The 72,089-nt window shown below is 39.7% G+C and overlaps 1 protein-coding gene across 3 annotated transcripts; it reads left to right on the top strand.

The window, feature by feature from the left end:
* Positions 1-13,795: 13,795 nt before the first annotated feature.
* On the top strand, positions 13,796-58,007 carry LOC122556657 (cysteine-rich and transmembrane domain-containing protein 1-like). 3 transcript variants are annotated; one of them, XM_043703650.1, is made up of 4 exons: positions 13,796-13,957; positions 15,374-15,617; positions 26,667-26,797; positions 46,250-46,820. In XM_043703650.1, exons 1-4 carry the CDS (start codon positions 13,811-13,813, stop codon positions 46,259-46,261), a joined length of 534 nt encoding a protein of 177 aa, XP_043559585.1. In that variant the 5' UTR covers positions 13,796-13,810; the 3' UTR covers positions 46,262-46,820. The 3 variants fall into 3 exon arrangements, with proteins under 3 accessions (XP_043559585.1, XP_043559587.1, XP_043559586.1); XM_043703652.1 differs by lacking the exons at positions 26,667-26,797; positions 46,250-46,820 and adding an exon at positions 57,985-58,007; XM_043703651.1 differs by lacking the exon at positions 26,667-26,797.
* Positions 58,008-72,089: the final 14,082 nt, after the last annotated feature.

Genomic DNA, 72,089 nt, shown 5'->3' with positions numbered 1-72,089 from the left:
GAGGCATGATAGGCTGGGCTACTTTCTCTGAAGCGTCAGAGGCTAGGGGAATGATCTTATAGAGGTTTATAAAATCATGCGGGGCATGGATAGGAATGAATAGCCAAGGTGTTTTCGCCAGGGTAGGGGAGTCCAAAACTAGAGGGCATAAGTTTAAGATGAGAGGTTAAAAATATTAAAGGGAGCTATGGGCAACTTTTTCATGCAGAGAGTGGTGCATGTATGGAATGAGCTGCCAGAGGAAGTGGTGAAAGCTGGTACCATTACAATATTCAAAAGGCATCTGGAGATTTATATGAATAGGCTGAGATGCATATGGGCCAAATGCTTGCAAATGAGACTAGATTTATTTAAGATATCTGGTAGGCATAAATGAGTTCTATGACTATGATTTTGTAAAGGGAAATCATGTTTAACTAATTTAACACAGGACTTTGAGGAAGTAATTAGTAGGGTGGATAAAAGAGAACCTGGAGATATTGTGCATTTTGATTTCCAAAATGCTTTCAATCAGATTCTGCATCAACGATTACAAAATAAGAGCTCATAATATTGGCATTAGCATATTAGCAAAGAAAGTAGATTAATTAGCTAACAGGATGCGGACAGTAGGGATAAATGGGCCATTTTCAGGTAAGCTAGTGTTGTGACACAGGGATCAGCTGGAGCCTGAACTATTTATTTAACGACTTGGATAAAGGTACCAAATGTATCGCGATTAAGCTTGCTGATGACAAATATAGGTAGGAAACTAAATTGTCCAGGGAATATATAGAATCAGAAAACGATTTAGATAAATGAGAAGGCAAATACTTGAAAGATGGAGTACAGACATGGAAAAATATGAACTTGTTCACTTTGCAAGGAAGAATAGAAGAATATTACTTAAATGGAATAAGACTATAGAACTTGAAGGTACAGAGGTATCTGAATTTTCTGGTACATGAATCACAAAAAGATTGTACAGCAAATGATTTGGAATCAAGTGTAAATGTATATTGCTACAACTGTACAGGGCCTTGGTGAGACCACTTCTGGAGTAATATGTACAGTTTAGTCTTCTCATTTAATAAAGGATATAACTGCATTCGAAGCTGGTCAGAAGAGCTTCACTTGACTGATTCCTGGCATGAAAGTATAAGTTTATGAGGAAAGGTGAGTAGGATATACCCATCAGAGTTTGGAAGACTTGGGGGAGAGGAGTCGGGGGGGGGGGGCGGTTATCTTACTGAAACATATAAAATCCTGAGGGGATATGACAAGGTTGGATGCTGAATGGATGTTTCCCCTTTGAGGGGAGTTTAGAATTAGAAGATATAATTTAAAAATCAGCCCATGATTGTTTTCCTCAGTGGCTCATTAATCTGAAAAAGTTTCTTCACAGAAAGCTGTGGAAGCTGTGTAATTGAATACAAACAAGAGTTAGATAAAAAAAAATTTTATCAGCAGGAGAGTCAGAGTTATGGGGCATACAGGAATGTGGAGTTCAGGCAACAATCAGATCAGCACAATCTTATTCATTGAAAAGATGGTCAAGGTGCCAAATGGCACCTGTTGCTCCTGATTTTTTTGACCAATAACAGATATTTTTAATTTCACCAATAAACTGCAATTTAAAAAAATCAAAAGGAAATTCTTAACAGATCGAACTGGTTCGAGATCTTATGATACATTTTGCCTCTCCAGTGCCCACTAGTTATTGTAGGTACCCAGCATTTAGATGGCATCATATGCTCCCTACCAGAGACATTGATCATGAATGGCAAGCTTAAAATAAAGGGTTTAAGTCTGACATTGTGATGTGCTAAAGAGACACAGCATACATCATCACAGGAAGCACAACAAGACCAAGAATATTGTAGTTTGCAACCAGGTTTAACTGGTGTTAAGTGGTCAAGGCTGGAGACTAAATATCTCTTCTAAAAGTTGTCTCCTGGAGTAAACAAAATAGAAAAGGATTAGAAAAACATAATAGAGAGAAAGAATCAAATCTCAGAAATTTGGAATTAGAATACATTTGAGGGAGGTAAGAAACAGCAAAGGGGCAGTAAACATTGGTGATAGTTGATGGATTAAGCATAACTAGCATAGCTCACTATACAGCATGAAGGCATCATGACTTCTCCCAAGATACTAGGAATTGACCTCTCTGTCCCTTAATGGTCATAAGCTAGATGATGGTGAAGGACTAAAACTTTTTTCATTTATCAAATTTGTTACTTCTTTAATAACCCTTGTAAACTTGTCACTTGTGATGGTACATGATAGCTGGAAACTTTTGATTGGATCCTATTGGCTCTATTCGTGAACCTTGTTCCTCTGCAGCTTCTCTTCCATTCTCTTTTAACTTACAAGGAAGCTCCAACTCATTCTTTTAATTTCCTTCTCATTCATATACCATCATTATCTCCATCCTCCTCAAAAAAATGACCTCCCAACACTCTGTTTGTCCTCGCCAACTACCATCCAAGCTGTAAAAATTTTCCTCACCAATATCTTTGAATATGATGTCACAGCAAATTGTTTATCTCTCCTGAAATTCCATGCTCAATTTCATATGGGTTGACTCTATCAGCCGTTCAGCTTCATTGAAATAGTCATAGAGTGTACAGCATGGAAACAGACCCTTCAATCCAACTTGTCTATTCCAACCAGATATCTTAAATTAATCTAGTCCCATTTGCCGGCATTTGGCCTATATCTCTCTAAACCCTTTCTATTCATGTACTCATCCAGATGCTTTTTAAATGTTGTAATTGCACCAGCCTCCACCACTTCCTCTGGCAGTTCATTCCATATACTTACCACCATCTGTGTGAAACAATTGCCTCTTAGGCCCCTTTTAAATCTGTATCTTGTCACCTTAAACCTATGTACTCTAGTTTTAAACTTATCTACCCAGGAAAAACACCTGAGCTATTCACCCTCCATGTCCCTCATGACTTTATAAACTTCTGCCCTTCAGCCTCTGATGCTCCAAGGAAAATAGCCTCAGCCTCTTCCCTATAGCTCAACCCCTCCAATCCTGACATCTTTGTAAATCTTTCCTGAACCTTTTCAAACTTCAAAACATCTTTCCTACAGCAACAAGACCAGTATTGTTCTATATGTCTCTCTTCCTAATCATCTAAATGTGTTGTTGTCTCTCAGTATCCTAAGGATTTTTGCCCCCTTTTCCAACCATCTGTTGCCATTTGGCAACATGATTGACAGAAACAGGATTAGTGAAATATCAAAGTTCCTGTCTTCAGTCAAATTCTGGATTGGCAATATTATCTCTGTCACTGACCACAGTCCATTCAGTGTCATTATTAATCTCGCTCAACTCCAAGCTAAGCGTCATCTAATTTTCTCCAATCCAAATACCATGTGCTTTAAGCTCTAATTATTAAGCAGTACTTCTCTCCACTTTGGAACACAAAACACAGGTAATTTTCCTATAGTGTGTGTTTATTAAACACAATTTGTTTGTAACGCTATTTGTGATTTGGTGACTTTTTTTTAAAACTAAATCGAACTCGGTTCTCTGTTACGTGATTTTCATCCCGCCCTAGGTGTCGTGGTGCGTGGCATCACGTGATCAGTCGGCTTGTGTGCTTTCTCAAGCAGAGCTTCAGGAAAGGTATTGTAAAAGGTTTGTGCTAGTGGACTTGGAAAAGCATTGTGAAAATGCCTCTGCAGCCTGAGGACTAGAAGCTGGGAGAAATCTGTTGATTTAAAAACTTAATGAGTTAAGGTAAGAGTGAAATTTCACTGGAATTGACTAACATTAAAAGGACAGTGGTGAGGAGCAGTTTAAAACTTGGCTTTGTTGTTTGTAATGAGCATTTTCACTCTCTGTATAATTTAAAAAAAAAAACACGTTTAGGTGTGAAAGAGTATCTGCAGAGTATTTCAGTGACTATTCACTATGGTAAGCAACTGCAAAAAGATGCCAGAACAAAGGCTTGGACATGGTCAGTCAGCTGTTCACGCTGATCAGAGTCAGGAAACTGCACATAGTGAGTGAGGGATAGAAAAATGGGTGGCACACTGTTACCTTTGGTGCATGAGGCAATGAGTAGGCTGTGCAAGAAGAGATTCATGGTTAGTCAGGGTCAGGTGTTGGCGTGGATGTGAGTGAATAAGGAAGATGTTGCAGGAAATGGTGGGTATAGTAGCAGAGATAATGTGAGCTTAAGGTGTCAATGAAAATATGGTGGCACTTTCACTGGCAGAGTGGAGAAGATCATTGATCTGTGCATTCCATCAGATGGTTGAGATGGCACTGGCCTGGATGGTAACCCTGCTTCAGGTAGGCATGGTTCTAGTAGAATGGTGTCTTCTGTTGGCCTAGGAGAAAAGGACATCCTGCCTCTGCATCACCTCATCCCCATCAGCAGCATTTCCATGCCCATGCCCACAAAGTGAGGCACCAATTTTCCATTGTCTGCCACATCAAAGGCCAATGTCAGGAACCATGTAAGACAGGTGCAGACTGACAGCTCTTGTCGAGGTGACAATATCTTTCAAGATATTGCGGCACCACGGATGTTAGCCAATTCTGGAATATCCAGGAAGTGGTGAGTTGTTTGGAAATGGCACATGGTATGATGGTGCTAGAATATGTGAGAGGGGCACCAAAGGGTGGGGTAGATAATAAATCAGATGGGCTTTGTAAGATAAGATCATAGACGTCCCCAAGCATCACTAATGTGAAACCCTCTGAAAAACTTGACAAAGCTGACACTTAGTCCTTGATCTATCAACGCAAGTTTCATTCTGGGATCTGACTTGTGCAGTGTTATCAGTGGATGGGAACAGAAAGACTGGCTAGAATATTGTGTTACCAGCAGGTACAGATGCCAATTGAGAGTAATCAGTTGAAGATTCTGATGAATTGCACTCCATTGTACCATAAAACAGGTCAGTTACAACAGGTCAAAATTTACTCAGACCGTGCTTTTGTTTGTGTTAGGCTATCTACTATTTTTGTTTCGATTTTTACCGGTATTTTTGGTGGTTTGTCCCAACCCTATTTTTCCCATAGTCCCTATTATTTCTATTGCATGATTTTCTGTAACATGACATCACACAGGAATGCAATTACGGTGTTATAAGAGAACTACCTGCACAAGGCTCCAGATTCATCTGCTCCAATGCTTTTTTGCTGGTCTCCTTTTGTCCCTAATCCAGATATCCTCAATTTGGCTGGATAAGATTCTGACAATTTATTTTATGCATTTTGCACTAGTTTCATTTTTTATTATTGCTTGCCAATACTTTTTCATAGTTGAATAAGCAATGATTTCCTAGAAATTCTCCAAGATGCTGACAGATTTTCTTGCACTTTTAAACAACATATTTGGTTGCAACCAGGAGATTATCCAACAATCTCTACTAGTTAAATGGAGTAAACATTCAATCTATGCAAATTTCAGTCATTACAAGAATTGTGTAAAGATCTGTAACCTCTTTGATTTTCTTCATTCCTTTCAAAACTTCAATGGGCAGCCACTATTTCTGTTAGTTCAGATCTGTCCCTGAAATTATCTTAGTCATCATAAAGCTTCGAAGCACTCCTTCATTTTGAGAAACAACTTTCAGCTTACTGGGTTCTATGCTTCCATCCTTTTCTCATGAAGTACACTCTGCTTTTTCCAAGTTCTTCTACTTCTTCCAGTTGTTTGCCAGCCATGGCAACTTGGTATTTAAGCCAACATTTCTCTCTGACAGAACTGACAAACAATCACGCAGTCATAACAATCTGTGCAGTTACCCAAGTTAACAATTTTCCCATATACTACGAGGCCTCTTTTTAAACTGTGTGGTCTCAGTTTTCTGCCAGCACCCAAACAGAGCCATAAAACACACCCAGGAGTTGCACCCTAGGATTATTTTTTTTTTAAAAAATCAGTAACACACATGAATCTCTAAGTTGATTGAAGTTTGGATTGAGTGAAATTCAAGTAGGTTGGGGAATTACTTGTTATAAGCGAATGCAAAACAACTCAGTACAAACCATTCCATTAATCCATATACTAGCCTAATTGAAAATTGACAGATAGAAAGCAGAGTGCAGAAATAAATGGATCATTCTTGGGATGATTATTACTGGTGTACAGCAAGGTTCAAGCTACACAGGTTACCTGCCCTTAGTCGGAATGCTAAGATGACCAGAATAGCCTAACCTCTTTCCATCGTCATGTGGGGCCATAACATTTAGAAGGTCTGCAAATGGTTGAAAATTGTCATTTTTCTTCAATAATCACAAAAATGAAGGCAAACAAAAGCTACATTTGCTTCTGAAAACAAACAGGGACTACTTGCCTTTCAAACAGCAACAGATGTACAGTCAGTGAACACTGCATCCAGTTCACATCTATTGAAATCAAGCCAATTAAGCTTGCTGCACCTGATGCTGTACCACTCCCTCATGATGCGGATGATGTTCCTCTTGTTCAATAACTGCATCTTCCACCTGGAGGCTTTCTATTCTCCCAGCTTTTCAGAGTCCATCACACCCCTTCTTTGACTGCTCTAGTTTTGCAGAGCACAACATGCAAACATTATGCAACACAGTCTGTCTGAACTGTACGACAAGGACCCCCAGACTAATCTGAGACTTCAAACTTCACTTTCAGCAGCTTATCATCTGCTCTATGATGACCTTAGTGGAAGATTACACTTGGCTTCCATTAGAAGTAACAAGAGTCGTCAGCCGTAGTTGCAGAGTAGCTCGTCAACCGATAATCATTTTTGAAAGGTATCTGACCTTTGACGGTTTATCATACTGCTCCATATATGAAGGCCCAAGTAATGCTCGTAGATTGATCTTTGACATAGGGATCCTATTCTGATGAATGCACACTGAGCCATCTCGCATAAGTTGTTTGTGCTGCATGGTTACTGATACCTTGACCCTGCTAACAAAGAAAGACACCATTATTATAACAGCATGTTAGTGAATATTTACATTTGAACCTAACAGTAAATCAGCTCCAAGCCCCTGTGTAATCTAAGAGATCTTGAATTGTCTTTGTGCAATGTGGCCTGTAGGTACCACTTTTAAGATTGTGTGTGATTAAGTCTTATCATATGACAAGTGGATCCTCCACATTCCTTTGTTTCTTACTCTCCCTGTTAAGCCCATGAGCTTACACACGTTCCCACACAACTTTATAAATTATGACTTCATCTCCTAACATTACCCAAGTCCTGGCCGTAGAGCTTAGTCAAGCCAATCATCGTGTTGCATCATTGTGCACCACCAACATCATCACACCCATGTGGCCACAGAGGTTGTGACCAATGACCTCCTTAACCCCCATCTCCCCAACCTCCACAGTAGCACTTGTCCTCCAATGTATGATCAGGTCCCGGTTATGTTGAAATTTCTAGACTGGTAGCTGTGCAACTCCCCAACTGACTTACTTTTAGTTCTCTGACTGGTGGCAGTAGACCTGCAGGACTGACTATGGTACACTCCCTGGACTATTGCAATATGGACTCCTTGACCCTGACCACCCCAAAACAACTGATTGCTCCAGTCCAAGGTCCTGGGCTACTTTCAGATGATGCACATGCTGCTGGCAATGAGCGTAGGTATGTGATTTGTGCAGCATGGTGCCATACAGCAACATGCCCACCCCCCTTGAGTAAGCACAGTGAACAACCATGACAAACTGCCTGGCTGTGTGTCTGGGCGAAAAGGAAAAGGTAAGTCAGAAATACTGTGAGCCTTTAAACTTTTGTTGAGGGGAGAAATCACAAAAAGGCAAGACAAGGCTATGCAAAGATGATGCAAGCACTGAAGTAAGCATAAAATGCATGATTATAACTGAGCAAGTAAGGAGCCTAGGATTGCTTTCTTGACCAATCTGAGTTCAACCACATTCCTGCACAAAAAGTATTTTGTCACTAGTGTTGCAATTAAAGTATGTACTCCATAGCGCAACAGTGAAGTACAGATCTGTGTTATTGGTAGCGATGCTAGTAGATCTCTGATACCAACATCTATGCATGGTGGGGGGGGGGGGGGGGGGGTTGTATACAAGGTTGCTACACATGGAGCATGCTCTGAGATGTTAGTGAATACTGTCCAAGATAGAGGCCTCAAAAAGGAAGGGGCAAATTAGAGTTGCCAGGTACACACTTTAACCTTCAAGTTGAGAATAGTTGTTATCTAGTTTAATATCCAGTGGGTGTACATTAACGAATGGAGATTTGGTAATAATAGTATGCTAATACACACAAATGGCTACAAATATCCTCTCACCGCTCACTAGTGAGATTTTCATTTCACTATTTTAAACATGGCTTGAGAGTCAGACTCTCAGCTAATGTCAATGCCCACATCATCAGGGATGGAGAAGATTGCACCAAATGTTTCCCAGGTTATTAAGAGTAAACCCAGGGATATAGCCTACCCTTTGTCCTGAAGTTATTTTAGATTGAGGTAAGGACAATTCACTTGAAGCATGGTGAATCTTTGAAATATTCTACCCTAGAGAGCTATGTAAGCTCAATCGTAGATCATGTTTAAGATTGAAATAGATAAGTTTCTGGAGAACAATGACACCAAGGGATATGTATACAGCATTGGAAAATGGCTTATTGCCTACCTCAGTTCCCTTTCCTTCGGCAGTCCCTCAAGACCATGGATGACTTTCTTCCATTCTAATGTCCTGGGTCCTGAGGTACTAAACACTTCAATCCTGGATCTGCAAACCCATCCACAGGTGGGGAAGGTGGTATTTGAAGAGGAGCGAGGGTTGGATGCTTCAACTTTCACATGCTGTTTCTGCTTGGCCTCTACTTGGGCTTATTGGAGATGCTCAAAATGTTTGCGGATGCTTCTTCTCCAGTTGAACCTTCTTCAGTAAGAGAGTTTACCATGGGCCAGTGGAGATGTTGCACTTTCACACGGAGGCTTTGAAGATGTCCCTGAAACCTTTTCCTCAGGCTTCCTCATAACTGCATGTCAAAGCTTGGAGTAAGATGTTTGTGTCTTGCAGATGATTTAGCCTGCCCAACTCAGCACCTCGAAGCTGGGAATGTTGATCTAAAAGAGGATACTGATATTGGAGTGGCTATCTTGCCATTGGGTTTTCAAGATTTTGAGGAGGCAATGTTGACTATATTTTCCTTGAGATTGGAGGTGGCTGTAGGGCATTGTCCATGTCTCCAAATGTACACTCAAGGACAGATAACGCTATTGCCCTGCAGATCATGAGTATGCTTCTGGGTTTGAGGTTTTCTTTCATCAAACACTCTGTTCCTCAGAAAGCCAAAAAAGGCTGCACTGGCACACTGGAGGCAATGTTGAATTATCATCATCAGGAGAAAGTGAGGGCTGCAGATGCTGAAGAAGGGCTCATGCCCGAAACGTCGATTCTCCTGCTCCTTGGATGCTGCCAGTGGCATATGCAAGTCTTCATAATCAGGGGACAGCGTTGCATGGTTGTAGCTGGTTAATAGAGGTGTTTAGCTTTTTGAATATTGAGACTAAAGCCCCTTGTCATGCTTCTGTGATTGCATAGACAATGGCTTGGGATGTGGTCTCTGAACGTGTACAAATACAACATTGAGCTGAAGGACAAAGACAATGGCAGAGATTGGAATGTCCTTAGTTTGAACTGAAGGTGATACTATGTTGAATAATATGGATCCAGTAGTGAGGATCACAGCTTGCATATTGTTGTTCATTGGATGAGCAATGGTGATGATTTCTGCACGCAATTGAATTTTAGGACAACTCCTGGTTGATGGAGTCAAAGACCATTGTGAAATCAAAGAAGGTCATGTGCAAAAGTTGTTGCTTCTCTCAGGAGTTTTCTTGAGCATGTCACCCACTGTGCCTTTTAATCAACGGAATCCTCATCGTGACCTCAGTGGAAGCTCTTCAGCCACTGGGAGGAACTGAATGAGACTGTTTGCAATTATGTTTCCTGTGATGGTCAACAGGGTAGTTACCACAAATTGTTTTAATCTTCTTTCTTAAAGCATAGTTGCATATCATCTCAGAACTCCACTGGCGTGCTCTCCTTTTTCTTTGAGTGAGATGAGGTCACATTTTTGCCAAGAGTGTTTCTCATCTGGTTTTTGAATAATCTCAGTGGATATTCTAATCTGTGCCAGTGGGCTTGTTGATTCTCATCTGTGGTATGGATTTTTCAACTTCCTGTCAGGTTGGGGTTGTAGTGAGATGTTGTCAAGAGGATTTAGTCCAAAATGCTCCTTCTGAGTGAGTGCTGACTGGCTCTGTCCTTGACCAGCAATACTTTGTTCTTGTACCTCCATGGTGTAGGTGCTGGAGTGCGTTGACTTTAGGTTGTCTTGTCAGTATTGAAGAATCCAATTACATCTTAGCTATCAACAAATTGTTGGTTTTACTACACTGGTTCCAGCCATCATCAGTTCTTTAGGTTTTGGTGTTTTGTTGAAATTTGGCTTCAATTTGACTGGAGTCCGGCTTTCTTTCCTTTGGCTTCAGTAATGATTTCAGCTCAGGATCACTTTGTGCCTGTGATTTAGTAGCTCCAGATCACCTGGCCATTCTCTTCAATCAGTCTTCATATTTCCTCGTAGCAAAGCCAAGTGTTTCTTGGAAATATGATAAAACCATCCTATATAACCATCGTATTGTGGACATTCTATGGCTCCTGTCCATTTTGAGCGAAACCAGGTTGGCTTTATTCACTGGCTAAGTAAATCTTTATTTGTGAAGTCCTCATGTTAATTGACAATTAATTTTTTATGTCAGCATTTCTAGTGGTACCACTGCCATTTTCGTACCAGCCTGATTGCTAATGCAGACCAGATCAGGCCATGGTTGGTCCAGGAGTTGTCAGCTCCAGTCATGACACAGTTGGCATAAGCATCCTTGTGGTACCTCACACAGATTACGAAATGGTCATGTAGATATGCAGTGAAAGTGTTACCATGAGATTCTGTATTTGTCTTTGATGAAATAAAAAGTGTTTGTTAAGACCTGACGTAGACATCATGTTGACTCTATTGTTGATTACCTTCTCTATACCTATGAGGTAAAAACAATGACTGCAGATGCTGGAAACCAGATTCTGGATCAGTGGTGCTGGAAGAGCACAGCAATTCAGGCAGCATCCGAGGACAGGCAAAATCGACGTTTCGGGCAAAAGTCCTTGATGAAGGGCTTTTGCCCGAAACGTCAATTTTGCCTGTCCTCGGATGCTGCCTGAATTGCTGTGCTCTTCCAGCACCACTGATCCATTCTCTATACCTATGCCTGACACACCTTTCCAGAGATATATGTCCCTCCTAACTCTTAGCATTTAAGTCACAAAGAATAAGTTGAGTCTGGGCTCCAATCATCTCAGCTACCCTTGTCATTGGACAGATCTTACTACACAGTAATCAGAATGCAGAGTACAACAACCAACCCACGGTAAAAGAATCACATGCAAATTTCTTCCACCCTCTCTCAAAATTAAGTTTGGGACCTGGAACATCAGGATCTTCACAAACATTATCAGTAAAGAAACACCTGAACTCTCCACCACTATCAAAGCTAAGAACTCTAGTATTATGACATTTACATTGCTACTCTAAGTGACACATGGCAGACAGGTGAAGGCCAGGTCAAAGGAGGTGATAAATACACCTTAGTCTGGGAAGGGTTAATCTGAAGAAGAATACAGACTCAATGAGATTGATTCCACAATTAAAACCAGGAGCTATTTTACAGTGAGGCAAATGACCATGCTTTTTGTTTCCCCATAATTGAATGCATGACCTTCCAATTCACCATAACAAGTACATCAGTCATCAGTGCTTAAGCTTACTCCTAAAAGCCACATTTTAGGCTTACGGGGGATTCAACATCAGCCTCAGTTAGTCATTGCTCCAAGTCCTAAAGGGAGACAGGATGGTTAGCACTGATCTAACTGAATGGCAGGGCAGATTCACTCAATGCGCTGAATGGCCTATTCTTAATCCTATATGAAGTACAATAGAGTAATTTATTAAGAATGTAGAAAACCACAAACTAAGATCCAGATTTTTGTTCAAGCAGAGACATTAAAAGAACTGTGACCAAACACATTTTGGAAAAATGAGTACACTATTATTTGAAAAGAATTTGTCAGAAACCAACATTCTTGGCAGCTTTACCAAATGATACGTAAATAGTATAACAAATATTACATTAGGGAGGCCTAGGTCTTTCAGGGTCAGTCATGTGTGTAATATTTTACTCATGCCTATCACGTGATAGAAAATTTCCAAAAATAAGCTACATTAAATTTATTGGCAAATTCATTACCTAACAACAATGAATATCATAAACTATACTTTTGATTCTGACTTCCTATGAATTACACTATTGAACTATTGCATTTGTATGGAGCAGCTTGCTTGGCTACTTCAGAGGGAGGTTCACAATTCACCATATTTCCATGCAGGCCAGACTAGATGAGGTTGACAGTTTTTTTTTAAAAAGCGAAAGAACATGTTTGAACTAGGTTGTTTTTTTCAAAAAATATGCAGTATCTTCAATGGTACCATTGAGGTTAGTTTTATATTCCAGATATATTATTCAAATCAGCTGTTCTGGAATTATTTAATACTACATTCACAAGTTTAAAAACATTTTAAAACAGAAATAGTATGTGTATAGAATAATTTTAACTATACTGAGCTTAAATTTTATAGATATATATACACACAAATGACATGTATCACTGGTGTTTCTTTTAATGACAAACATTTGATACTCTTTTGTTTTAGGATGGAAATTCATGCTATAATCTCTTCCATCAATTGTTTCTTGTTCAAGTGCTCAGTCACTTTCAATGCCTTCAGCCAAACCTAGCTTGGTCAACTCCAAGCTGCATAGGGCTAAGGCAGATTTGCATGAGACATGTCAGATATGTCTTGGTATTTCAGATTATTACACTCTTAACAGGAGCAAACATAGGATTGACTGAAATTTACATCCCAAAATATTTACAGAAGTAACTGGCACACAGAACCATAGACATTATCTACAGCAGACCCAGTTTTATAAATATAACAATTTAAAACAGATTGTATACAATGTATCGTTTCACTCCAAATCTTACTGAATTATATTGAGATGTAACAGTAAGGAAACAAAACGTTATTGATGTAAATTTCCAAATTACTTCCGAATTCTGAAAATCTTTAAAAACGATAAGAACTATGAATTAGATAAGGTCCACCCACTCGAGGATTTTTAAAAAAATATATTAAGGCTTTGAAGTAAAACGCCATTGTACTGTATCAGCAAATCTTGCAAAAGGAAATACAGGTGCAATAACAGTCAACTATCCAACTAGTAACAGACCGGCATCCCTTCGGCTCTCCCAACTTCTAACAGAAGTCTGAGGCAACCGCAGGAAGGTGGCAGAGCTTTCCCAGGTCTTTCTGCATCACAGATTTCGACCAGCACTCAGGCGCCTCCTCCGATTAACATATCACCAGCTCAGGGGAGGAAAATAACTTGGGAAATAAATAAGCTACTCTGTATTTGCAACACCTTTCCGCATTTTTAACTCTAAAGAGCCCTCCTCCGACTCCTCCCAGAAACCGCCAGGATCACAAACTCATAGCACGACGTGACCCAACGTCAGGCTCAGGCGGAAGGGTGCCCTGTCAATTATGTCTCTATTCCACCCACACACAGGCAGATCTTCCAATAACCTGCTCGCGCTGATCTTTCCGGGCACTGACGATTCTGCTTTTAATAGCAACTGTTTGCGTCAGTCGCTCGTTCGAAAAAAAAGTCAGGAATTTCAAAAATAACGACCATCCCCTCAGCCCGGGCACCATGGCGCGCCTGCGTATTTCGCCTCGCTCGTGCCCGGTCATGTGGTTTGGGCTGTCCGCATTACGTCAGCGGGAAGTGGTGAATGTAGCGAAGCAGCAGTCGCGGGAGGACACGACAGGTGGAGTGGAGACAAAGCGGAACGCACAGGTAAGCTCTGGCTGGTAGCGCCCTTGGCCAACACTGGCCGCTCTAGTGTTCACAAAAGCCTGATTGTTGGTTTAGAATTAGAGCTTTTTGTCTCTCGTGAAAAGTGCGAACTCATTCGAGTGCAGTATTTAATTTATTCGTTTTATCTACTCCTTCGGGATGTTTCAAGCAGCTTCTTATTCTGCTGGTACTGTTTTTTTATTTTTCCCTTCGGAATTGCTGAATTGTTTTTCTCGCAACCAGCTCATCTATTGAATTTTTAATTTATCGACTTTCTAATCTATCCGTTGAGTTTGTTTGCTCACGCTGAGTTTAAAAATCGCTATGGCGTAAATCCGTTTGATTCTGATGTTTGCTCTCGCTCTCTCAGTTCTGTTAATTGGACATATGGATTAAAGGAGGCTATTGTTTTTGTAATAGTGCCGGAACGATTAGCAAAAAGCCTTTTCAGAATAATCCCTTTGAATCGAGTAGGGAGTCTGACCTTCTGCACCCTGGGATACAAATGTGCAATTGTTTTGTTTATTTTTAAAAACTCTAAATTAATGTTTACCTGGCCGGGAGTAATTGTATAAAAGTGAAGCGGGGGGGTCCATTCTGCCTTTAGCTAGTTGTCTTGTTCGTTCCATCGGTTTGGAGGTCTTAATATGTTTGCCTCGACTTTACTGCCTGCTGATTTACTTCGAATTTTTCTTATCTATAAGGACTTAGTGTTTTTGGTGGGTTTTATTTTGCACTTCCGCTTTCACCTTCCTCTTCTTTCTCGGCTTATGTTTTATCATACTCGTTAATGATTGCACTTCAAAACTGCAATTGTTTAACAGACCGAAAGCCAGTTGTATACAGTAATTACAAAAAGATTAAGAATCTTTGAAACCTTTAGCCACTCCGTTTCTCCTTTCCATTAACGGATAGAAAACGAAGTAGATCCATAGGATATTTTCCAGTTGCCCTGAAAGTAAATTATATCCCTGTGTCGTATACTTAAATTGTATGCCGTGTTTCTTTGATTCTGCATAATGGTGAGCTTTATCAGACGCTTCCATTTAGTCAGGCACCCACCGTGTACTATGGACTATGGTCCTGTATGGACTAATGACTGGCCTTGGCCAGTTTGCCTCTAACTGGAAAATACCTAGGAATTTAGGCACAGAATTCAGCTACGATAATGATTTGAAGGCAAAATACTGCAGCTGATGAAAATTTGAAACAAAAAAAACGAGTTTGCAGATCAGCCAGGTTCTCTGGTAATTTCAGGGAGTCTCTGGTAATTTTAAGTGCTGGTCCTTTAACATGGGAATTAACATTGAAGCAGATTCCAATCTTGACTGTTTTCTTCTAGCTGTTGTATAAGTAACCATAGTTTATAACTAGTTGAAAACTAGGCTTTGTGAATTTTTTTTCTTTGATTTCAAGTCACACAGGTGCTTCAGTTTAGCATCATTCATGAACGAGAACCCGCCACCTTATCCTGGGCCAGGCCCAGCTGGTGCATACCCAGCTTATCCACAACAGTATGGTCCAGGACCTAATGCTGCTTACCCTGGTTATCCACCACCACCAGGAGGGCAACCTGTATATCAAGGATATCCACAGTATGGTTGGCAGAATGCACCACCTCAACCAGGGATGGTTTACGCAGATGCTCCAAAAAACACAGGTATGATTGCCAAGCTGAAAAGATCTTTTTAAAATGAAATCAATAACATTAAAGTTTTAATGGGTTATTCAGTTAAATTCTTCTTAAATCTTATTCTAGTTGACCAAGTTTTAAGTTTCTAGCTGAAAATTTAAAGATTTGTTTAAAGATTGTTAATTTTAATGTTAAGAATTTTAAAATTATGTACTTATGTCACATTCCATAACTTTTTGTGACATGTGAGACAACCTTAAAATATGTGGTAAAGTGTATATTTTGATTCTGGGATACCTTGAATAATTTGTTTGAAATTCTGTTTGAATTGCTGGTTTAATTTCCCTAACACATGGTTAATTTTCTTAATTTAAATAAGCAGCAATGTTTCAGTGTGAGAAAATGCTTGTTTAGGGTATGGAATACATTGCCTGGAAATGTGAAGGCACATTCACTTTGAGGCATTCTGGAGGACATTGAATAATTTTGGATAGAAATTGTGCAGGCTTATGAGAAAAAGGCAGGAGGTCAGCACTAAATAATAGAATTGATGTCGATGTGATGGGCTAAATGGCCTCCTCTGCTCTATAACAATTCTGATATGGCACCTATCAAACACCTTTTTTAAAATCCAAGTAACCACTTACAGCAATTCTCCTTCATCTCCTTGAGTGTTACTTTAAGAAGCTCTAATAGATTAATTAAACACTCTTTAAAATTTTGAACAAGGCTTTCTACTTGATCACTTTTTTTAAGGATCGTGTTACAATCTCCTTTTATAATAATGTTAACACCTCCCCTCCAACAGAAGTTTGATCTGAGTTAACTTGTTACACTTGCTATTTTGTGATCTGCTTGGACTGTTCCAGGATCTAAGAAATTTTGGAAGATTACAACCAATTCTTTTGTAATCTGTCATGCCAACTGTCTTAAGACTGTAAAATGCACGTCCCTGAGATTTTTCAGTCTGTAGGTCCAATAATTTCCCAGTATACATTTTTTCCTTTTGTTATGGTGATTATTTGCATTCATCCATCTCTTATACTTGGTTTTCAATTATCTTTGGAAAAATTTCTGCTGTGAAGACAGATGCAAAACAGCTGTTCAAAGTCTCGCCATTTTGTTTTCCATCATCGCTTCTCCAAAAACACTTTAGTTGTGCCCTTCCTAGGTATATACACTTGAAACTTAGGGTGTAGGTTTGCTCACTGAGCTGTAGGTTTGATATCCAGACGTTTCATTACCTGACTAGGTAACATCATCAGTGGTGACCTCCAAGTGAAGCAAAGCTGTTGTCTCCTGTTTTCTATTTATATCTTTCTCCTGGATGGGGAAGGATATAAATAGTAAGCAGGAGACAACAGCTTCGCTTCACTTGGAGGTCGCCACTGATGTTACCTAGCCAGGTAATGAAACGTCTGGATATCAAACCTACAGCTCAGCGAGCAAACCTATACTCTAAATCTCAACCTGAGCTACAAACCTTGCAAAAACACTTAACTTCTAATTGTGGCGATACTATGGCTTTAAGATGTATATTTTGTCTTGTTTCTCTTTATGAAGAATAGTTGAGGTGATTAGCAGTCTGTTGAGAACCAGTGAAGTAAATAGTTGGTGAGGCTGTGGTTTTTAAAGTTGGAACAAAAGAAGCAGCCTGAATGGGTGGGGTCAAGCTCTCTCAGAACCAGAATTTTTATAGTTTTCAGTAGTAGTTGTGCTGGGCCATTGAAGCTGGATGTGGAAATTGTTTTCCCCTTGCTGTTACAGCTAAAAGCTGGGAGGTATTCTTTCTGCTGCGAGAATTGCATGTGAGAATTTACTGAATTTGCCTTTGCCTTGGGGACGTTTATGGCAATGTAACTATATTGGAACAATTACTGTTTAGTAGTTAAATAATCCATTAGTCTATTAAATTTTCAAACCGAATAACAACTGTTTTGCTTCAAGATTGGTAGTTTGACTAATCAAATTGCATCAGTTCAAGAAGGCAGTGCTGCATTGGAGGGTTGGATCTGGGGTGAGGTGGGGGGGTTGGGGAGATAAGGAAACTGGTAAAGTCTACGTTGATGCCATGTGGTTGAAGGGTCCCAAGACAAGATGAGGCATTTTTCCTCCAGTCACCGCGTGGTTTGGATTTGGCAGTGGACACACCCCAGAACTTGCATGTCCTTCCCCCACCTGCATATACCTATCATCTTTCCAGCTATCTTCTCTCCCACCCCCACCTTCCTATTTATCTCTTAATCTCTCAACTCACCCTGCATTCCTGATGAAGGGCTTATGTCTAAAACATCGATTCTCCTGCTCCTTGGATGCTGCCTGATCTGTGCTTTTCCAATGCCATGCTTTTCAAATCTGCCCCTTACTCTTTTTAATCCTTTCATTTTAATGCTATCTGTAGTTTTGTTTTATTTATCTCCAAGAGAATTTCTTTGTGGCTCTTTGGCAATGTTTTGCTTATCCTGCAACCTTCAGTTCTGTTATCTTAATTGTGCCTCAAATTAATGAGTTTCTTCTACTCCAAAAGCTTTATGAATATTAAATTTAAATGTCAATGAAACCCTAAAGTATTAAAAGCTTCCTGGACTTTAAAAGTTGTGAGCTAAATTTGTGTGATTCACAGAACCAAACTCCTGACTCCTGCCCATCTTGAGTAACTTTTCAACTCCCATACAAGTTACAAAAAGGAGAAATTCCTCTCCTCATCAAACTCTCTCATTCACCAAATGCTGTCAAAGGATGTCCAAAGAAATGTGGGTGTCCTTGTAAGTTGTGAAAGCTAAAATGCAGGTGTAGCAAGCAAAGCAAACTGTATGATCTTTATTGAGAGGTGTTGAGTGGAAGGGTATAGGTGCCTTGCTTAAATCTCTCCAAACTGTGAATGAGTGTGCATCTGGAGTGTTGTGTGCAACTTTGCTCCCTTTACTTCTGTGAGGGTAGCTATCCTTTGCATAGTGGGAGGGCAGTTGATCACCAGACTAATCCTTGAAATAGCAAGATAGCAGGGAGATATTTTGCATTTAGAATGCAAGGCGATCTCATTGAAACAACACAAATTCTTTCAGTGGCTAGGTGTAGATGAGGCTCATCGGGAGTGTGTCTGGAAATGGCCTCAAAATAAGTGGTAAACTATTTGGGACTAAAATGAGGAATTTCTTCACTCTGGGTAGTGAACCTTTTGAAATTCTTTACACCAGAGGGGTCTGAAGTCTGTCATTGAATATGTTTAAGGCCAGAATCAATAACTGTCTAGCTATTAATGACATCAAGGAATATAAGGATAGTGTAGATTTGACATTTAGATGATCAGGTGTGATCTGGAATGTAGGTTCGAAGATTGAATAGACTCTTCCTATTTCTCTCTTCCAATAACAATGAAATCACTAGTCAAATAATAGAGATTAAAAGTTAGGTTATAAAATTGCAGAGTAAATTAGCAGCAGTAGTTGAATATTAGAATTTCAAGAAGCTTGTTAAAAAATGACAATGATTTTTGTAAAATTGCGGGATTATTAGACACAGTGGCTCAGTGGTTAGCACTGCTGCCTCACAGCACCAGAGTCCCAGGTTCGATTCCAGCCTCTGGCAGACTGTGTGCAAATTCCACACAGACATTCTCCCCATGTCTGCGTGGGTTTCCTCCAGGTGCTCCAGTTTCCTCCCACAGTCGAAAGATTTGCAGATCGGGTGAATTGGCCATGCTAAATTGCCCATTGTATTAGGTCAGAGGGAAATGGGTCTGGGTGGGTTACTCTTTGAAGGGTCGGTGTGGACTAGTTGGGCCGAAGGGCCTGTTTCCACACTGTAGAGAATCTAATCTAAAAAACTGTTCTTGTTGTTTTTTTGTCTTGAGACATGATTTTAGAAGAAGTAAAAGTTCATCCATTGTTAGAGAATGGTCACAATGGTAGAGAAGTTCCATAATTTCATTGTATTACTGAGAAACTATTAGTTGCAGTGTTTTCTGATGTAATGAAGTTCTGGTATGATTTAACTGCAGAATGAACCACTTGATGGATGAGTGAAAAGTTGATATCATTTACTGTTCTTATTTAAGGTAATATTGTTCAGTGACAAAACTGAACTAATTTAACTTTTCCCACCAGTTACAGGAAATATATTGGAAATGCTAATTTATGTTATAGCTCTTTACTTAACATTAAATTCTGGGAGAATTGAAAAGATGATACTAGTTATCAAACTGTGATGCTCCCTGTGGCTTATCATGAAATTGAAATAAAAGCAGAGCAAAAATTAGTTATCATAAAGTCCCTACAGTGGAAGCAAGCCATTCAACCCATCAGGCCCATATTTATCCTTCGAGCACTCACCCAGACACAATCCCTTATCTTATCCCAGCATCTCCCATGGCCAATTCATGTAACCTGCACATCTTTGGACTGAGGAAGCCAGAGCACCAAGAGGAAGCGGAGGTAGACGGGAAGAATGTCTAAAGCTGTGCAGGTTAGGTGGATTGGCCATGCTAAATTGCCTATAAAGTCTAGGGATGTGTAGATTAGGTGTATTAACCATGGGAAATGCAGGATATTAAGGATCGGGCAGAGGAGTGAATTAGGGTGGGATACTCTTCAGTGACCTGTTGGGCTGAATGGCCACACTGCAGGGATTTTATGATTGTGGAAACTCAATACAGTCACTGATGTTGTAATTGAACCTCTGTCTCTGGCACTATGTGGCAACATTGCTAACCATTAAGTCAGTGTAGCACCCTAAGCAGCTGATTGGGTGGATTGGTCCTGAAATTATGTAGTTATTTATGTCTTTAGGATAGTCCAAGGTATGACGCACTAATTACTTTGACACACAATCACAGACAGACAGGTCAATAGGATAACCAATTATAACACACAGTAAGGATCCAGAAACACAATTGACTAGCTAATTAGTTTGTTACTGAAGGGAGTAATGTTGTGCAGGGTGCTGGAGAATGCCATGTCTTAATATAATTCCATGACATCATTTGCATGTTTTGGAATCACCAGAAGATGTGAAATGAGGTGATTTTAGTGCAGAGGGATACCTCCCCTGGCTGAACAGTGTAGAATTGAGGGGCGCCATCTCAAAATAAAGAACAATCCATTTTTGCTATTAAATAATGAGGAATTTCATTAGAGGGTAGTGAATCTCTGGAATTCTGTAACCCAGATTGTTGTGAAGGCTCAGTCATTGAGTTTAAGATCAATAGATTTCCTAGATGTTAATTATATCAAATATGGGGATAGTGTAGGAAAATTTATTGGGTATCAGCTACAGTTTTGAATTGCAGACTATGATCAAGGGGCTGAATGGCTTACTCCTGTTGTGTTTGTATTTTGCTTTGATTTTTTTTGTCTCATGTACCTAAATACAGTGAAAAGTTTCATGAACATCAGTCAGATCATAGCAAACAAGGATATACAGATTATAGGGTGCTTAGAGCAAGGCATACAAGGTTACAACTGCACAGGAGGTATACAGAAGGTCAAAATTAGATTTGAAATTAAAGTTCTGTTCAGTCTGGAACACATCAGATTTTTCAACTTAGAGTAGAACAGCAGCCTGCATTTATTCAGCATAATAAAATATTTCAAGGTGCTCCTCAGAAACAATATCAAGTACTGAACCACAAGGAAACATCAGAACAAATGATTAGAGGTAGGATTTTGAAGAAGAGATGGAGATTCAGGGATGAAATTCCCAGGTTTTCTGAGCTGGAGAGCTAAATGTATAGCCTACAATAGCAGAACAAGTAAAAGCTTGTGTATCGGTGCAGAGATCTTGGCGGTTTCTGGTTGGGGAAGGTTGAAGATAAGAATTGGTGGTGCTGTGGAGGAATTTCAAAGCAAGGACAACAATTTCAAAATCAGTGGTTTTTTTTGGTTACTAAGTACTTGGATGAGCAGAGAAATGATGTCAATGGGACTTTGGTGTTAGGTTTTGCAATGGAGTTCTTGAATTTTACATAGGATGGCAGGTAGACAGGCAGGAGAGTAATGGAGTGTTTGAGATAACCAAGGCACAGATTAAGGTTTCAGCGGCAGATGAACTGAGGCAGAAGTAGAGTTAGACACTAACTGTTGTGAATAGGTAGATTTGTGAATGGATTGAATGTGTGGTTGGAGGTTTATCTGTCAATAGGGTGGCAGGCCTGTTTTGTTCAGCCTTGAAGTGCCAGGGTGGTGCCTGTGGCTTAAGAATTAAGTTTGTAGTGAGGATTGAAGACAATGGATTGTCATCCTTCCCCATAGTTGAAATAAACTAACAGGATCCAATTTTTAACTTGAGGCGGTGCAGTTTTGTATTAAAGATTGGGCCATATTACATTTTATAGTAATCAATTGTGTACTGGAGTTTGCCGTAATCAGTTAGCCTACATTTTTAAGTTCAGAACTTGGCTTTGGAATTATCACTAAGGTATAGTACTGTTAAATGTCTGCGTTCAGTGAAGCTTAATCATGAACACAATGATTTGCTTATAAACATAAGAGGTATAGTTAAGTTTGCAGATGACACCAAAATTGGAGGTGTAGTGGACAGCGAAGAAGGTTACCTCAGGTTACAACAGGATGTTGATTCAGGTGGGCCAGTGGGCTGAGAAGTGGCAAATGGAGTTTAATTCAGATAAATGTGAGGTGCTGCATTTTGGGAAAGCAAATCTTAGCAGGACTGAACGGTAAGGTCCTGGGGAGTGTTGCTAAACAGAGACCTTGGAATGCAGGTTCGTAGTTCCTTGAAAGTAGAGTCGCAGGTAATAGGATTGTAGAGATGGTGCTTGGTATGCTTTCCTTTATTGGTCAGCGTATTGAGTATGAGTTAGGAGGTCGTGTTGCAGCTGTACAGGACATTGGTTAGGTCACTTTTTTGGAATATTGTGTGCAATTCTGGTCTCCTTCCTATCAGAAGGATGTTATGAAACTTGAAAGGATTCAAAAAATAATTTACAAGGATGTTGCCAGGGTTGGAGGATCTGAGCTATATGGGGAGGTTGAATAGGCTAGGGTTGTTTTCCCTGTAGCATCGGAGGCTGAGGGGTGACCTTAGAGAGGTTTACAAAATCATGAGGGGCATGGACAAGGTAAATAGATAAGGTCTTTTCTCTGGAGTGGAGGAGACCAGAACTAGAGGGCATAGGTTTAAGGTGAGGGGGTAAGATATGAGACCTAAGGGGCAACTTTTTCATGCAGGAGTTGGTACGTGGATGGAATGAGCTGTCAGAAGCAGTGGTAGAGGCTAGTACAATTGCAACATTTAAGTCATCTGGATGGGTATATGAACAGAAGATTTGGAGGAGTATGGGCTGGGTGCTAGCAGGTGGGACTAGATTTGGGTTGGGATATCTGGACGAGTTAGACAAAGGCTCTTGTTTCCATGCTGTACATTTGACTCTATATTCCTACTTTGTCTCCATCGCCCTTAATACCATTATCTACAAATGTATTAATCAATCTTGAACATACTCAACAGCCCAGTCTCCACAGCCTTCTGTGGTAGAGAATTCCACAGGTTAACCACCTTGCGTAAAGTAAGTTTCCTCCTCTTAATCCCAAATAGTGTAAACCATGTCCTAAGATTGTGACCCTGGATTGAGACTGTACAATCAGGGCTACATCTAGTCCTGTTGGAATTTCATACATTTCAAACAGATTTCCCCCCCCATCATTGCTGTTAACTCTAGTGGATATACACTCTATCAAACTAATTTATCCTTGTACAACAGTCCTGTCGTCCCTGATCTCAGCCTCTTGAGCCTTGCTCCATTTGCTCCATAGCAAATACTTCCTTAAGCTGGGAAACACTGTGCAGTGATCCAGGCCTGGTCTCAAGATTCTGCATAACTGCAGTAAAAGAAAACCCTACTTCTGAACCCTAATCTTTTTTTAAAGACCAACATACTATTGCTTGCAGCATCTGCCTGTTCACTTTCATTGGCTGGGTTGCACTGATACCCAGATCTCTTTCTACAACTGTTTCCAGTGTATCACAACTGAAATAATACTCTACCTTTTTTGGTTTTCACACCAAAACATTCACGTTCATCCACATCCTGCATCTGTGTTTACACCCACACACTCAGTCTGCCTAGATTGACCTGAAGCTACTTTGCGTGCTCCTTACAAATCTCAATCCCAACTAGTTCTGTATTATCAGCAAACTTAGATATGTTCCATTTCGTTCCCTTATCCATGTCATTTGTATACAGAGGAGCCTTGATTATCTGAACGAGATGGGCAGGCACTATTTCGTTCGAATAATTGATTACTCAGTTAATTGATTCAATGCCTATCCTCTGGGGTTTGGAGTTTTCTATTAAGTCTGCTCCCCATTCAGGAGACTAGCAGCAGCACACCACACGCAAGCCCTTGCCTGCCCCCAACACCGTCCACCACCCGTCCCCGAACCAAACCCTGTCCAACACTGCCCGTCAACTGTCTGCTGCCTCTTCCCCCCCCCCCCCCCCCCCCCCCCCCCCCCCCCCCCCCCCCCCCCCCCCCTGCACACGTTTTACTGTAACTTTTTGACAGGTTCCACCTTTGCCCTGTACAGAACAATGTTGGAGAGATTATCTGGGGAAAAGGTGGGGGGATGAGGAGAGTTGGGGCACGTGCCTGTGTAGAACTCCCAGGGAAAGTGTGAGGAGGGAGGAGGTGGGTGGGAGGTTGGTCATTTAGAGACAGTGCCTGCACTCCCATCAGTCCAGGACTATTCTCTGCAGCACTGTTAATCAGTGTAAACAAAAGACACAATCAGTGTTTACCCTTGTTAACTTATGGTGAACATGGAATATAAGTTTTCAAAAACATTTTTCGCCACCAATGGAATCTCCCACTATACAATATATTTTTGTTTTGTTCGGGATTCCATTGTTTCCATTTATAAATGTTCTGGCAGTAATCATTTTACAGAACTAAAAAAGCCATTGCATTAACGAAATCGAGCTGCGTTTTATACTGTGATACATTGCAACAGATTAAGAGTACAATTATATCTGGTAAGTTCATCAACTTTTAAACTCTGAAATAGCAAAGGACTAACAAAGTAACATTTACAAAATGTACAATATTTAGTTTTCACAGAATCAATTCAATCATTTACCAGTTTATATGGTGCAAGGAAAATAGTGTAGCCAAATGATACACAGCTAGATGTGCAATATTAAGGAACAGCTAGTCGCTCTGAACAGATAATTTGAAGAAAATATGAACCAAAGTGTGATAGTTTATTATCTTGATTATTTAGAAAATCCATCTCCAGAACTGTTCGGCTTTTAAACTCTTGACTTGTTTGGTTCTGAATTCAATTGTAGGCTTGGCAATTTAAATAATTATTTCACAATCCACTGAAATGACTAAGACTTGAACTATTTGTGCACCGTTGTAATGAACCTCTACTTGCTTTTGAGACTTAATATTTTGTGTACTGTAACCAGTAATTGATCCTCATGTTAGGATTCATGTGATAGTTGTAAACTACTCAAACATTGCTCTTGTGATTGTTGGCTAACCATGTTGCTGGGGAGGTACAATTTGGAAATCTCATTCACTATCCTATGTTTATAGTGCAATCTCATGATCTAATGTACAATTTACTGAATATACTTGAAAAGGTAGCCCAACTGAAAAGCACGGATGTAAGACCATTATTTTATGGTAGCCAGAATCCTCCAATAAGTCATGAAGTGACTTTTCAAGTCTGTGATCTGACGAAGTATTTTTTTAACCCTGATTTGTTATTAAATATCTGATATTTACTTACCCCAAGTCTGTACATTTCCAATTCTATATCAGATCACTGGATACTGATCAAAGTTAGAACAGTATGTTGAGCCAACAAGGGAACAGACTGTTGTAAACTGAGTTTTGTATAATAGTTCAGGGTTAATTAATAATCTTATAATAAACAATCTGGGAAAGCAAGAACATAATACAACAGGATCACGTCACTCCAGGGTATTGGGATTGAGCAATGAATGCTGGCCTTGTCAGTAATGCACACGTACTGAAAATGAATTTTTTTTTAAAGTTTGAGACTGAAACTAAATTTTTAAGCAAAGTATTGAGATAAGAGGCAGGTTACGCAAAAATGGTTTGGGGAAATTAGATCAGTGAATAAGATGAATACTGAGAATTTGCCTTGGGGACTTTTACTTAATGCAGTACTGCTTATCTTAATTGCCCTAAGAAACTGGACATGGTTGTGGTATTGAAAAATCCAGCAAGCTTTTATTACTGGGACCTATTATATTTGCATTGCACTTGTCAGGCACCTAGGTGTCTCAATGTTGAGCTAATAGTTTGTAACAGGCACATGCTTCTAGTAGCATGTCCTGCTTTGTGATCCTGGATGGGATAGAGGATTGGACCTCCTTATACCCTGGGATCATGTGCAATTTATAGTGATGTCCTTTTGAGATATGCTCAAGATACCATACTGATTCAAATATAATAAACATGCCATTTTATTTAAAAAAAATATCCCAAGCAGACGTGCCTAAGCATACGTTGACACATGTCAATTTTGTAATTGTACAAATAGGTAAAACTGATCTTGAGAGAATTTCTGGCACGTAATGCATTTTGCACCAGGATTTCCGATTAGAAGGTATTGGAATGGAATTTTTTGGTTTGGAACAAACACCCATGTAAAAGTCATTGTTTTTGCAGAAGTCTTGGCCGAAACTAGATTGGAACAGTTATTCCTAAAGATGGAAGATATTTAACGTTCTAGAGCTGAATTCTAATGTTCCAGACCTCAAGTGTTTGGTTAAAAGTCTGAAGGGGTTCCTTAAAGCTGAGAAAATCTGTGCTCCGTTGTATGGAGACTTGAGGAAGAGTCCATCAGATTCTTTAGAACTGGGAACTAATGCATTTAAGCCGAACCACATGTGTGATAGGGAATTTTCTCTGGTGTGAGTACTGTAAAGCAGTGCTGTTCAGATTAGGGCGCCTGTATTTTACCTTGTATTTCAAGAACATTAAAATGTGGTGTTTTGTGTAAATGATTTTGCTTAATTGATTTTATTCTCTACTTTTGTGTATTTTTGTTAAAATCAAATAAACATGCTTGTTTCAATGAAAGGCCATCTTATTAAAACCAAAAAAGATATAACAAGACAGGAAGATGGAGTGGAATATTATTTAAACAGGATACAGATCCGTGATTTGGGATTCCTCATCCATGATTCACAAGCTAGCGTCCAAGTTAAGCAGGTAATAGAAGATTAATGAAATATTGCCCTTTTAAAGGGAATAATGTGAAAATCGGGAGGTTTAGCTAAAACTATACAAGGCACTAGTTAGTCCTCAATTGGAATACTGTGAACAGTTTTGAGCCTCTATCAAAGGAAAGATAAACTGGCATTGGAGGTAGTCTTGCAAAGGCATACTATGCTAATGACACACATAGAGGGACTGTCTTGCGGAAAGGTTCAGTAATTTGGACCTGTAATTGTTGCCCCTCATTCTTCTATATTCCTACACTTTTATTGAAATAGTTTTGGGGGACTTGACAAAGTAGTTATGGGATGGCTGTTTCTCTCTTGAGGGAAGGCTAGGACAGTGAGTGTAAATTCAAAATGAGTCGCAGATTGAGGAATTGACTACTTGTAAAAAATAAATCTTCGCTACCGGTCTGTTCAGGGTGGATAACTAAGTATAATCAAGGCTGAGGTAGACAGATTTTTAGCAAATGAATTCATCCAGCCGCTGTTCCATCCCAGGGAAAATCTTGGTGAATCTCCTCTGTATCCCCTTCAGTGCAATCATTTACTTCCAGTGACCAGAACTGCATTCACTTTTCCAAAAGGAAAAGTGAGGATTGCTGGTGCTGGAGAGTGAGGGTCAAAAGGTTTGGCACTAGAAAAGCATAGCAGATTAGGCAGCTTCCAAGGAGCAGGAGAATTGGCGTTTCGGGCATAAGCCCTTCATCAAGGCTTCGGTCTGAGGTGCAACTAGACTGTTCACAACCTTAGTTGCATATTTTGATCCTGGGGTAAACTTCTGACCCCACAGATGCTGTGTGCACCTCTACCATCAGGATATCACCTAGTTTGGTTTCTGCTGAGTGATGCTGAAGCCCCCCTCCAGGTTTTTGCTACTATTAGATTTGACTATGCCAATGCTTTGCAAATTGACCACCCATCTTCCAACCTACATAAATCTGAGCTCGTGCAAAACCTCCTTGCTGTATCCCAGCTTTCAGCAAATCCATTCAACCATCCTACATTCACCTGCAGTTCAGCAACTTTTTTTCCCAGATTCTCATTCTCTATTTCAAATCCCTCATAGCCTTGTCACTAGCTCTGTAACTTCCTCCAGTTCACAACACTCCAATCTCTGCACTTCTTAAATTCTGGCCGCCTCAGCATTTCTTATTTTGCTGTACCGTTTTGGGCATGTCTCAAGCCATCTAAGGTCTTGATCTACCGATTTACTAATATTTAATCAATATACAAATAAATTGAGGATGTGGTTGTCTTTGGCAGAGGTAACCTTTCACTGGTAATGTAGAGTTGCCCTTAATTGATTTCCCCTTAATGGCCCTATAGGTCTGTGCCTAGAATTTTACATAAACCAGGTCAGGTAATGACCGGTTTGGCTTGCCTAAAAATTGAGAAAATCAGCAAACGTTTTTAATTTGTGTTTTTGCTTGGTCACTTTCAAATTCTTTTTTATTCCTAGATATTTTGACCAAATTCAAATCACATTTGCATATTCAGCAATAAACTATTATGTTCCTATAGCCACAATTTTATGATCCAAAAATAAGTTGAGCACAAGGTAACTAAACATTTAAGTATTAAGTGTATGAACTAACAAGCATGTTCAAAAATCTATTGTTCAGAGTCAAATCCTTTGTATGAAACCTGTTAATTTGTCTATTCAGGACAACTATCTGTTTCTGGAATGAAGAGAACTTGCAGCAAAATTTGATCTAACTTTTTTTCTAGTTGTGGGATTTTGAATCTGTCTGTTTTGACTCTTTAAAAAGTAGTAGATTTTAGTCAGTTGTGTTCTTGGAATACTGAATTTATATTTCCTATTCCTGCAAGAATCTCATCTATTACTAAACATTCCAATCATGGATTAATGGAGTGTTTTGGGACATGCTACGTTTGGACTACAGAACTAGTCACTCCATAATTGCACGTGTTCTGAGTTTGATCAAAGATCTTGGAAAGTATGAATTATTTACATGTTTCTATTACTACACCTATAGTTAAAGAAAGGATTATCCACTCCTTTAAACAATAAAGGACATTCCACCAAGATCCAAAGGTCTTTTTCAATTTTAAATGACTGAGTAATTTTGTAGGCAGCACAATTATGTTTGTACTGTATCAAAAGCAGATATCATTCATTGAATTACAGCCCAACAACCTGAGTTGATGCATATCCTTTAACTTGCATGGTACCTTTTAATACGAAATTATTGATTACATTTACACACCTTATTTGCTTAACCTTTACACCTTTTCTTTCTCCTCCACCTAAGTATTCAATCTAATCTTCAATGTTGACATGACTTCCACACCAATCACTCAACCTGGGAATGAACTCCACAGTTTCACGACTGTGTAATAGTATTTTTTTTCTTGTGTTCTAAAGCACTTTGTCGTCTCTCTTTCTAGATTTTCCAATTACCCCATCCATTTTAAATTTTTTTTCCCCTTCCTTCTATTTCCCAGAAGGTTAGATCCCAGGTATTAAAGGTAGAGTTACTGGCTTGGGTAGACAATTGGCTGGCTGACAGAAATCAGATGGTCCTTCTCTAAGTGGTGAGCTGTAACCAGTGGGATGCTGCAGGCTTCAGTTCTCGGACCTCGACTGTTTACAATCTGTATAAACGATCTGCAAGCAGGGACAGTATAATGTAGCAATATTTGCGGATGTTGCTAAAATAAGTTGGTAAGCTCTGTGATGAGAAGATAGTTTATAGAGAGGCTTGGGGAATTGGCCAGAACTTGGCAGGTGGAGTTTAATGTGGAAAATTGAGAGATTGTCAATTCTGGCTGATTGGGCAAATTGCTTAAACTGGAAGCAGATTCAAAGTGCATCAGTGCAGGAGGGTCTGGGCATCTTTGTGTATGAATCACAAAGTAGGTCTACAGGTATAGCATGCAAAGGCAAATGGAATCCTGGCATTTATTGCAAAAAGGATTGGATTATAAAAGTGAAGAGATGTCACAATTATATAAGGCATCGGAAAGATCACACCTGGAATATTGTGTCCAGTTTTTGCCTCCTTACGTGAGGAAGGATGTGGTGGAACTGGAGGCAGTTCAGAGGAGGTTCACCAGATTGATTCCAGGATGAAAGGGCTGCTGTATGAGGAGGGGTTGAATAGCTTGGGCTTGTCCTCGCTACAGCTCGAGTTGGGGGGGGTGGAATCTGAGATCCCCCTCATTGTGGGACAATCTTGAATAAGAGCTCATATATGGAGTGAGATGAGACCGGTTCAAACTGAAGAGAAACTGCTTCTGAGGGTTGTGAATCTGTGGAACACACTGCCGCAAAGTGCAGTGAAAGAAGATTTAATCAACAGATTCAGAAAATAAATGTTTTCTGAAGAACAGGATAAAGCCCTGTGGGGACAAGGCAGGAAAGTGGAGTTGAGACCAGGATAAGATCAGCCTTGATCGTGTTAAATGTGGAGCAGGTGCAAAGGCTCGTTTGTCTGCTCCAGTTCCTAATTGCTACCTTCCCCATATTGTGCCAGGCTGTACCATAGTAAATTTGAATCTCAAACCTCAATTTCCTTTCCGTAGTTTGAAGTCTGCAAATCTCTCAATCTAACAGATGTTAAGTTTTCTCTTGGCTTGTCATTTATCATTTGGCTTTATGTGCTTTACCTCTGAAGATAAAAATTTCAGTAGTCTTTTTTTCTTGAACAGCCTGCCATGCAGCTTTTAATTTTCAGTGAATCTTATACTGTTGTTCCACACCACACAGCTAACCTTTTGAGTATAATTTTATCAAGCTGTTTTGGATCAAATTACTGCAGCTATTGAATTCAGTTTCCAAATAATGAATATCCCATCGTAGCTTTGCATGGTTTCTGAATAATTAATTATACCATTTTTTAATTGTGCAGATTTTTGACATTTGTATCAAATGTTCCACTTTATCTAAGTGGAGGTCGGGGAAGAAAATTTAGATGTGCTGAGCTTGTATGTGTGCAACACAGTCTGTCACTACGTTGATATTGAGCAGAGGTCTAAACTCTGATCATTAAAACTGAAACACCCCAGAGAACCTTGCCTTGCCACGTAATCTGATAAAAGAAACGTGAAAAGTGGTATAACCATCTCTTACCATCAGTTTGAGTGGTTAAATGAAATGGAATCCTTTCATTCATTCTATAATTAACAAGTAACAACTTATTTATCTAACTCCAACCATGAACAAATTAACAGAATTACTTACAAACCAAACAATCCCTCTAACTAATCCCTTCCTGTCTAAATTTTAATAGGATGCTGTTCGAACAAGTACAAGTCCCTCTTTTATAAATTAAAACATAATGTCTTCCAAAATTATCCTCTGCCTCTCCAGTCTGTCTTCTGATTCTGCTGTCAGGGATGTTTCTTCTATAATTTCTTCTGTTCTGAACACCCCTCTCCACTGAATTCTGGTGTCAGGACGATTGTCTAAGAGTGTTGGGTACGTTTTTATGAATAATGCCTTTTTTTCCTGAGAACTGGCAAGTTCTTATCTCTTCAGATGGCAGTTGGCATGCTCCCAATTTTCAAAATGCTCACATCTCTTATCCTTGATGACCAATTAATTTCTTTAAAATCAGATTGGTTTCAGGTTGTCAATGCCATCTGATTTAAATTCAAATTGCTTTTAGTATCTAGGGTCTGGTTTAAATTAACTGGCTAAATTCAAGTTAGTGACAAAAACATCAAAACAAACTTAAGACCTAGCCAATTGATACATATTTCCATTTTTGAACTCTCTGCATCTACAACTACTTGCAAACACCATTATATTTGAACATTTCCAAGCTTTGAAAAGCACATTCTCTTAAAAGGACCAAGCATTTTTTCCTATCGTTATTGCCAACAAGTCCTAGCCTACCACCTTTCACTTCACAAGTACTCTACACAACTTTGTGACAATTGTATAATTCAAGTGAGTGCAAGAAAAGTCAGGTTTTCAACCATCCTTGCTTGAGTTTCTCATCTTTCTGCCCTGGTAGCAGGGATGAAGTTTTGGCTGTAATGTTTTATTTCAAATTTTGTTTTAAATAATGTCTCACATTTACATAGCTGATGCATTTTTTGACAAGTGCCAGTAGCTACCTTTTTAAATGTTAAAGTGCCAGCTAACTAGTTTAGCTTTTCTGGTGATATTGCTTGGAGAACATTTGGATAAATTTCTACACTTGAAATAGTACCATGGAAGTTTTAATGTCGTGAACTGATGGAAGAGATCGTGAGACAACTTAATATTGTCATTCAGATGGTGTATTTCTCAGAATGCATGACTAAGTTAATGCATAAGGTTCATCCTGAGCAGCTCTCCTTCTAGTATGCACTATGAACGAGATGTTTTGACCGAGAGGGAGAATGTTAGCAATTGAGCTGATATGTACTTGGCATGTCTTATTATTATAAGATCCATCAAGATGTGTCACAGGCCTCCCCTCCCTGCATGCTAATGTTTGTTTCATGCATAAGAATACCCAGACCCCTCTCTTGTAATGTTTCCATTTAAATCTACATTTTTGCTTTTGCTGACAAGTTCATGACTTCATACTTTCCTACATTAAACTTCATGTGCTTTTATTTTTGCCCACTCGTTCAACCTTTCTATATCCCATGCACAACTCAACTGGCCTCATTCCCCTGCTCTTTGTCCATAGCCCTGCAATTATTTTTCTCTTCAGGAGCTTTTCCAAATTTCATGTAGAAAGCCACAAGTCTGCCTCCAGAGCACTCAGGCAAGACATTGCCTGCACAAGTGGTGTGAATTTGAAAAAAAAATCTGTTGCTATTTTCCTCTAATCACCTTAAAGGTGTCAGCTGGTTCTCAGCATTCTTCTCCTGCCACCCACTCCAAAATTCATTCTGCCATTTGAATGGCCATGGCTGATCATTCAACTCAACACCTTGTTACCACTTTCTTGTTCCCTTAGCTCTAAGAATGGTATTTGACAGCCTCTTGAAAACATTTTTGCTTCAACAACTTTCTATGGCTTCCCCACTTGCTGAAGGCCTTTCTCCTCAACTCAGTCCTAAATTACCTATCCTATACCTTTTTTTTTAAAAGCAATAACCCCTTCTTCTGGATTTACCCAGCATAGTTCTCCTAGAGACTTATAGTTGTATAAAATTTCTGCCCCCTGCAACCCTTCTCCCCCCCATGGTCTTTCTAAAACCCAATGAGTTTAGTCCTACCTAATCCAGTTTCTCTTCATATGCCAGTCCTGCTAACCCAGGAATCCGTCTGGTAAACCTTCATTGCGCACTCACGAATAGCTAGAACATCCAAGCTCCACTAAGGCAACTATCAAATCTCCTTGGCCAACCTTTTGGAGAAGCTGCAGCTGTTTTCCTCAATCAATCCAAATAACTGCAGTGCTTTTGTAAATCTTTTGAACCTTCCCTAATCATTTAGTAATTTTTAACTGGAACTGCATAGATGGCAGCTTTATTTGCAGCCCTGTGAGGTTCTTTTCCCGCGGTTTCACACGTGAGATGCAATTCACACACCTCCAACTTCTGCAGACAGTTAAAGTTTATTAAAGCTTGTACAAGCTAGGTGACCCCATTGACCCTCTTCACAGGCATGCAAAGTCAAGTCAGAGGCCCTGAACAAAGAAAGCACATCCCCTTTATACAGGTCAGTTAGTCATGTTCACATATACTCTGGTCACTCCCCCACAGTCACATGCCAGTTGAGACAACCCCCAGTCACTCCCTCAGTCACATGTTAGCTCAGGTACAATGATAGGATGAGATCCTCCTCCAAGATAATGCAAATACTAATGCCCTAATTATGGGGAATCATTAGATTAGATTACTTAGTGTGGAAACAGGCCCTTCGGCCCAACAACTCCACACCGACCCGCCGAAGCGCAACCCACCCATACCCCTAACATGTAGCCCATTTTACCTAACACTATGGGCAATTTAGCATGGCCAATTCACCTGACCTGCACATCTTTGGACTGTGGGAGGAAACCGGAGCACCCGGAGGAAACCCACGCAGACACGGGGAGAATGTGCAAACTCCACACAGTCAGTCACCTGAGTCGGGAATTGAACCCGGGTCTCTGGCGCTGTGAGGCAGCAGTGCTAACCACTGTGCCATACAGATGATTTCCTGACTTAGTGATTCCCCAAGAAAATGTAGGTGTTATACCTAGCTTCGGAGGATGGCTATGAAATAGTTTCTGAATGGAAGAGATTGAATGACAGTTTAATTTGATAATAGAGTAGTAGCAAATGACTGTCTAAATGGAGTGGGAGTAATCCATGTTCCTGAATGAATGCCATCCCCACCCACTTCCAGAATGTTCAGTCAGTGCAGTTTAACCCCTTAATATTGCAATAATGTCCAGAGAGACAGAGCCATTTAATCTTAATATTACATGTTGAGATACAATTGATTTAGTATAAATATCATAACTGACTTCCTTACATTCCAAGAAACTAAGCCACAAACCCCACCCCTGTCATTTCTCCAACCACACAATTCTATAGATGGTTTTACACCAGACGTATTCTGAAGATTCCAACTTTGAGTTCCCGTCTGTAGTTTCTTTCCTAGTTCACCAGAAACTGGCATAAGCTCCTGTGTTCTGCAGCTGCCCAGATGTCACTAGATGTGCTGAATATCTTTAGGCATTTCTCTTTCTGTTTCAGATCTCAAGCATATGCTGTACTTGGTTTTTATTTTATCCTTGAATAATGTGCCCAAAGCATCACCTGTCTGTTTGCTTTTATATCATGTAGCATGTGATCCACTTGGGACTCCTGCACTACCTCTTTGGTCCTGCAGTCTGTCTAGAGGTCACGCATTCCCTCACTGCTGGCACACTAAGTGCTGGATGATAATCTCCTGAAATGAGCTAACACTATATTTTCAACTGACTGACACATGCTGCAATAACATGAACTGTTGCTTGAGCTGCTCCTCCAGCTGCTAACCAGGAGCGTAATCTTAATCTTAAACTTAGAATTGAAGTTGGGAAAGACTTCATCACAAAGGGATGATGAAAAGCTAGTATTTGCCTCCCTGAAAAGCTGTGTACGATTGTTTACATTTTTGAGAGGTTGATAAACATTTGTCGGTAGGGAAATAGAGAGCTAGGGAGTACAGGTGAGTAAATCAATTTGAGGTACAGATCAGGTTTGATCTAATTGAATGGCAGAATAGACTTAGTCATAGAGATGTGCAGCATGGAAACAGATCCTTCGGTCTAACTCATTCATGCCGACCAGATATCCCAACCCAATCTAGTCCTACCTGCCAACACCTGGCCCATATCGCTCCCAACCCTTCCTATTCATATACCCATCCAAATGCATTTTTAAATGTTGCAATTGTACCAGCCTCCACCACTTCACTTCCTCTGGCAGCTCATTCCATCCACATACCACCCTCTGTGTGAAAAAGTTGCCCCGTAGGTCTTTTTTAATCTCTTCCCCCTCTCATCTAAAACTATGCCCTCTAGGTGTGGAATGCCAACCCAGGGATAAGACTTTGTCTATTTAGCCTATCCATGCCCCTCTATAAAGTCACCCCTCAGCCTCCGACGCTCCAGGGAAGACAGTCCCTGTCTGTTCAGCCTCTCCCTATACCTCAAATCCTCCAAACCTGGCAACATCCTTGTAAATCTTTTCTGAACCCTTTCAAGTTTCACAATGCTTGTTTTTCTGAATTGACTGAATTTCCAATCCTGTGATTGAAGCAGGATTAATTTCATGCTACTGTAGCTTGATGCGGTGAATAAATTACTTGAGCACTTATACATCCTCAGAGAAAATATGGATATAAAGCTGTTAGTGATCCATTTGCCTGCGTCAATGAACAGTGACCATTCAAACATTTGCACTCTATCTTATCAGGAATGACAAAGTTGTACAATCCCTCAAGCCCATGACTAATGTTACGTTAAATTACAATTGATTTGTATTTCCACTCCAGTTCTTTGTTCAGCATTTTGATATTCTGACTTGGTTATGAAAGCACTTTCATTAAAAACTGACATTCATGCCAATATTTGTATATGGAAGGAAAACTTCTTGGATTAGCTTCCTCTAATTGATGGAATGCAAATATAAAAGTGGATTTTCCCCCAGATATTTTGATATTGGTTTGATGAAAATGTTAAGTGGATAACAATAGAAAAATGCTTAACGAGCTCTTCAGAGTGATAGAGCAAACTTAATAGTCTGGAGGGGCATAGTTGAAACTCATTAAGTGAGCATCCGTTCCCTATGAAGAAATCTTAATGCTCATAAACCAACCATTGGATAAAGCTTGTTGTTCTTCTCTGATTTTAAAAATTTGACAAGGCTAACACTTCTGCCACCCTTAGTCACTTATTTGCATCAACAGACTAAAACTCATGTGATTCCACTTCTTGTCCCACCTCTTGAAGGACTCTGTTTTATGAACTCTATATCCCTAGCTCATTCTGACTATCTCCTTTAGCAGCCTATTAACTAGATTTTTTTCTCTTTATGCCTTAATTCAGTTTCTTAACTTCAATGTAGCAAAGAGTGCAAGTTTACATGGCACTAATTCACAATCTGGTTATCAGCTCTTCATATTTTAATGAAGTGTTTTCCTCTAAGACAGTACATCAATTTTTATTAATCTCACTGAATTATCATTGCAAATTTAACATATGCTTTTTCTGTTGAATATGGCAAAACTAAGTAAAAGCAACTTGGTTCATATTACTTGCATGATATTTTTAAGCCAATAAGTTAATAGACAGTTGTATGGATAAAATTGGCACTTCGCATTTTGCTGTCTTTTGGCAATGTGCACTCTTCTATCCAGTCTCATGGCCAAATGAGACCAAGCTACTTTAATTTCATCAAAAGTTAAATGCCACCTAGTGAAATATTACATACAAATGCTGTTTACCAGATTATTTGCATTCACAATCAATTTATAATCATTTGGGAGTCTTTGCTAATATTTATGGAGAGCACCTCTGAATTTTTAAAGAAATGTATACATGAGAACAGTAACTCAAGGTGTAGAATGTTCAATTTGCTCAAAACTGATCTGACTTCATGGACTCTGTGAAAATGTGATATCAGTAAAGACATAGGAAATGTATTAATTGCTAAATTGCATTTTGGTTATGTGAACAAACTACTTAATTTCAGGTTTGTGTCCTTGTAAGTTTCTTTAACACTAATGTCCATGAGGACCTAAGATTATAGGATAATAGACACTTTAGCCTCTTGTGCCTGTGTCCTCTTTTTGAAAGCTCTATCCATTTTTTTCACTTTTTCCCCATAACACTCAATGCTTTCTTTTCAAGCATATATCTAATTCCTATCATTGTTGAAATATAAATATTGTATTCGTCTTCCACTGTCCCAGCTTAGTTAACTAAATTCAGTTTGACTTATTTCCTCCTTTGATTTTCTTGAATGTCGTTTTCTGTAGTGAATTTGTAACAACTTTCCACTTTCAAAACAACTTTGAAAAGAAGGCAAGATCAGTAGCTGTGGTAATGGTTGCAGAGGAGGAAAATCCTGCAGTTCTAGAAAAGTTTTTTTACATTTCAATTATACACATCTTTTTCTAAAAAAAAAAGACCTGCAACTGCTGTAAATCAAACAAACAAGTTGCTGCAAAAGCTCAGCAGGTCTGACAACATCTGTGGAGAGAAATCCATGTTTCAGGTCTGGTGACCCTTCCTCAAAAAACTTCTGTTTTTGTCAATTCTATTTTTTTTCTAGAACAACAAACTAGCAGTAAGTGTTAAGCAACTGGTAAAAACAAATATTGAAGCTCTGTGATTTCTTTTAACAGCTAAACATGTTTGTTACATCAGTAGTACAGAGTCCAAAGTAGTGTGATTGTTTGTTTAGTCAAAATGCCAAGATAGTCAATTGACACTCTTTTAACATTTCTGTTTTGTTTACAAGATTAATAATTCACTTGGGACAAGATCAATGTTTTATTCTAAATTATTCATGTTGAATCTTTTGTTTACTAAAACCTTGTTGCTAGGCAAAAGATTTTGCCAACACTTGAGGTATTTGAAGACTTCTATTCTTCAATGTACAGGTGAATGGAAAATGTACTCCTTGAGGAAACTGGTAGTACCATCTTGCTGCCAAATGCACTTGTATTTCATTAAGTGCCTCACTTATTAAAATGTCATATTGAGCTTTCCAACTTGGGCATTTTGCCTGATATGCCGAAGGATGTTGCTTTCCAGTCTGACCCACTCAATCACTATCCTCCTATCAAATCTGTTTACAAGGTTTCTTCCTCCCATTTTCTGTTTAAAACCCAAGGTCACTATATAAACACTTCTCATTTACAGATTATAAAAATTAAATGTAAAGATGAATGATTATCTGGTTTTTATTCTTTGTGATATCCAAGGAAACATTTTTCTAGTGCTCTGCCACTATTTATCCAATGTTCAGGTTTTACCTCTGTTCTACTGAATACCACCTTCACCATGGGTGATGTTTTTGAAATGTTATCTCAGGGTGTGGATAGCACTGATTAGGCTATTTCTGGTTAACCAGCATCTTGTATAATCAGCAAACATAAATTGGTGTTAATATTGGTTTGATTAGCTAGAATAAGTAACATTGTCCTCATAGAAATTATTGAACTGTTTCCATACATTCTAGAACTGAAAAAACCTTCAGTCTGAAGATTCAAATCCTACATGAATGATGTGAAAGTTATTTTTAAAAACTAATTTAACTACTTACAGCAGTAGATTTCTTCTCTTTAGCTTTGTGGTTTCTCTAACTAGCTGCATGCAATGTAACATGGTTCATCTAAAGTATGAATTATCGGAAAGGTTTTGAAAATCTCGGAAATGGCATTAAATGGGCCATGTAAATTTCTTTTCCAACAATTGAAAACAGGCAGAGATTGCAATGTGGATGAGTTTTTTTGGATTATAACTTCAACATTCTGATTTATAATGACACTTGGTATGTATAATATGTTCTCTGAATCTCTGGCTTAAAGAATTTGAATGATGAATTGGAATGAAATTTAAGTGACAGCTAGTAGCGAATGGGTAGAATTGAAAACATTTTGTTTTAAAACTCCTGTTGTTACTCCAGTTCATGCCTGCAGTGTTCATCACCTTTGAGGAATATTCTTCAATAATATTATATACTGAGAGATTTTGTTTCAATTCTGGGTATACATTTGTGGCTTTTTTCTAATCCTTGTTACTTTTGGAGACTTGTGCACAAATCAGGGATATTTGGTAAAATCATTGTCAAGTTGTGCTTCACTTGAGATTTTGCTGTTTGTTCACTTTTTTAAATTCAAACAGATTCTGCTTTTTCCAGGAAAATGCATAATACTTTGAGATTTAATGTATGCCAAGGCATCATAGGTATCACTTCAGAAGTTTTGTAATGACATCAAATAACTTTTGTCACAAATGCCATCAGTGGAAATTCCACTTTTAGTGGATAAGGCATATTTTATGTTGCGTGTAGAAATGAATAATTGGAATTCTAAATCTAATCTAAAGGATAGAAATGTTAAGCTTTGCCTCTAAGATTTGTCCTTTTAACCCAGAGATGAGATAATGGTCCTTTTCTTCTACAAGACAATCATAAAACTGTGGCCAATTTTAATTATTATTGTTTTAAAATTACAACTGTAGTTCAAAGCATGAAGTATTCTTCAACTATCTTACATATAATTGAACAGCCATCTATAAGTGTTCAGAAGTGATCCAGAAGAAATAAAAGTAATCCAATTTTAAGGATTTTCAAAATTGAACAGCATACTATACTTCTGCCTCTAACAGACTAATTAATTTACTACCATTCCATTGTGCTTTCCCCATACAGTGTAACTTTGTCAAATAGCTTTTGACAGGAAAGTAAATTCACTCAAAAACAAAAGGAAACTTTAAATGTATACTCACTAGCTGGTATCTCTTTCACTGGAAATATTTTTTACTAGTTGTCACACCAATTTCTTCAAATTCAGCCAGCTTTATCCTATCTCTGATTTTAACCATCTAAGAATGTTTGATTTAAAGTAGTGGCTTCTCAATCCTAACGTGAGATTCTATATTGAACGTATTTCAAATCTAAGTATCTGTTTTCCCAAAAACTATTATCCTCTTTGTGGTTAACCATCCTTACTTTCCACCAACAAATTTTAATTTTGGCATAGGGAAACAACATTTTAAGATTTATTGTAAATGATACTTAGTGTTCTGTAGTGAGTTGAGTTAAATCTAATCTATATTAAATTGGGACCACAACACCCATAATAGTTAGACTTTGAAATTATGACCTAATACTAAAGTCTGTTTACAGCTGGCACAAACTCAATAAACAATAAGTGAAATGATAACATACTTCAAGAGGGTGTAGACTTAGGTGGTCCAGTAGAGGGTAGATGTAATTTGACAGAAGTATGAAGTGTTTTGTTATGGTAGAAAGAATGAGGGAGGGAACTTAAATTTATTCATTTAATTGTGTGCAGGGCTAGTTATGATCCAGCTTAAGAACTGCTCACTTTTTAAGAAAATAAACTCCCAGTGGCCATCATGTAGAACCACACGTTGTCAAGTTTTAAGACCATTTTAGTTTACTACAAGCATCAAACATGTATTAATACACAACTAATACAATACATTACAAACATGTTTCCTACTGATGACTTAACATTGAAAAGCATCTACCACATTTGTAGATATTCTGCAGAAATGTCTTTTTTGAAATCCCAAGTTCTTTGTAGCTCTAACAAGATCTCTTGCCCTGCCCAATGAGGGTGAAGTTTCCATTGTCCTCTTTATTTTAAAAAAAAACATGTTCCTTCGCTAGGTTTAATCTTTTATCCAGTTAAGTTCCCACAAGGATTTTAATGGGAATAGATAATCCAAAGTGCTTCACCACTTAGTATGGTTATGACCAATCAAACACTCCATTGCCTTTTACTCACCCCATTCCCATAACACTCTTTAAAATATCTATATTTTAAATATGCTCAATGACTCAGCTTCCACAACCCTGTGTAGTAGAGAATTCCAAAGATTCACAAGAAAAGCAAAGTTTCATCTTTGTCCTACTGGCATCCCCTTTGTTAAATTGTGCTCCCTGGTTTTAGATTTCTCATTTTGCCTGCATTTATCTGTCTATTTAAGCATTTTTAATGTGAGAATCACATTTCATTCTTTTCAAACTTCAGAATATAGGCGAGGTTTGTCTAATCTCTCTTCAGAGGAAAGTCCCACCATCCAGGAACAAACCTGAACCCATTCTTGCATTACCTCTATAGCAATAATATCTTTCCTGAGTTAGAGACCAAAACTGCACGGAGTACTTCAGGTGCAGTCTAACTAAACTCCTACACATGAATCCCAACTACTATTCTTGATTACTCTTGCAATAAAGGTTAACATTCCATTAGCCTTCCTAATACCTTGTCTTAGCTACATGTTAGCCTTCAGTTATCTAATGATAAGGATATCCAGGTGTCTTTGCACATCCAGACTTTCCAACCTCCTACCCTTTTAAGGAATACTCTGAATATCTGTCCTTCCTACCGAAGTGGATAACCACCTATTTTTCTGCATTGTATTCCACCTGCTATATTCATGCCCAGTCATTAAGCCTAAGTAAATCCTCATGAAAGTTTACATCTTCCCACAGTGCACTTCCCTTCTTGGCTTTATATCATCTGTCAATTTGGAAATAGTACATTTAGTGCCTGCATTCAAATCATTGATATGTATGGTGAACAGCTGGGGCCCAAGTGCTGATCCTTGCTGTATCCTCTGGTTACAGGGGAGCACTTTGGGGCCAGCGACCATAATTCTGTTAGTTTTAAAATAGTGATGGAAAAGGATAGACCAGATCTAAAAGTTGGAGTTCTAAATTGGAAGAAGGCCAATTTTGACGGTATTAGGCAAGAACTTTTAAAAGCTGATTGGGTGCAGATATTTGCAGGTAAATGGCTGGAAAATGGGAAGCCTTCAGAAATGAGAACGAAAGTTCAGAGAAAGTATATTTCTATTAGGGTAAAAGGGAGCGCTGGTAGGTATAGAGAATACTGGATGACTAAAGAAATTGAGGGTTTGATTAAGAAAAAAAAAGCCTATGTAAGGTATAGACAGGATTGATCGAGTGAATCCTTAGAGTATAAAGGAAGTAGGAGTATACTTAGGGAAATCAGGAGGGCAAAAAGGAGACATAACTTTGGCCAATAGAGTTTAGAATCCAAAGAGTTCTTACAAATACATTTAAGGACAAAAGGATAACTAGGGAGAGAATAGGGCCCCTCAGAGATCAGCAACATGGCCTGTGTGTGGAGTTGCAGGAGATGGAGGAGATACTAAATGAGCATTTTGCATCAGTATTTACTGTGGAAAAGGGCATGGAAGATATAGTGTAGAGAAATAGATGGTGACATCTTGAAAAATCTCCATATTAGAGGAGGAATTATTGGATGTCTTGAAATGCATAAAAGTGGATAAATCCCCAGGACCTGATCAGGTTTACCCTAGAATGCTGTGGGAAGCTAGGGACGTAATTGCTGGGCCTCTTGGCAATAATTGTCGGCATTTCCAATGACACCCATATCTCTCAAGCAAAATTACCATGTACAAACTTGCATATATTTAACAATGGCTCTGTCAATGAATCTTGGATTGCCACTGACTAAATCCCTCCAGTCCTAACAGAGGGCAAAACTTGCATAGAAAGTTCCTTTCATGCTCTGGGCACATCCCACAATGTTTTACCAATTAATTTTGAACTATGTTCATTTATAGGCAAATGTAACCAAATTGTGCTGATCAGAATCTCCTAAGTGAGCAGCTTAGTGGCCCTGGTGATGGTGGTGGATGAGGATAAACATTAACCAGCACATAAAGTTTCATCTGTAATACTTGAAATTTCCTGAATAGGCTGGTGTCTTAATTGAACATCTGATCCAAACAATGACATTTGCGACAGTACACCATTCATTCAAACATAAACAAATTGCTGGAGAAACTCAGCAGGTCTGGCAGCATCTGAGGAGAGAAAGCAGAGTTAATGTTTCAGGTCCACTGACCTACCTTCACCATTTCCTGAATTCTGTATGATGTGAGGCTAGCTTGTGTTGAGGTTCTATACAGTTGCATTGATTTGAGCACTGTTTGCTTATACTGTACCTGTAATTCATTTTCAACAAAAAACAATCTCAAAATTGAAAGGCTAGAGGTGCAAACACAAATTTGGCACAGATAGTTGGTTAGCTGGCTGAGCTGCTGGGTTATTGTGCAGAAGTTTCATTACCATGCTGGGTAACATCAGTGTGGCTTTGTTCTGTCCTACTTGGTTTTTGTGATCTGGTCTGTTGAGGTGAGTCACTTCTGGGTTTTCACTGCAGCGGTTTGTACACTGAATTGATTTCTGTTTTTGTTGATGGCTTTTTTGGTTGAAAACTAGGCTTCCAAGAACTATTGCCTGTCACTGGTCTGACCTAGGATAGTTGCTTTGCTATTATTGAATTGATGGCCCTCTTGGTCTGTGTACAGAGATGAGGGAGAGTGGATCATATGGTTTAGCAGCTAGTTGGTGTTTGTGAAGTCAGGTTGCTAGTTTTGTTTGTCCAATGTAGTGCTTGCAGTTGCAAGGGACTTGTATACCACATTGGTCCTTAGTCCTAGTTAGTTGCTGGTGTAGTATGGTTATTGGTTGGTGTGTGACCATATGACCGAGTGGTTGTAACAGTCTGGTAGTTCTGATATGTTCTTTCACATAGGGTGGCCAGTGTGTTGGTAGGTAGTGTCTGTTGAATGAGCATTAGTGGATGAAGCTGATGGGGGTGTCCATTGTTAGTAAAGACTTTACATGTTCTTTGTAGTGCAGATCTGGTGTGTTGCAGTGTCACTGTTCTTTTGAATAGTGTCTTGACACAGCTCCATTTGTGGACATCTTGACGTGGTTGTTATTGTAATTGAGGATCTGGGTGGGTGGGTTTCCTGTACAATTTAGTTGTAAATCCTCCATTGGTCATCCATTCTATGACATCTAGGAATGGGAGTTGGTTGTTCTCTGGCACAATTCATAAACCCTCGCTAATCAATTAATCCTTGTCTTCTGTTACTTTAAAACTAAAAACTATAGTCAAACTGGTTGCTGCTTGGTTGCCAGACTTAGTTGTTTTATCTTTGTGATTCTTCATATTTATTGCAATGCTCCCCTCGAATCTCATTATTGATGAGGTTGGTTTTTAAATGGCACATGCAATACTCATTAGTTGTGCAGAACAGGTACAAACAGACACCCCACAGATAGGAGGAGGCCATTTGGCCCTTCGAGTCTACTCTGCCATTCATCACAATCATGGCTGATAGTCCAACTCCAATCTTAATCCTGATTTCTACCCATGACCTTTTGGTCCCACTTGTCCCAAGTGCTATATCTAGTTGCCTCTTGAATACATTGTGTTTTGGCATCAACATTGTGTTTTGGGTGAAGAAATGTCTCCTCATCTCCATCCTAAATGTTCTACCCAAATGTTCAGTTTGACTCCTGGTTTTGGATGTACCTACCATCTGGAACCTTCCCCCTGCATCTATCCTGTGTATCCTGTCAGAATTGTTTAAGTACAAGAACCACTCTCCTCTTTCTCTTTTCTCCCCGCCCCCTCCCCCCCCAACACTCATCTGAACTCCAGCAATAACTATCCTAGTCTCGTCAATCTCCTCAAATGTCAGTCCTGCCATCCCCAGAATCAGTGGTAAACCTTCACTGCACTCTCTTGGGAGCAGGAGCATCCTTCCTCAGAGCAGACCAAAACTGCACATGGTATTCTAGGTGTGGCCTCACTGAAGCCCTTTTTAACTGCAACAACATATCCCTGCTCCTGAACTCTCAACCTCTCGCAATGATGGCCATCATACCATTTGCTGCCTTTACTGTCTGCTGCACCTGCATATCCACTTTGTGACTGGTGCATAAGGACACCCAGATCCCGCTGCTCACTCCCCTCTCCCATTTTACAGCCATTCAGGTAGTAATCTGCCTTGTTTTTGCTTCCAAAGTGAATAACTTTGCATTTATCCAAAATATTCTGCATCTATCATTGATTCACCCAACCATGATCATGCTGAAGAATCTCTGCATCCTTGTCACCCTCCCACTCAACTTGGTACTATCTGCAAACTTGGATATGTTGCATTTTGTTCCCACATACACAATATATAAACTAAATGATTTGTATTGTTGGGGTCATAGCACCAATTGCTGTGGCACCCCACGAGTTACTGCTTGCCAATTTGAAAAGGACCCATTAATTCCTTCTTTGTTTCCTCTCTACCAACCAGTTTTCTATCCATCTCAATACACTTCCCCCTAATCCCATGCACTTTAATCTTGCACAATAATCTGTTACGTGGGACTTTGGACTTTCAGAAAGCGTTTGCCAAATATACCACATCAACTGGGTTACTCTTGTCAACTCTACCGACTTGCATCCTCATAGAATTCGAACAGATTTGTCATGCATGATTTCCCCTTCATAAATCCTGTCCGTCCCTGCCACTGCTTTCTAAATGCTCTGCTGTAAAGTCCTTGATAACGGATTTGAGATTTCTCCCCACTATCAATGTTAGACTTACTGGTCTGTAATTCCCTGGTTTCTCTCTACCTCCCTTTCTGAATATTCAAGTAACATTGGCTTCCCTTGAATCTGCAGGGACTCCTCCAGAGTCTATAGAATCCTGGAAGATGACCACCAATGCATCTACTATGAGCTACTTTCTTAAATACTAGTTTCAAACATATATACTGTGTATGCATAAACTACTTCCCCACTTAATTCAACTTGCTCAATCAGTATACTTTTCAATTCCTGTCTCCCTCTACTTATTTACCTAAAGTAAAATCTATGCTATTAATCACTCAATCCAGATGGGAATTGATTCACCATACTGAGTAAAGAAGGTCCAGATCTTGAATTCTTTATTGGACTTTTTTTTAGCAATTACATTGCATTAAATGTCATTTTGTTATGGAACTTCCTTTAAAACTTGTTCTCCATACTGCATTCCTTAATTTTGAAGATCTGTATCAGATCCAGCTCTGCCTTTATGATAAGACTTTCAGTATGAGCTTAGTCTTCACTGATGACTTGAACTTATCAACCTTGTATAGTATGGATACCTAACTCTGCATATACCAGGTGATCCAACCAAAATTATTATGCATGTTATTGTATAGGTGTTGATATTCATTCAATTCCTCCAGAAATGGAAAAAAAAACAATATCACACCCTGCCAATAAGGCAGCTTCTGTGGAGAAAGAAATGGTTTGTGGTTCAAGTCAATGAAATTTGATTTTCATTTTGGATTTCTACCACTTTTCACCCATTTTCACTTTTTTTCAGCTACATTTTTGATGTCTGAGAAGGTACAAGGTTCAGCCTAGGCTTATTTTCATCTAAACTATTTGTCATTGCAGTTTATGTTGTAGAAGATCGCAGAAGGGATGACACTGGAGATACATGCTTGACAGCATGTTGGACTGCCCTCTGCTGCTGTTGCCTTTGGGATATGTTGACCTAAAATCACAAACTGCATGGAAATTCCCCACATGCCAGATTTTTGCTGCTCGACCTTCAAATCGAAGCTCAAATACCAACTGCTATTTTTCCCAAAAGATGCCTGTTAAAGATTTCTGTTTGGTCACAATGCCACTAGCTTAGCAATTAAATGACTGGATGGCAAGTTCTGTAAGTGTGGTGCAATGTTTTATGATGGCCTGCCCAAATAATGAGCAAATGTTAATTTATGCAGAACCTTTTTTAAACGAGCTAAAATGTTCCAGAGGATTCACTTTGATACTGATGAAAATAAGTGTAACAACTTCTGTTTCTGACATATGTAAAATGGATCCTATATTGTGGAACTTGGAATTGCTAGAAATGGAAAGTAAAAATTGCTGATTTTAGTTATTCTATTGAAACTGTATATTCCACATTAAAGAGAACTTTTAAATGACTACTTATTGAATAAAGTGAATTTATGCATCAGTACTGTGTCTCTTGCTAGTTATGTGAATGAAGAATAACAATAAACATGAGCTAAACAAAGGCCATGAGAAATTGGAGCAGAACTGGCCATTGGCACTTGAGGCTGCTGTATCATTGAGTATGATTGTGGCTGACAGTCTTAGTTTATTCAAGACAGATTGCCACTCTGAAATGGATCATTCTAATTTACAACCCTTAAGCCCGTCTGTTTCTTCATTTTAGTCATAAATGGCCTTTCTGAAACTATATAAATCCATAGATCCAATCAGAAGAATTATCCACCAACATCCACTTCATGGAGCATCACCTGCATTTTTGCTCCAAGCCACTCACCATCTTGACATAAATATATTGCTGTTCCTTCAGTGTTGTTGGTTCAAAATCCTGCAATTCCCACTTTAAAAGGTTTGTGTCTACCTATGGTACATCGACTGCAGCATTTCAAGAGGGCAGTTTGCTATTGCCATCCAGGGCAATAAATGCTGTTACAACCAGTGATGTCTCCATCCTTTACTCAAATTTTTATGAATTCATTGCAATACGCTGACCAATCAGAACCATCCTACTAGTTCCAATTGAGACTGACAAGTAACTGTGCCTGCTGCATCTCAATGACTGGTCAACCAATCATTATCCCCTTCTTATGGTGTCGCTTTTATTAAAGTTTTTTTTGTCCTCGTTCTGATGAGTGCAAGATGAAAATCTCCAACTTCTTACCTCTGAGCAATGTGAAAGACCAGTGTCTTTATAAACAGTATTTGTTTTTCAAACTGCATGTTGACTTTGTGGTTTTATATATGAAGACCGTCTTGAAAAATCAATATTTTCTCAATTTCTAATGCTTTTCTGTTTTTCCTCATCATGGATGACCTTTATTCTTCTCGCATCTCTCACTCTAGATAACTTGCTCAACCTTTCAATATCCCTATGCATTCACTTTATCTTCCATACAACTTATGGTCTCGTTATATTAATCTTTTTTTTTTAAAGCAACCTTCAGGAATGTTGACAGTTGAAGTAGCTAAGACTTTACCCCTCAGCAACGTCTGGATTAGAGTACTACTACTGTGCCATTAGAACCCTTCCACTAGCTTTTAGTTCAGCTGCAAAACTTGGAAATATTACACACAGCTTCCTCATTTAAGTGATCATGCAGACTGAATAATTAAGATCCATTGCAGCACTCCAAATATGACAATCTGCTAACCTTATTGACCTTATTATCCTATTTTCTAACCATGATCAAATCTTCCATTCATGCTCATTACTCAATTCCATGAGCATTCTTATGCACAACTGGATATTATGCAAGATTTGAGCTCATGGAAGGTGTGCACAAGTTCAACATGGAAATTTTAGTGGCTGTGAAATTATTAAATCTGAGTGATTTTTTTTTTTGCCTGAAAGCATATAGTTACTGCTAATTAATGCTGTTCAGTGGCTGTTTGTGTAGTAAATGGATTCAAAACTAAGGCCAGTATATGTTCAATGTAGTCTGTACCTCTTAAAGGAGGTTTGGCTGGAATATTTGTTGAAAGTAATTGAAGTGAGGATAATAAAGTCACAAGAATGGCAGAAAGTGGGCTCCACAATTTTGACATTGCACTGGGGGTCTTTGTGCAGGAGATGGAGATTGAGGGCTATGTCATCTACCCACCTGGCTAGGAAATGAAATTGAGGGTATGAGATGTCCATGTGGAGTGATGGTCAATCATAAGGATTTAGTGCTGGGAATTTGGGCAAAGTGCCACAAAGAGTTCAATGACCTGAAATAATCTGGGTCAGTGAATTAAATGTAAACTATATCTTATTAACTGCATTTTATTTTCAGCCAATAATAGATGCACCACACTCCTATCATTCACCTATAAACCATCTCAAACATGACTCAAGTGTATGATCTACAGCTACACCTCACCCTTAATATTTAGCATTTCTACGAATTTTATGTTCACATCTTTCAGCTTGCATACATTGGCCATTCAGCTCAACTACAGATGTTTTGCATTTTCCTCCCTCTCCCTTTACAGGACAAGGTGATATGTAACCAAAAACAGCAAATGGGGGGGGGAATCAGGCAAGATTGCATATCTTTTTCCCTCAAAGAAATTGAGCCTGTCACCTGTGAAATGACTGTGGCCAGTGATAGAATGATCTTGATCAACTTATTCAGTAGGCTGATGAGTAGCAAATGGAGTTTAATGCAGACAAATGCAAGGTATTACATTTTGGCAAGACAAACCAGGAGTTACTTGGTAAGGCCCTGGCGACTGTTGTTGAACAGAGAGACAAAGGGGTGCAGGTACATAGTTCCTTGGAAGTGGTGTCCAAGTACACAAGTTGGCGAAGAAGAGTTTTTAAAGCATGTCCAAGAACAAATTCTATATCAGTATGTACAATGAGGGAGGAGATATTGCTGGATCAGATTCTGGAAATTAACTGGGTCAAGTTAATTATTATGTCACCATAGTCTTACCAGACCATGGGGCGGGGCTGCTCTGATATTAGAAAGAAGCAACAGGTGGTGATTTAACCTGAAGGCCACCAGACCTCATGCAAGGGAAGAGGCTGAGAAGGACAATATTTCATGATAACCTCAAACCAGTGATGAGAAATCAATCCATGCTGTTGGCATCACACTGCTCTGTAAACTAATGATCCAGCCTATCTAATCCTCTTATATGTCTCAATTAAGTTGCCATTCAACCTTCTTCTCTCTCATGAAAACAGCCTCATGTCCCTCAAGCCTTTCCTCATAAGACCTTCCTTCTGTACCAGGTAACATCCTAGTAAATCTCCTTGGAACCCTTTCCAAAGCTTCCACATCCTTCCTACAATGCGGTGAACAGAACTGTACACAATACTCCAAATGTAGCTGCATCAGAGTTTTGTACAGCTGCAGCATAATCTCATGGTTCCGAAACTTAATCCCTCTACCAATTAAAGCTAACACATGGTGTGCCTTCTTAACAGCCCTATCAAACCTGGGTGGCAACTTGCAAGAATCTATGTACCTGGACACCGAGATGTCTCTGCTCGTTTGCACTACCAAGAACTTTACCATTGGCCCAGTACTCTGCATTCCTGTTCCTCCTTCCAAAGTGAATCACCTCCACATTAAACTTCATTTGCCATCTATCAGGCCAACTCTGCAGCTTATTGATGTCTCTCTGTAATCTACAACATCCTTCATCACTATCCACAACTCTACCAACCTTAGTGTCATCTGCAAATTTACTAACCCATCCTTCTATGCCCTCATCCAAGTCATTTATATAAATGACATAAATAACAGTGGACCCAAAACAGATCCTTGCGGTACCCCACGAGTAACTGAACTCCAGGATGAATATTTCGCATCAACCACCACTCTCTGTCTTCTTTCAGCCAGTGAATTTCTGATCCAAACCGCTAAATCACCCTCAATCCCGTGCCTCCATATTTTGTGCAAAGGCCTACCATGGGGAACCTTATCAAACACTTTACTAAAATCCATACACATCAATTACTTCACTCTCATCCACCTGTTTGGTCACCTTCTCAAAGAACTCAATAAGGTTTATGAGGCACAACCTACCCTTTACAAAACTCTGTTGACTATCCCTAATCAATTTATTAATCTCTAGATGATTATAAATCCTACCTCCTATAACCCTTTCCAACACTTCAGCCGAAGTAAGGCTCACAGATCTATAATTTCTGGAGTTGTCTCTATTCCCCTTCTTGAACAACATTTGCTATCCTCCAGTCTTCTGGTACTATTCCTATCGACAATGACGACATAAAGATCAAAGCCAAAGACTCTGCAATCTCCTCCCTGGCTTCCCAGAGAATCCTAGGATAAATCCCATCCAGCCCAGAGGACTTATCTATTTTTTACACTTTCCAGATTTGCTAACACCTCCTCCCTATGCACTTCAATCCCATCTAGTCCAGTAGCCTGTATCTGAGTATTCTCCTTGACCACATTGTCTTTTTCTAGTGTGAATACTGATGAGAAGTATTCATTTAGCACTCCCCCCCCCCCCCCCCCATCTTCTCTGACTCCACGCACAACTTCTCACTACTATGCTTGATTGACCCTAATCTTACTCTAGTCATTCTTTTATTCCTGATATAGCTATAGAAAGCCTTAGAGTTTTCCTTCATACTATCCACCAATGACTTGTCATGTCCCCTCCTCACTCTTTTTAGCTCTCTCTTTAGGTCTTTCCAATGAGTTGATGGTTTCCGCCTTAACTATAAACTGGACAGCAGATTCCAGACCCCACCACTCTCTGGGTGAAATCTTTCCCTTATAACCCCTTTAATCCTTTTATCAATCAATTAAAATCTGTGCTCCCTGATAATTGACTTCTCCACGAGAGGAAACAGGTTTTTCCTGTCCACCATATCCAAGACCTATTGATAAAGAACTTTGGAATTTTCATCTTGAGAGGATGGTGAATGAATCCAGAACCCAGCTTTGAAGAGGAAATAAATTTGTATCATGATTTTCAAAGGGATAGCTCTTAATTAATGTGCAAATGGATTTGTTACTTAATTGGAGCCTGTGAGGAAAGGCAAGTAAGAAAAATACAGACAAGTGTGGACGTGATGTAAATTCACTGCAGCAGCAATTGCTGAGGCCCTCCTTGTTGCTGAAGCAAATTAGGTGGTTGCTGGTTGCCTTGATAGCCACAATGGTACATCAATAATGACTTGCCCCGAGGTAATTCAATGATAATGGTGAAATTCTTGCCCCACTCTACCTGTAAGACGATCTCTATCATGAACTGAATGGATTGTCTAATTATGAACATACAAGAAACAGTAGTATGCAACTTTTCATTAGAACATGAACTGACATCTGCAGCAGATCTTTGCAAGGAATCAGAAATGAAACATGGTCACAGAGACATTTTTGACCATACTGAAAATGGAGACCCAGTGCTATGAGATATTCAACAATGAGGATTCTAATGTTTATGAAGATCTGCCTGGAGAGTATGTCTCTGTCATCTCCAGGTAGCTGTATCTTAGTATATTCTTTTTTAATACACTGTATAGGTGATTTTCCTCTGCTCTGCATAGTTCCATACAGTTCGCCAATTTCTCAGGAACAAACCCAAACAAGCAGACAAAATGCATCCAAACACCCTAGCCACTCTCCCCTACATCAAAGACATCTCGGAAGTGACTGCCAGACCACTCATGGTAGTCTTGGCATCACGGTGGCCCACAAACCCACCAATACACTAAAATAGCAGCTAATGAATTTAAAAACCCTATACAGACAACAAGCAAAACTAATGTTGTTTGCAAAATTCTGTGCAAGAACTGTAACAAACACTACATTGGACAAACAGGCAGAAAACTAGCCACCAGGATACATGAACATCAACTAGCCACAAAACAACATGACCCTCTCTCACTAGTAACCTTACATTCAGATAACAAAGGACACCACTTCAACTGGGACAACGCATCTATCTAGGACAAGCCAAACAGAGACACGCACGAGAATTCCTAGAAGCATGGCATTCCAAGTGAAAATCTATCAATAAACACATTGACCCGGACCCCATTTTCCACCCCCGAGAAAAAGAACAGGAAATGACATCACCAACCCAAAGAAACCCAAACAAATAAATAGAAAGAAGAAATCATCAGCAGTGCTTCGTCCGGAGGCTCACTGAAGATGTTACCTAGTATGGTGACAAAACATCTGAAAATGAACCTTCCAACTCAGCAAGCAAACCTACATCCAGAACTTCAACCTGAGCTACAAATCTTCTCAAAACTTGTTTATGTATTATCTACAAAACCTTAAAGTGAAGTTTTCTGAGAGGATACTGTGAAATAATTCTCAAACTTTATGTTTGCAATGGTGGCTCAGTAGTTAGCACTGCTGCCAGCGACCTGGGTTTGATATTAGCTGCACATAACTGTCTGTGTGGAGTTTGCACATTCTCCGTATGACTATGTAGACTTCTGCCAGGTGCTCCAGTTCCCTTTCACAATCCAAAGATGTACAGGTTAGTGGATTGACTACGCTGAATTGTCTGTAGTGTCCAGGAATTGCAGGCTAAATGGTTTAGCTATGGAAAATGTAGGGTTATGGCAATTGGGTAGGGGGCTCAGGTGGGATGCCTATTGGAGGGTGGGTGCAGACTTGACGGATCAAATGGCCTCTTTCCACACTGTAAGGATTCTATGGAACAGAATAACTTTCCTTGACACACAAATTTCAATCTTAGTATAGGCTTTGGAATTCAGTTCTCAAACTAGATCAGGAAAAGGTACAAATACTTCAAATGAAAGATGAGTACCTATATATATTGTTGAAAGAGACCATTCATCACACAATGTAACATTTTATGATATTTGTCATAATATTACAATTTACAATGCTGACCTTATTTCAATAGCTTTTAAAGCCTCATTCCAGAATTCGTGTTCATCTCCTAGGAATGAATACTGCACTATGGGGAGTTGTCAGCTTTTACATGAAACATTAAACCTAGGCACTGCAGCAGGTGTAATGCATCCCATGATAGATGATTACCTGCTGTACTAGCAAACATTTATCACTTGAACAAAACAAGTTAATTTTATTACTCTTTGAGACCTTATGAAAAGTCCCAGAGCACAAGAGGCTGGGGTTTCAGGGTTGTTATCTGGAAGAGACCTACAGAGAACCTCCAGATCCCATGAAGTTTCATGTCATCAGTTGAAAGGAAATCTCCTGTTCATTATCACATGCCATCCTCCCTCAGCCATGAATCAGTATTCTTCATGTTGAACAACACTTGGAGGAAGCACTGAGGGTGGTAAGGGCACAAAATGTATTTTGGCTGGACAATTTTGATGCCCACCATTTAGTGTGGCTCAGCAGCAGCACTACTGAGCTGGTCAAGTCTGCAACAGGTGGTGACTGAAACAAGAGGGAAAAACATACTTCACCACATCCTTACCAATCTCCCAGCTGCAGATGTATCTGTCCATGACAGTATTGGTAAGAGTGACCACCACACAATCCTGATGGAGACAAAGTCCTGTCATCACATTGAGAATATCTTCCATCCTGTTGTATGGCACTACCACCGTGCTAAATGGACCAGACTGAACAGATCCAGCACTCATGGGGCATCCATGTGGCACTGAGTCAGCAACACCAGCATATCCTCTATTCAACCATTACCATTAAGCCAGAGGATCAGCTCTGCTTCAATGGAAGGGCTTATGCATGAAACATTGACCCTCCTGTTCCTCGGATGCTGCCTGACCTGCTGTGCTTTTCCAACACCACACTTTTCGACTTTGACTCTCCAATATTTGAGGTCCTCACTTTTTCTCAATGAAAAATGTGCCAGACATATCTAAAAATGAGGTATCAACCAAATGAAGTGAAGCCAACAAACAGGACTAGTCACAGGTAACGTGCCAGAGGACTGGAGGTTGGCTAACGTGGTGCCACTATTTAAGAAGGGTGGTAAGGACAAGCCAGGGAAGTATAGACCAGTGAGCCTGACGTCAATGGTGGGCATGTTGTTGGGAATCCTGAGGGACAGGATTTACATGTATTTGGAAAGACAAGGACTGATTAGGGAGCCAACATGATGGGATAATCAACACACATGGGAAATCATGTCTCAAGAACTTGATTGAGTTTTTTTAAAGAAGTAACAAAAAGGATTGTTACTCTGATGAGGGCAGAGTGGTAGACATGATTGATATAGACTTCAGTAATGGGTTCAACAAGGTTCCCCATGGGAGATTGGTTAGCAAGATTCGATCTCATGGAATACAGGGAGATCTAGCCACTTGGATACAGAACTGGCTCGAAGGTAGAAGACAGAGGATGGTGTTGGAAGGTTGTTTTCAGTCTGGAGGCCTGTGACCAGTGGAGTGCCACAAGGATCAGTGCTGAGTCCACTACTTTTCATCATTTATGTAAATAATTTGGATGTGAACATTGGTGGTATTGTTAATAAGTTTGCAGATTACACCAAAATTAGAAGTGTAGTGGAGAAAGAATGTTACCTCAGATTACAATAGAATTTGATCAGATGGGCCAATGGGAGTGGCAGATGGAGTTTAATATAGATAAATGCAAGGTGCTGCATTTTGGGAAAGCAAATCTTAGCAGGACTTATACACTTAATGGTAAGGTCCTAGGGAGTGTTGCTAAACAAAAAGAGACCTTGGAGTGCAGGTTCATAGCTCCTTGAAAGTAGAGTCACAGACAAATAGGATAGTGAAGACAGCATTTGGAATGCTTTCCTTTATTGATCAGAGTATTGAATATAGGAGTTGGGAGGTCATGTTGCGGCTGTACAGGACATTGGTTAGGTCACTTTTGGAATATTGTGTGCAATTCTGGTCTCCTTCCTATCTGAGGATGTTGTGAAACTTGAAAGGGTTCAGAAAAGATTTATAAGGCTGTTGCCAGGGTTGGAAGATTTCAGCTATAGGGAGAGGTTGGATAAGCTGGGGCCATTTTCCTGGAGCATCAGAGGTTGAGAGATGACCTTATAAAGGTTTATAAAATCATAAGGGGAATGGATAGGATAAATAGACAAAGCCTTTTCCCTGGGGTGGGGGAGTCCAGACTAGAGGGCATAGGTTTAGGGTGAGAGGGAAAAAAATTTTAAAAAGAGACCTAGAGGCAGAGGGTGGTACGTGTATGGAATGAGCTGCCAGAAGTAGTGGTGGAGGCTGGTACAATTGCAACATTTAAAAGGCATCTGGATGGGGAAATGACTAGGAAGGCTTTGGAGGGATATGGGCCTAATGCTGGCAAGTGGGGCTGGATTAGGTTGGGATATCTGGTTGCATGAACAAGTTGGACCGAAGGGTCTGGTTCTATGCTGTACATCTCTAGGACTACTTGCGTGCCAAACAGTATAACCAGCAAGTGATAGGCAGAGCCAAATGATCTCACAACCAATGGATCAGATCTAAACTCTGTAGATCTGCCACATCCAATCATGAATGGTGATGGACAATTAAACAACTCACTGGAGGAGGAGGATCTACAACTATCCCCATCCTCAATGATGGAAGAACCCAACACATCCATGGAAAAAATAAGGCTGAAGCATTTGCAGCAATCTTCAGCCAGAAGTGTCGAGTAGATGATCCATCGCAGACTCCTCCAGTGGTCTCCAACATTACAGATATAGCCAATTTAATTCACTCCACATAATATCAAGAAATTGTTGGAAACACTGGATACTGCAAAGACTACGGGTCTTGACAACATTCCAGCAGTAGGACTGAAGACTTGTACTCCAGAATTTGCCGCTCTTCCAGCTATGATTTTCCAGTACAGTTACAACATTGGTATCTACCCAGCAATGTGTAAAATTGCCCAAGTACATAAAAAACAGGACAAATCCAACCCAGCAAAATTACCGACCTATCAGTCTATTCTTGACCATAATTAAAGTAATGGAAGGTGTCATCAACAATACTATCAAGCAGCACCTGTTAAGCAACGACCAATTTGGGTTCTGCCAGGGGCACACAACTCTTGGTCGCATTACAGCAAAGAGCTGAATTCCAGAGGAAAGTGAGAGTGACAGCCTTTGACATCAAGACTGCATTCAACCAAGTGTGGCAACAAGGAGCTCTAGCAAAACTGGAATCAATAGGTATCTGCTGGTTGGAGTCATACCTGGCAGATAAGAAGATGATTGAGATTACTGGAGGTCAGCCACCTCAGCTCCAGGACACGTCTGCAGGAGTTCCTCCTTGGTCTGGCCTACAGGTGATTTCAAACCCACAGCAACCTGGTTGAATCTTTTTTTTTTAACCCCCACACTACCACCTAAGTGCGGTAGTGCTTATTTTTTTCCCCAGCACCCATGGTGTGTGTGTGCAGGTGTGAGACACAATGAAAGACACAAAGTGCACGAATCTTTATTACCTGGTTGAATCTTAACTGTTTATTGGCAATTAGTGATGGGGAATAAATGGCAGCCCAACCTTTGATGTCCACATCTCCTGAATGAATTTTTAAAAGGGAGGAATTTCTTTTCAGAGCGTAATGAATCTGAGGTATTCTTTACCACAGAGCGCTATGAAAGTTGGGTCATTAAGCGTATTCAAGGGCTGAGATAGACAGGGTTTTAATTAGGTAAAGGAATCAAGAATTGGGGGGAAAAGGCAGGAAAATGGCATTGAGGATTCTCAGGTCAACCATGGTCTTATCAAATTGCACAGCAGATTTGTTCAGCTGAATGGCCTACTTCTGCCGCTATAAGGCTATATAAACACAAATCTTCATTTATATCACGAGGGAGAACCAGCATAACATTTTTTCTTTTTTCCTTCATCTGACCTGCAACCTGTAAGTATCCATCAAAATACTTATCTAATTTACATTAGATGTCAGTTGAACACTGGAATTACCACAGATTTAGATGTTTTTTATTGTCACATGTACTTAGTACAGAAGTACAGTGAAAAGTGTACAATGTCATTACACATGGTGCCATTTTAGGTACAAAGGTACCTAAGTACAAAAACATAGATACAAAGTTAAAAGTTAAATATTACAAATCATCATAGTGTAAGTAGAAAAATTTTTAAAAAGTAATAGTTAACATAAAAGACTTAACATTAACTAGAAAATAAGGAAGTAAAGTTAAAATTTCTACGGTCTGCTTTGGGCATATTTAGATTGGCCAGAAGTCCATTAAGTGCACCATGCTACTGTCATGAATGCTGAATTTTATAAGACAGGTTTGGAAATGTACCTGGTGTTGGTTAGCTTAATTAGCTGGATGTCTGGCTCATGAGAGTGGCAGCCACAGAATGAGTTCAATTCCTGCACCAGCTGAGATTACCCTGAAGGTCCCACCTTCTTGACCTCTCCCGCTCTCCTGAGGCGTGGTGATCCTCAGGTTAAACCACCGCCAGTCGTCTCTCTCTCTCCCCCCCTCTAATGAGACAGCAGTCCTCTAGGATTATGGCAACTTTGCTTATCTTTATCTCAAAGTGAAATCGAGAATTTCAAACAAACACCTCAGCTCGGAAACATGTCATTACTATGGGGACAGAAAAACACAAAATTCGCTGAGGTGATGTGGCAGTATTAACATCATTGAAAATGTTGGTATAGCTGTTGTTTGTTATTAACGAAGAGCACTGCTCATAAATGTTTGATTTCTCAAAGTGAAATAGAGAATAGAAACAGAACAAACAGGATTCTTGAAGATGGAAGGAATGGGGAACGATCGACTGTACCTTGCTGCTGATAAATGGATCCAAAAAACTCAAACAGGGATTGGAGAACTCAAAGGACACTGGAGGTTTTGACTGGTACTGGCAAGCTGAGAGTGACTCAAGAACTGTTTTTGTAATAATATATCTTGGCCAGAAGCATGGCGCCTTATAAATGATTAAGATAAATATTGTAAAAGCTGATGATTCATTGAGTTTATTTTATATATGTTCTACTTTTTCACACCCTTCTCAATACTGAACTGTCTTTCTCAAGACTAAATTTAGTCTTACCACAAGCACTCAGGATCAAATTGCTATTTTTGGGACAGACCATGTAGATTCTTAACATTGTTATAACAATGTTAAGCTGTGTTACCATAAAAAGGAATTTTGACGAAACATCATGTTGCATGAATGAAATAAAACAACCTGTTCAACCAAATTTTTGACAACATTGTTAAAGTCCAGCTGTACTAATGAATTTTACATAAACATATCCTTGCAAGTCATGTTGATGTGGGGGAGTGAATATTAAGGAGGTTTTTTTGTAATTAAATGTTTTTTTTATTTCATCATAGTTTATTTATATTAGCTAATGTGTATCTATAAGATTTGACATTGTGCCAATTGTTACCTGCACATTACAGCATAACTCAAATATTTAAGATTAACATTTTCCCACAGTTCTGGGAGATTAAATGTAAAATAAGTGATTTATCCCAATTCAAGAGTTGTCTTTTTTTTGAAAAAGTGATGATCACTGTAGTTCAGCCTCAATGTATTTATTCTGACAGCTAACTGTGAATGTTAGCTATGTTCCAAGTTTCATTTGCAAAAGACAACTTACACACTTCCTCAAACTAAATTAGCTGGGTCCCAAATACTTGTGCAGTTATAAATATATCAAATATCCTTATCCACAGGCAACAGTATTGCAGAGAAATCTGATACTCTGTAATCAGAAACCCAAAACCTTTTTTAGAATCAAAATCATCCCCAATTTCTGGGGAGTGTAACTGTTTATATTCAATAACAAGAAAAAAAATAAACTTGACATTAATGCACATTGTTAATATTGTTAAAATATTCAATTTTTAGTTAACTTTTTTCCACAAATAAATAAACCCTCAATAAAATGTAAATGTGAAAATTGTCACAAAGTTTTTTATAAAAAGGAAATTACTTGGATTTACTTGATTCAGAACCTTGGTGTTATTTATATATTGCACAAACAAGGAAATTCATTTGCTTTGCACATTGGTAATTTAATTACTGTACTAGCATGATACAAATATCCATTTTCTTAGTTGAAATCAGCAATTTTTAAAGAATTGCAATAATCACGGATACACAACCTCCTATGGATCGGAATCATGTGTTTGTGTCTATTATTCCAAGATTGTGGAACGTATCACAGCAACAGCCCACTAAGCTCAGTTGCAGGGTTCACACTATATCTTCTTATGTCATACATTGCAACACAAACTCCCAACTATGGATTTTCCTCTCCACTGCATCTCAGCAAACTTCGTTCTAAAAGTCTCTTTGTCGATCAAACCCTTCACCTAATTCTTCTTTCCTGGTATACATCATAAGTAGCTATTGAAGCACTCAATTATTACACTTGAGATGTAGATAAATATTAAAAGAATTTAGGGAAAGAGTGATAAAAGAAAATTTGACACTATCATTCTGATATGGAGTCAGCACTTGCTTTGAGGACAGAAATTTTTATGGTACCTAAGGAAATGTAGCATTAAAAATCTCAGATTTGTTCTGTACAGTTTCAGTGGCAAACAATTACAAAATAAATAAATACATCTTACTAATTTGGATGATTATTCCTAGTCAGTGCTGTAACACCATTTTCTGGTCTAGGTGACATCACAAATGGGGAATTAACATTTTCAGTCAATGGAAGAAACCCACCCAAAATTCATTGTATAATTTTCCTTTTACTGAGTCACTATACGTCGTTTCATAATTTGCTGCTTTTATTTGAAGTTTCCAACATTTGGAAAAAATGTTTCCAATCACAATTTTATATTTTAGAGCTCTCAAAGGTCTTCATTGCCAGTGAAACACAAACTATTGCTTTGTTTGTAATATGTCTTTTTATCACTTAAGTGACTTGCTTGTGGAACATTTAACTTTTCGACAAGCCTCTTAATACTTTCATGTTTACTAGGGAAAACTGAGGAGATTACTAAGTAGTTTCATTGAAATGGTGGTATATTTAGTTTTGTCATTAACAATACAAAACTCTATGTTGCTGATCAGTCTCAAGTCTTTGAAAAGATATTGGTTTCCCAACATTTTATGACGAATGAGGGAAACATACGTTAGTGATCCAGAGTTAGTATCAAGGACACTTCAGTAAGATATGATTCAAAGTAACTGCAGAATAAGGTTTATTTTTGCTCTGGCACTCCTGTTTTTTTTTTGGTTTTTTTTCTTCTTTTTCTTTTTTTTCCCCCCACACTACCACCTAACTGCGGTAGTGCTTATTTTTTCCCCAGCACCCATGCTATGTGTGTGCAGGTGTGAGACACAGAGACACAAGGTGTACAAATCTTTATTCAATTTCCACCACCAGGAAGAAAGGAAACACCCAAGTGGCCAGTAACAAGCAGTGCCCTTCACAAAAGGCAATGCTGTGTGATCAAACAGTGAAGGAGAGGGCAGGGATTAAATCAAAATAGAGTTGGAGGGGGAAATAATGCACTCCACTCCCTATGGCTCCCAGCAGAGGATGAGGTTTTTAAGAAAATCAAAAAGGGAGTGCAAATGCCCACACCCAATATATACATGGTCCACGAACTCCACAGCGCCACAGAACAAGCAGTTGGGCTGGGAGTCCGTGAACCACCGCAATCTGCGGTTGCAGGGGACTGCTGCATGCAGCACCCTCCAACCCGGATCCCCGAGTGAAAGGGGGAGGACTCCCACGTAGAGAGCCCTCCACTGGGGATCCCCACCGCCCGGTGGCAAATGGGCACGCCAAGGCGTGTCGAGGACTCCCGCGTAGAGAGCCCTCCACTGGGGGTATCCCCACCACCAGGTGGCAAATGGGCACGCCAAGGTCTGTCCGGACGGTGGATGAGGGAGAAGAGGTGGACAGTGTGCAGCAGCAGTCGATACAGGGCCCGCCTTTTAACATCCTTAAAAGGGACAAAATGAAAATTCCGGAGGTGGCTCTGGTTGTGGGGCACAGGCTCCCGTGGGAGAATAAGGTTTATTTATTTATTTATTTATTTATTTTACCCGAGTGGCCAGTGACAAGCAGTACCCTTCCTCTCCTGATTATATATTTTTTCTTTTTTTGTTATTTAACCCCCACACTACCACCTAAGTGCGGTAGTGCTTATTTTTTCCCCAGCACCCAAAGTGTGTGTGTATACGTGGGAGACACAGTGAAAGACACAAAGTGCACGAATCTTTATTCAATTTCCACCACCAGGAAGATAGGAAAACACCCGAGTGGCCAGTGACAAGCAGTGCCCTTCACAAAAGGCAATGCTGTGTGATCAAACAGTGAAGGAGAGGGCAGGGATTAAATCAAAATACAGTTGGAGGGGGAAATAATGCACTCCACTCCCTATGGCTCCCACCTCTCCCTGAACAACTCCAGGGTGTTGGGGGAGACTGCGTGCTCCTTCTCCAAGGACACGCGGGCTCTAACGTAACCACGGAAGAGGGGCAGGCAGTCGGCCCTAACAACCTCCTCCACAGCCTGCTGCCTGGATCTGTTTATGGCCAGTTTGGCCAGGCCCAGGGGCAGACCCACGTGGAAGTCTTCAGACCTGCCCTCCCTCCTCCGTACCGGGTGCCCGAAGATCAGGAGCGTGGGACTGAAGTGCAACCAAAAGCAGAGGATGAGGTTTTTAAGAAAATCAAAAAGGGAGTGCAAATGCCCACACCCAATATACAAGCAGTTGGGCTGGGAGTCCATGAACCACTGCAATCTGCGGTTGCAGGGGACCGCTGCATGCAGCACCCTCCACCCCAAATCCCAGAGAGAAAGGGGGAGGACTCCTGCGTAGAGAGCCCTCCATTGGGGATCCCCATCACCCGGTGGCAAATGGGCACGCCAAGGCCTGTCCGGACGGTGGATGAGGGAGAAGAGGTGGACGATGTGCAGCAGCAGTTGATACAGGGCCCGCCTTTTTACATCCTTAAAAGGGACAAAATGAAAATTCCGGAGATGGCTCAGGTTGTGGGGCACAGGCTCCCGTGGGAGAATAAGGTTATTTATTTATTTATTTTACCCGAGTGGCCAGTGACAAGCAGTACCCTTCCTCTCCTGATTATATTTTTTTTCTTTTTTTGTTATTTAACCCCCACACTACCACCTAAGTGCGGTAGTGCTTATTTTTTCCCCAGCACCCATGGTGTGTGTGTATACGTGTGAGACACAGTGAAAGACACAAAGTGCACGAATCTTTATTCAATTTCCACCACCAGGAAGATAGGAAAACACCCGGGTGGCCAGTGACAAACACTGCCCTTCACATCAAAGGACAGTGCTATGTGATCAAAACAGTGAAGGGGAGGGTAGGGACTAAATCAAAATAGAATTGGAGGGAGAAATGATGCACTCCACTCCCTGCCGCGCCCACCTCTCCCTGAACAACTCCAGGGCGTTGGTCGACACCGCGTGCTCCTTCTCCAAGGACACCCGGGCCCTAACGTAACCGCGGAAGAGGGGGACATTTCTTTTTATATCTGTCAGCCAGGACTACCTGTTTGGACCAGGTTAGCAGCCCCCAATCAGGGAAATCATATTCTATGAGGTCCACTTGGCTAGCCTCATATCAATCACTACATTCTACAAGCCACTCACCATCCTGACTTGGAAATATATTGTCGTTCCTTCAATGTTACTGGATTAAAGTCCTGGAATTCCTTCCATAAGGACATTGTGAGTCAACCCACAGCAGGTGAACTGCAGCGGTTCAAGAAGACAGCTCACCACCATCTTCTCGAGGGCAAGTAGGGACATGCAATATATGTGTGCCCAGCCCCATACCCCCAGACCAGGTCTCCTCAGTAACATTCCCACCCCACCCCCATCATCATACCTGGACAAATATTCTCTGCATCCACCACTTTATTATCTTAAAGATCTTCATCAGGTCACCCTCAGGTTTCTACAGAAAGTCACATTTATTTGCCTTCCTAATTACTTGCAACACTTGCTAGCTCCTTGCTTTCCATGCACGACTCCCAGATTCCTCTTTGCTGGATATTTTTTGGAGTCTCCATTTAGTAATAGGTCGGCTTTTGATTCCTCTCTGCCAATGTAGGTGGTCTCTCAGTTTTCTAATTTAAACTCTGTCTGCAAAGTTTTCCCCACTCACTCAAACTATCCACAGCAAACTTTATGGGACCAGAAATGTGCCGGTTGGTCAGATACACTGGATTGTCGAGAGGTTACGTGTAACTGCAGTAAACCGTCACCAAGTGAGGCTTTGACACATCAACATCCCTCAAAAAAACTCCATGTAAAAACATCGACGCACATCCTAAAATCAATGTTAAAACATAGATTAAGTAATTGAAACATAATGCAGGGGTATACACATCACTGTTCTATGTTATATACAGCATAAATACTCAGACATTGCAGTGGATCGCAGTATTTGAGGTGTATAATTGTTGCCGGTTTATCAAGAGTGTAGTTGATAAGGATCCAGTTAAAACAAAGTTTGCTGTGGATATTTAGAGGCATGAGATGTCATCGTATTGAAACAATCAAGATTCTTATGGGGCTTAACAGGGAGATACAGAGAGGTTGTTTCCCCCAGTAGAAGAATGTCAGAGTAAGGAGTCACCTAGTTAGAACCAGGATGAGGAGAAATTCCTTCTCTCAGAGTCTGTAAGAGGGTTGTCAAGGCTGTGTCATTAAGAATACTTAAGGCTGAGATAGACGTTTTTACTCAGTATGAGAATCACTGGTTATGGGTGAAAAGGTAGGAAAGTGGAGTTGAGAAATATCAGATCAGCCTTGAACTCATTGAATGGCAGAGAATTAATGGGCTGAATGGCCTAATGCTGCTCCTCCATCTGATGGTCTTATAAATTGAAGTATGTTAATTGTCTGAACTATTACATATTGTAAGCACTGTTTATACACAGGAATATCTTGTGAATTTCTTGCTGAATTTATTACTACCTTGTAATTATGGCTTTCAGACTGGGTCTCCCCAGTAACATTCCCACCCCACCCCCACCATCATACCTGGACAAATATTCTCTACATCCACCACTTTATTATCTTAAAGATCTTCATCAGGTCACCCTCAGGTTTCTCCAGAAAGTCACAGCTGTTTATGTTATTAACAGAACATTAACTGCTAAGCCCTTGCATATTTGGGCCTCCAGATAAATTCACTATTGCTTATTAAGGAAACCAACAAACCCAGACTAGATGATTTTGTGTATCAGTTTATCAGAAACACCCCCTTTATCTGGGTCAGTTCAGCTTCAGAATTCAGCTTGGCTGTCAAACCTCTTGGATATAACTAAGGAGTAAATGGGGACTTGATAAAGATGATTTACAGTAAATGCTTTTTGGATTAAATCATTTACAGCACACTGTACAATGCAGCATCCTTTAATTAAACTCCTCCAGGCAAATGTACAGTTGGGTGGGAACAAAGCATTTGCAAATATAAACAGTCAAGGTCAGAGGTTCAAAAAGTGCAGGCATTCAGATTCAGCAGAAGTTCCAATAAAGCACAAAGCCCCAACTTAAACCCAGGCCTTTCAAGCTGTGCTGCCGTGGGTAGTAAAGATCCCCTCAACCTTTGAGGCCTCTGCCCAAATCCTTACTCCAGATGTCTTTGCAACTTCCCCAGCTGTCAAACTCCTCCAGACTGTCATCAGCTTCTGAGCAGATCCACGTGATCTTCAGCATTCGCATTAAAGTGCTGGGCTGTTTCTGTAGTCCGGCCGAGAACAGAACTTGTTGTCTTCCACCACCAGGAAGATAGGAAAACACCCGGGTGGCCAGTGACAAACACTCAAAATAAGGTATTTTTCTTCTTTTTTTTTAAGAGTGACAGAATGTCTGATACTCCTATTTCTTTTTTTAACACCCACACTACCACCTAAGTGCGGTAGTGCTTATTTTTTTTTTCCCCAGCACCCATGGTGTGTGTGTGCAGGTGTGAGACACAGTGAAAGACACAAAGTGCACAAATCTTTATTCAATTTCCACCACCAGGAAGATAGGAAAACACCCAGGTGGCCAGTGACAAACACTCAAAATAAGGTTTTTTTTTCCCTGTTAATTTTTTTTTAAAAACCCTGTTTTTTTTTTAATTTAACCCCCACACTACCACCTAAGTGCGGTAGTGCTTATTTTTTTCCCCCAGCACCAATGGTGTGTGTGTATACGTGTGAGACACAGTGAAAGACACAAAGTGCACGAATCTTTATTCAATTTCCACCACCAGGAAGATAAGAAAACACCCGGGTGGCCAGTGGCAAACACTCAAAATAAGGTATTTTTTCTTTTTTTTTCCTTTTCCCTTTAACCCCCACACTACCACCTAACTGCGGTAGTGCTTATTTTTTTTCCCCAGCACCCATGGTGTGTGTGTGCAGGTGTGAGACACAGTGGAAGACACAAAGTGCACGAATCTTTATTCAATTTCCACCACCAGGAAGATAGGAAAACACCCGGGTGGCCAGTGGCAAACACTCAAAATAAGGTTTTTTTTTTTTCCTTTTTACTTTTTTCTTTTTTTTCCTAACCCCCACACTACCAACTAAGTGCGGTAGTGCTTATTTTATCCCCAGCACCCAGGGTGTGTGTGTGCAGGTGTGAGACACAGTGAGAGACAAAGTGCACAAATCTTTATTCAATTTCCACCACCAGGAAGATAGGAAAACACCCGGGTGGCCAGTGACAAACACTCAAAATAAGGTATTATCTGTAGATGAGCAATTAAGGCTGGGTAATGACACTCCAATCCAAATGAAAAAATTTAAGGAAACTAAGAAATATCCAAAGTTTCATTCTAATTCATATATAACCAGATGAACATTGCCAAATAATAAAGCACAATTATTTAAGGAGTGTATTGATATAACATGGGAAGAAATGGCCAAGTGGTTCCAGTCCAAATGATTCCAACAAGGAAATCTATTTGGGATTTTTGACTATTTTCTTAATTCTTCTATGTCACATTAAGAAAACAAATAAGCAATTTGTAAAATATAAAGCCGTTGAAGTGGTACTCCTTCTAATACCAACTCTTTCTTTTCTCCATACTATCCTATCTCTAACAAAGGAAAAAAATGAGTATTAAAGTTATGCATTGCTGCTTCCTGAATCCATTCCCAACTTTTGCTTTGTTTCATCTTTGAAGCTCCCTAACCAGGTTTTGGACCCTAAAACAACACTGACATTGCCAGTGCTAAAGCAATCATTTGCATGATCCCTGCTTATAACTTTTGTCTATTTTTATTCCCAATTTCTTCTCTGCAATTGTTATCATGAGTTATTACATTTCTCCATTGCTTCATCACCATTATCTATTACTGGACAGCCCTGACTCAGTACCACTCTTATTTGTCATAGCCAGAATTCCTCCTGCAATTCTTGGGTGCCAATGTCTTAACTTTCACCATGGTCCATTCACTTTTCATCCCTCTGCTCACTGCTCTACATTTGTTCCTAATGTTCAATATCTTGATTTTAAAAATTCTCCTTGTTTACAAATCTGTCTATGGGTTTACATCACCGTATCTAGGTAATCTGCTCCAGCCCAACCCTCAGATATTTCAGCTCCTCTACTTCTGGCTTCCTGTGAATCATTGATTTGAATCTTATCATTGGTGGCCATTCCTTATGCCTTCAGTTGTATAGGCCCCTCTGGAATATTCTTCCCATATCCCTCATTGCTTTCCTTCTTTAAGAATCTTGCTAAAACTACTTATTTGACCAAATATTTGGTCATTTAACCTCAATCACTTTATGTGACTCAAAGTCATCATTTGTTTTACATAGAAAATAGGAGCAGGAGTAAGCCATTTGGTTCTGCAAGCCTGCTCCACCATTCATTATGATCATGGCTGATCATTAAACTCAAAAGCCTGTTCTCACTTTTCCAGATATCCTTTGATCCTTTTAGCCCTCGGTACCATATCCAACTCCTTCAAATCAAACAATGTATTGGCCCCAACTGCTTTCTTTGGTACGGCATTCCATAGACTCACCAATCTCTAGGTGAAGAAATTGCTCAACTCAGTCTTAACTGGTCTACCCCATGTTCTAAGACTGTAACCCCTGGTTCTGGTGTCCCCCATCATCGGAAATATCCTTCCTGCTTTGTTCAGTCCTATTAGAATTTTATACAATGAGATCCCCTATTTCTTCTGAACTCCAGCAAATATAATCCTAACCAATTCAATCTCTCTTCATTATCAGTCCTGCCAACCAAAGAATCAGTCTGGAAAATCTTCACTGCATTCTCCCTCTAGCAAGAGCAACATTCCTCACATAAGGAGAACAGAAGTGTACACAATACTCCAGGTGTGGTCTTACCAGGGCCTGTATAATTATCTCCGGTGACCGACTAACCACAGACATCTATGACAAACCCACACTACTCCCACAGTTACTTGGACTATAAATCCTTCCACCCTGCCTCCTGTAAAAATGCCACCCCTTACTCCCAATTCCTCTGCCTCCATTGCATCTGTTTCCAGGATGACCAATTCCACCATAGAAAATCACAGATGGCATCCTTCTTCAAAGACCACAGTTTCCCCTCCCACATGGTCCACAATGCCCTCCAGTGCAGCTCTTCAATTTCCCGCACCACTGCCCTGGAATCCTACCCTTCTCAATGCAACAAGGATAGATCCGCCCCCACCCCCCCATTCTATCCCACCAAACTCTGTATACATTGCATCATCCTCCACCATTTCCACCACCTATAAATAGACTCCACCACTAGGGAAATATTTCCCTCCCCATCCCTATCAGCGTTCCACAGAACCATTCCCTCAGTGACTCCCTTGTCAGATCCAAGCTACTGCACCAGCCCACCACCTTCGCCTGCCACCGCAAAAAATGCAAAACGTACACCCACACCTCCCCACTCACCTCTGTCCAAGGCTGCAAAGGATCCTTCCACAAATGTCATCTACTGTATCCATTGTATCAGATGTGGTCTCCTCTACATCGGGGAGACAGGACGCCAACTTGCAGATCACTTCAGAGAACATCTCTGGGACACTGTCACCAACCAATCCTATCGCCTTGTGGCTGAACACTTCAACTCCCCCTCCCACTCCACCAAACCCTAAATACCAGATGCCTGGAGGAAGAAGGGCTCATCTTCTGTCTTGGGAACCTGCAATAACAGGGGATTAATGTGGATTTTACCATTTCCCTTCCCTGCAACCCCCCCCCCCCCCCCCCTCCACCTTATCCCAGTCCCAAGCCTCCAACTTGGCACTTCCTTCTTGAACTATCCATCATCTTTCCCATCTATCCGCTCCACCCTATCACCTTCAGTGATATTGTATTCTCAACTACCTTCTCTCCCACCCCCAGGCCACTAGCCTCATGCGTGATGAAAGGTTTATACTCAAAATGTCGATTCCCCTGCTCCTCGCATGCTGCCTGACCGGCTGTGTTTTTCCTGCACCACACACACTCGACTCTGTATAATTACAGCCTTTTTTTGTTCCCCATTATAAATTTATTTCTGACTGTAAGGGACCCACATTTATCTTCAATGCTTTTCTCTTCACATACTTATAGAAACTTTTACAGTCAGTTTTATCATGCCTCTGTCAAGATGTTTTATCACATTTATGGTGCTGCATAAGTTATCGTTGTGCCCTTCCTTCACTAATGCAACTCCAGAATCCCACAAGGATTTATCTATGGCTGTTCCTTTTCCTCATGTCCGCTTCCCTTGGCAATATGATCCAGGTAGGAGATCTGCTTTCATATGTATGCTAATAAAAAAAAAACTTAGCTCTAACTGTCCACTATATCTCCTGTCAATCCCTTCAATAACACAGTGTTGTTGAATTCCAGACCTGAATGAGCCACAATTTCTTGCAGCTAAAAACACTGAAGCAATCCACTTTGGCCTCACTTTAAACTCTTGTTACCTGGACAGCGATTTCATCTATTTCAAAACCACAACTCAATCTGAAATCAACCAATTATAATTTCAATGTATTATTCGGGAACTTTTCCTCTGATTCACAAAGCCTTGCTCTACCTTTTCAAGCAATGCCTGCCATTGCCCTGTTTCAGACAATCTGCTGCCCTGCTTGACTTAGCTCCAAATCTGACCTCAATTTCTCCACTTTCTATAAACTTCAACTTGTCCAAATTCTACTGTCCATGACCTATCCTACCTTAAATTTTGCTCACCCACCACCCTTGCCATTGTTAACCTAGATTGGCTCCTGATCCCAAATTTACCATACTCATTTTTAATCCCTCAACTTCTGCCTATCAACATTGCCCCAAATTACCTGTTTCTTTCACTTTGTTCTTTTCTGAATCTCCTTTCCTTACCCCAACTTTGATGATTATACTTTCAGTCGTCATCCAGGCCCCAAAGGTCCCAACTTGAAAACCTTCAATTCCCATTACTGTTTCAGAATGCTCTTTAAACCTAGCTCTTCCAAACTTCCTTTTTTTATTTGATGTTCTTTTTCCAGTAAAGCACCTCAGAATATGCAAGTTATGATTCCATTTTCATAATTCAATTAAAACACCTGAAAGGAAAATAAATAGCTAAGTCTTGGAACTATTTTCTGCATTTACAGCCTATTCTAGAACTGTGTTCTGAACACGCTACTCATCATATTTTCTCTACAGATTGCATCTTTCCTTCAGTAAGGATCCAATGTTGTAAATTCATTCAGAGTATGATACTATGAATGCTAAGATGGCTGACAAAGATGGCCACTAACCCCAGAGCATGTGTACATGCCATCTGCCCATGTGCAGATGATACTAGTGACTTTTGGTGTTTGCTGCTTTTGCCTTGACTGCGAAACAGCAACAAGGTAGTGGGGAGATTGCAGCAAATTTCTGGCCATGATAAAGAACATTTTGGCTGGAAGTGGGGTAAATATGGAAAATTTCTGCTCCTGGAATCAGAAAGGACAGGAGGAAATGCTCAAAATTGCTAAGAAGGAAACCAAGGAAAAAGAAAATGAAAACAAAGAAAAATAGCAAACAGTCAGTGAAGAAAACAGAAGCCAAGAAATAAAAAACTAAAAACATAACATCAGAAGTCAAAGGGCTTCTCATAGTTCCCATGTTTCTTTGGCAAGCGGGGAACCCACAATGACACCTGCCCCATAGCTGGGCTCATTCTCCACAGAGGTAATTTCAAACGAACTCACAGCAAAACACTGCAAACGTTGAATTCCATTTTAATTCCCTCTTTCTCTGTCATAGTAAAATGTGCCTGGGAGATATGTCACATGACCTCTGATTTGTGTACAGTACTTTGCATCACAATTTTTTTCCATGGTTATTACCTTCTGCTGCCACATGAAGGCATCAAAGTACTTCTTAATTTGTTTTACTACAAACCACGTAAAACAAATCTTTCTCTTGGCTTAGTCCCAATTAATCTTCAATTACAGTCCATTTCACTCAAAACTTAATGAGATTAAATCAATTGTTTTAATTTAATTGAATCTAATGTAACTGATTTACCTGTACTTGCAAAAACTGCTACTCCAATAAGTAGTCAGAAAAGTTAAAGACATTCTTTTGGTTAGTTCAGAAATAAATATATAACAATTAACTTGACAATTACTTTAAAGCTATGTTTATCAGTTTTTGATAACAGTATCCAAATTTCCAATAAAATTGATTTTCGATAATCAATTTTTAAAAATGGTGATACTTTTGTATTTTTACAATTAAGTGATAAAATTGCTGTCCCTTATATACCTCTACAGCTGTGCATATTAACAATTAAATATGAGAATTACGTAATACCTAAATTTCAATTACTCTCCATGTTGTTTTCTTTCAGAATATGTCTGATGCCATTTCAGCAGTGATATTTCCTTATGTGCTGTAAAATGGTAAATACCAGTGCAGAATTGACTAGCTCACTTCAGCTTTTGTCCTTTAGTTTACTTTCTGGAATCAACCTAGGATTTAGATATAGAATCAAGGATTTTAATGTGAACTTCTAACTATATTTTGTTATTTTTCTATTTTGTACTTAAGAACCTTTGTATCTAAGGACTGTATATTTTTCATTGTACTCCTGTATCCCTGTGTTTGAGTGCACATGGCCATAAAATCTAATTATGCTATTGCACCAAATTGTAATGGGATAAAAAGAAAATACAATGAGCTAGTCTTTTGAGTGACACTAGCACAGGAGTAAACAATCACATTAAACCCTTTTGCTTTGAATAGTCCATGTAGTCATTTATGTCTACCTGAAGGGGCAAATATGTCCTCAACTGATGTCTTTGTCCCCTTCAATCACAGGATATGGGCAATATAGGCAAGGCCAGCAATTATTATTCATACCCAATTACTCTTAAGATGATAATGGTGAGGAGAACAAAATGACATCTGAACAAAGATAGAAAAACAACTAGAAATGCTTACATTTTAAAATATTTTTAGACATGAATTTGCAGGCATATCTACTGGGAAACATTTTTGGAAAAAACGCTTTCTAACTGTTCTGATGGTGCTTATTTTATAGAAGTAAAAGACAAAGGTCTTACGTTTCTTTCAAACCCCATCATTTCTCTCAGAAATTCTCCAAATTGTTATGCATTCTGTCATGAGGTATATAAGAAAAGTCAGTATCGGTTAATTGTATTTCCAATCTGAAAATTTCTAAGACGTTCCAAAGTACAGATGCATTCACAATGGCAGGTGAACTGCCTGTGATTGACCACCAGATAAATCCCACCCACTCCTTAAAACATTTGCTATGCAACATGCGGTAAAACTTTGCTTTTGAGGAAAGAAAATATTTTTAAAAGCCTCTTCAGACCGAAAAAGAATTTAGGGCGAATGTC

The sequence above is a fragment of the Chiloscyllium plagiosum genome, chromosome 14, assembly GCF_004010195.1.
Source record: "Chiloscyllium plagiosum isolate BGI_BamShark_2017 chromosome 14, ASM401019v2, whole genome shotgun sequence".
Lineage (NCBI taxonomy): Eukaryota > Metazoa > Chordata > Chondrichthyes > Orectolobiformes > Hemiscylliidae > Chiloscyllium > Chiloscyllium plagiosum.
This window is presented reverse-complemented; position numbering and strand designations above follow the sequence as displayed.

What these genes read in the sequence shown, in the direction of transcription:
- LOC122556657 (XM_043703650.1), top strand. Translation starts at nt 13,811, where the DNA reads ATGGCGCGCCTGCGTATTTCGCCTCGCTCGTGCCCGGTCATGTGGTTT. An exon ending in AGACAAAGCGGAACGCACAG is followed by an intron (nt 13,958 to 15,373) that starts GTAAGCTCTGGC and finishes TTTGATTTCAAG; the next exon opens with TCACACAGGTGCTTCAGTTT. An exon ending in AGATGCTCCAAAAAACACAG is followed by an intron (nt 15,618 to 26,666) that starts GTATGATTGCCA and finishes TTTCAATGAAAG; the next exon opens with GCCATCTTATTAAAACCAAA.